The 69,619-nt window shown below is 49.7% G+C and overlaps 3 protein-coding genes and 2 pseudogenes across 7 annotated transcripts; all 5 read left to right on the top strand.

Annotated features, from left to right (window-relative positions):
• The first annotated feature begins 184 nt into the window (after positions 1–184).
• LOC463159 (UL16-binding protein 6) lies at positions 185–7,404 on the top strand. Its single transcript, XM_009452228.4, has 5 exons — positions 185–330; positions 3,470–3,733; positions 4,529–4,810; positions 5,477–5,608; positions 6,883–7,404. Exons 1-4 carry the CDS (start codon positions 246–248, stop codon positions 5,584–5,586), a joined length of 741 nt encoding a protein of 246 aa, XP_009450503.1. The 5' UTR covers positions 185–245; the 3' UTR covers positions 5,587–5,608; positions 6,883–7,404.
• Positions 7,405–10,674: 3,270 nt separating this feature from the next.
• LOC463066 (UL16-binding protein 2) lies at positions 10,675–21,394 on the top strand. Of its 4 annotated transcripts, none has more exons than XM_009452227.5 (5): positions 10,675–11,224; positions 12,128–14,337; positions 17,482–17,745; positions 18,545–18,826; positions 19,492–21,394. In XM_009452227.5, the coding sequence occupies exons 2-5, from the start codon at positions 14,253–14,255 to the stop codon at positions 19,599–19,601; spliced, it is 741 nt and encodes a 246-aa protein (XP_009450502.3). In that variant the 5' UTR covers positions 10,675–11,224; positions 12,128–14,252; the 3' UTR covers positions 19,602–21,394. The 4 variants fall into 4 exon arrangements, with proteins under 4 accessions (XP_009450502.3, XP_054542399.1, XP_518801.4 ...); XM_054686424.2 differs by having other exon boundaries at positions 11,517–14,337; XM_518801.8 differs by lacking the exon at positions 10,675–11,224 and having other exon boundaries at positions 11,261–14,337; positions 19,492–19,623; positions 20,894–21,394.
• A 21,501-nt stretch (positions 21,395–42,895) lies between these two features.
• LOC112204149 (UL16-binding protein 1) lies at positions 42,896–52,517 on the top strand. Of its 2 annotated transcripts, XM_054686423.2 has the most exons (5): positions 42,896–43,089; positions 47,407–47,670; positions 47,885–48,157; positions 48,815–48,946; positions 50,175–52,517. In XM_054686423.2, the coding sequence occupies exons 1-4, from the start codon at positions 43,005–43,007 to the stop codon at positions 48,922–48,924; spliced, it is 732 nt and encodes a 243-aa protein (XP_054542398.1). In that variant the 5' UTR covers positions 42,896–43,004; the 3' UTR covers positions 48,925–48,946; positions 50,175–52,517. The 2 variants fall into 2 exon arrangements, with proteins under 2 accessions (XP_054542398.1, XP_063668744.1); XM_063812674.1 differs by lacking the exon at positions 48,815–48,946 and having other exon boundaries at positions 42,919–43,089.
• Positions 52,518–56,503: 3,986 nt separating this feature from the next.
• LOC134810221 (transcription factor BTF3-like) lies at positions 56,504–57,178 on the top strand (annotated as a pseudogene).
• Positions 57,179–60,178: 3,000 nt separating this feature from the next.
• On the top strand, positions 60,179–68,174 carry LOC472153 (uncharacterized; annotated as a pseudogene).
• Positions 68,175–69,619: the final 1,445 nt, after the last annotated feature.

The raw sequence follows: 69,619 nt of genomic DNA, 5'->3' as shown, positions 1-69,619 counted from the left end.
AGAAGGGAAGGGACACTAGCATGGAAACTGGACTTTGTCCAGACAATGAAACGAAGAGGTGGAACGCGCCCAGTAACTACGCCCAGTAGCACTAAAATCTGGCTTTTCAGAACCGAGGTGACTCATTCCCCGGTACATTCCCCAGTAACTAACAGTATATAAGCCAGCCTTTCAGCACAGAGGTGATTTCATCTTCCAGGATCCACGTTGATTAAGTCTCTTGTCCCCAGCCCTCCTGGTCCCCAATGGCAGCAGCCGCCATCCCAGCTTTGCTTCTGTGCCTCCCGCTTCTGTTCCTGCTGTTCGGCTGGTCCCGGGCTGGGCAAGACCGTGAGCTGGTGGATGGAGCCTAAGCGGGGCGGGGGCCAAACCTGAGGGGCTGTGGACTGCAGCGGGTTTCAGAGGAGGGAAGGCTTCTGGAAGGACAAGGGAGATCTCCCCGAACTGCGCCCCCCGCTCAGTTCCCCTCCTGGGCTCCTTCCCGCCGGGTCCACTCCCCAAGGCTGTTCTTGCCCCAGGAGGGGCAAAAAAGAGCAGGGTGAAAATGAGGCTGGCAGGAGGGTGGAGAAGCCAGAGGGCTGCGAGGGCTAGGTGGGGCCCGGATTCCTAGTGCAGCCCGGCAGTCCCACCCGCCTTTCGGAAGGAGAAACCAGAGCCCCCCCGGGAACAGAGCTGGGGTCAGGACTGGGTGAAGGGGGGTTCCACAGGGATACAATCACAGACGCCCCCACCAGCCACAAGCCTGCTCTGCTCTCACCTGCTCTCTACCACACAAACCCTCCAGCACCCCCAGGACTCCCTGCCTTTGTTTTCCCTGCACTTTCCTGTAGACACTCACCTGCCCCCAGGGGCTCAGCAGATACCCGCCACCCCTCCCCTCACCATCCACTGCCACCACCCAGGTCACATCCTCTTACTCCCCACCTCAGCCCAGCTGGTCACCCCTGAGGTCTCCCCATCCATGAAGGGGCCCTCACCACCTCCTATACCACGTAGCATCTTCTGCTTCTTGGCTGAGGACACACCCCAGCAAGCACACCCCAAGATCCCCTCAGAACCTGTGCAGGGGGGATGGGAAGCACCATTTCCTCCAGGATGACCCTGGGAACTCTGGTGAGTAGAGGCACCCACTTCTGCCCTTGGGGCCCAGACCGCCTGTTCTTCCTACGGGGGTGCCAGCATCATAGAGAATAGTCACTGTGTAGACAGGGGTCAGCAAACCCTTTCTAGAAACGGAGGAAGGATGCCCTGTGATCTTTGCAGGCCATGGGTTCTCCGTCTCTGTGTCCAGTCCTGTCCCTTTGTAGAGCAACAGCAGGCAATGGCAACCTTCAAATAGGGGGGACCAGATTTGGACCCTGTCCTAGGTTGCTGATCCCAGATCAGGGGATTACAGTGTCCCAGTGCCCCATCCCCTAGGGTGTCATCTCCAAGTGATGTCTCTGATGTCAGTTGGAGAGTAGAAGGTGGTCCTACCTTGCCTGTGGCTTCTGGGTGGTGTGGATGTGATGGGAGTGGGGGTCCCATAGTTGGGGGCTTATTCTCCCCTCCTTTGTGCTGAGTGGCATCCACGGGGACCATCAGGTACCCTCCCTGAAGCCTCAGGTGTGAGCTGAGGGTGAGGGGGTGCAGCCACGTGGTGTCCTGGGGATCGGGTCCAACTGCTTGTGAAACTTCTTGGTTCCCGGTGGCCCTGCTCCTGCCCATCCCAGAAGAACCACCTGGGTCTTCTCACTGCTGGGCCTATCTTCCTAATTACCTAGAGGGTGAGGAGCCCACCAGTAATGGGCAGCTCTGAGGCCTTCAGCAATAGGCATCCCTAAGCTTCATTCCATTCTGGTGCCTTGTCATGGGGCCTTCTTTATATGCATGGCAAAAGGCCCCATCTCTGCCAAGGTGCAGTACTCTACAGGAGCCACTGCTTAATGTTGCGATTTCCTTGCTGTGAGTGGCATTGCCTTGTCTCTGAACATTCACATGGAATCTCTGTTGTGATTCTCCAATTAGACATTGTGACCACATGTACCTCTAGGATCTTAGGGGGTCTTGGGTCATTGGGCACTTAAGGTAGGTCCAGCCTCGCTCATCATTCATGGATTGTCTATGGCTGCTTTTGAGCTTCAACAGCAGAGTTGAGTAGTTACAATGGAGAATATATTCCCTGAAAACCTTTACATGTTTACAAAATTGCCCTTCACAGCAAACTCTATTCACCATAAATATCTCTGGAGAAGGACACAAGAACTCACTGTCCTGGCTGCAGGGTTAAAGGGTCCTTCCTCAGTAGAAACTGGTGTCTTCTTCTAGTCATGGGTTCAGGGTCTGAGAAGTGGCTTCATTCTGCAAATTAGGCAAAGCAGCCTCGTTCTTGATGGACTGGCTACTTTCAGCCTCCTGATTTGGTTTATCTCTGTTTCTTGTAATTATTTAAATCCAGCAGTATCCGGGGTGGGTTTCCATCTCCTTTGGACTTTGGACCCCTTTGTTCTATGAGCCATGGGCATAACTTTGTATAACTGAGGTCCCCAGCTGGCATTGTGACTTCTCTAATCATTTCCATCATTGCACCCTCCTTGTTCCTGACAGTTGACAGCCTCCACCTGGAATTTGTAATTTCAGAATTTTTCATCCCATTACTCTGGGAGCAGATTTCAGGAACAGCATCCCTACCCCCAACCCTGGCCTTCAGCAATAGGCATCCCTAAGCTTCATTCCATTCTGGTGCCTTCTCATGGGGCCTTCTTTATATGCTGGGTAAACAGGAGTCCTCCAGGTTTCCCATAAGCACAGTGGATGGACATTGTTCTGGATTTTCACACTTAGACCCCTCTGGCATGGGCACTTCTCTGAGCCTGTGATCTCTCCCTCCACTAACTGCCTTAGACTTTCAGATTTTCCATTTCTTGCTGTGTGGACCATCTCTTTGTCCAAGGTTTCAGGAAGGCCTCCTCATAGCAGATGCCTGCCATCACCAGGGGCTTTGCCAACATGTTAAATCCTGTGACCATGATAATTAACTCTTCTTTATCCAACGGGGTTCCATCCTCACTCTGTTCAACCACGCACCAGCATCCACAGGGGTGGACCCACACCCTCTCCCACCTCCCGCAGTCCACGTGGGCTACTGCTGAAGATCCTCTGCCATCCAGGCCCTTCCTCCTCTCTTGCTAGAGAGGCCTGGCACCTCTCTAGCAAGGTCATGTGTTGACTGATGTGGGCAGAGGGGCAGTGGGACATGTCTGGGGACATGTGGTTTCTCAGCAGACAGAGACTTCCTCCTCCTCCTCCTTGTCCTCATGCAAGGGGCGAGCACTCGCCTTAAACTTGTAGACACCACAGTTCTGGAGGGGGCACTCCTTCCTGGGCCAGCCCAGCCCGCCAGAGGCATCCTCTTATTGACACAGCGTGGAGGGGGGCTAACTAGGGGTCTTTTTCTCCCCACCCACCCCTCACCTGCCTTTCTCCACAGACCCTCACTCTCTTTGCTATGACATCACCGTCATCCCTAAATTCAGACCAGGACCATGGTGGTGTGCGGTTCAAGACCAGGTGGATAAAAAGACTTTTCTTCACTATGACTGTGGCAACAAGACAGTCACACCCGTCAGTCCCCTGGGGAATAAACTAAATGTCACAAAGGCCTGGAAAGCACAGAACCCAGTACTGAGAGAGGTGGTGGACATACTTACAGAGCAACTGCTTGACATTCAGCTGGAGAATTACACACCCAAGGGTAAGTTTCAGATGGCCCAGGACAGCAGGGAGCAGATACAGTGGTAGGTTAGAGGCATTTATAGTTTTCATGTAAAAATACAAAAGGGTCCTGGGCACGGTGGCTCACGCCTGTAGTCCCAGCACTTTGTGAGGCAGAGGTGGGCCGATCACAATGTCAGGAATTCGAGACCAGCCTGACCAACATGGTGAAACACTGTCTCTACCAAAAATGCAAAAATTAGCCAGGCATGGTGGTGCATGCCTGTAATCCCAGCAACTTGGGAGGCTGAGGCAGGAGGATCCCTTGAACCCAGCAGGCAGACGCTGCAGTGAGCCGAGGTGGTGCCACTGCCCTCCAGCCTGGGCAACAGAGTGAGACTTTGTCTCAAAAAAAAAAAAAAAAAAGCCAGGTGCGGTGGCTCAAGCCTGTAATCCCAGCATTTTGGGAGGCTGAGGCAGGCGGATCATGAGGTCAAGAGATCGAGACCATCCTGGTTAGCACAGTGAAACCCTGTGTGTACTAAAAATACAAAAAATTAGCCGGGTATGGTGGCGGGCGCCTGTAGTCCCAGCTACTCTGGAGGCTGAGTGAGCCAAGATCGCGCCACTGCACTCCATCCAGCCTGGGTGACAGAGCGAGACCCTTTCTCAAAAAGAAAAAAAAATACAAATGGGAAGGTCATCTTACCCCTCAAGAGTCTAGAGGCAAGGCCAAGATGTAGCAGAGAGAGTAAGGCCAGGAAATTGTAAGGGGAACAGGATGCGGGTGCAAAATTTGTCAAGACCAGAGCTGATCTCTCTCTGATGGGGGCAGAACCCCTCACCCTGCAGGCAAGGATGTCTTGTGAGCAGAAAGCCGAAGGACACAGCAGTGGATCTTGGCAGTTCAGTTTTGATGGACAGATCTTCCTCCTCTTTGACTCAGAGAAGAGAATGTGGACAATGGTTCATCCTGGAGCCAGAAAGATGAAAGAAAAGTGGGAGAATGACAAGGTTGTGGCCATGTCCTTCCATTACATCTCAATGGGAGACTGCACAGGATGGCTTGAGGACTTCTTGATGGGCATGGACAGCACCCTGGAGCCAAGTGCAGGGGGTAACAGGAGAAAAAGAAACGGGGATCTCAAATGAGATCAGAAATGGTGATCTCAAGAAATTAGTTCTTGAGTTCAGCTTCAATCATCCCAGTGTACACGTTTATGTTAAAATGACCTCCTCGTGGGGTGCTCCTCCTGGGGGTGCTGGCATGCCTGTGCTCTCCCACCCTCCTCTTCCTTCTCCCTCCTGACTCCTATTCCTCACTGCACTTGCTTCTGCTCCCCGCACTGTGGATTTCTCACCAGCCTTGAAACTGCAGGTGTCACTGTTTTCAGACCTTTTTCCTTAGTGTTTCCTCTTTTGAGAATCACTTTTCCTTTCCTTTCCCTGGTCTGGTTCTGGAAATCCATCAGAACCACTTCCAACACCAGCCCAGAGATCCTCCCCTCCCCAACTCTGGGTCATCACCTCCTCTTCCCCCACAGCAGGAGGGTGGGGTGCGTTGTCACCTTGCTTCCCTCAGCAGCTGTGTGAACTCCCTGAGGACAAGACACACCCCGTCTCCCTTCCTAAGCCAGGACCTGTCATACTGGCTGCCCCACACCAGGGGGGAGGGGACAAAACTTTTGCCTTCCAGGATGAGCTAGGGTGGCAGGAACTGAGGAGGTGTCTCCTCAGATTTGGGGCCTGGACAAGGGTTGTCACTTTTGTGTTTCCATTTCAGCACCACTCGCCATGTCCTCAGGCACAACCCAACTCAGGGCCACAGCCACCACCCTCATCCTCTGCTGCCTCCTCATCATCCTCCCCTGCTTCATCCTCCTTGGCATCTGAGGACAGTCCTTTAGAGTGACAGGTACCGTGTGCAGAATTGGAAGTGGAGCAAGGAGCAGGTGGGTGAGGAGGCAGGATGGGGAAAGAGAATTCCCGGAGTCCCGCCCCTCCCTGTGGCTGGGACCTTCTCATCCTAACATGAGACAGGTGAATGAGACCTTGTGTCGCCTGTTGGCAATGTTGGCAATGACCTGGGCAGCTCAGCCCTGAGTTCTGATGGATTCTCACCTTCAGAGTCCAGAGGGAAAGGGAGGGGCCCATACCAAGGCTCAGGGTCTGTTGAGCTTGAGAAGGTTTAGCAAGTTCAGGCCTGATTCAGAGCAGGTTCCTATTCAGGAAGGGTGTGTGGCCTGCAGGCAGCAGGTATTCAGACATGGGCAGTCCTCTTAATTGGGTTAGGTGCATCATGGTAGCTTTACATGAGGTGTGACAAGGGAAGGGGGATTCCATCTCTGAGGCTAAGAGAGAGATCTGGGTGTAATCCCAGGAGGAGGGGAGTGGGAGAGCCTTGGTACACCTAATTGAAAAGGAGGGAGTGCAGGGCTGCCTTCCCACAGAAAGTGGCTTAGGTTCCAGGAATTAAGGTGGAAGGTGAAGAGTAGAGGCTGTTCAAGAGAAGGATTTTTAAAAAGTCAGTCCCATGTACCCGTGGGGTTTGAGTCTGGGCCCTGAGGCAGCTCCCCTGCCATCACCCTCCTGCACACCCCAGATCCTCAGCCCAGTCATAGCCCTGCCAGGAGCAGAGTGGACTCAGAGGAAGGGGCATCTGAGCTGCTGCTGGGGTTCCACGGGCACCACTGGGCTGGATAAGGAATGGATAAGGTGGAACAGGAACAGTCACCTTCAGAACTATGGGTGCTGCTCCCAGTGTGAGGTGATGCTCAAGAAGAAGGGGAAAGAAGGATGTTTGCCTGCAGGCCCACCAAAGGCCAAGGGCACAGGAATACAGAGCCCTCTCTTTGGAAGTCTGCCCCACCCCTTGCCATGTTTTAGACCCTGTCATCAGATGATAAAGAGGGCCTTGAGTGAGGGCGTGGACCCATCACTACCAGCTTCAGACCTGTGGGCCCCTCCACTCCATCCCCTGGTCAGGTGCAGGGCCTGGGCTGACTCTGTGATGTGACAAAGGAGGAAAGAGGTAGGTCCAAGCTGCAGTCGCCAGGGTTGAGGCTCAAGGGAAAAATAGGTCCCTTAGTGCAGGGGGTTCTGAGACATAGAGTGACTAGGGAAAGATTACCGTGGAAAAGTGATCCGGGTTCTCTGCCTCTTAAACCAATATTTGGGTCCTTTCTGAAGGTTAAAGATGATACCAAAAAGCCCCTGTGAGCACGGTTTGATCAAACTCACCCTTCTGTCTGGCCAGCTGCCCACCACCTACGGTGTATGTCCAGCGGCCTCCAGCAGATCATGATGACACCATGGACCCAATAGCTCATTCACTGCCTTGATTCCTTTTGCCAACAATTTAACCAGTGATTATTCCTAACGTATTATGCAATTTTCTGTTGGTGCTACCTGATGGAATTCCTGCACTTAAAGTTCTGGCTGACTGAACAAGATATGTCAACATTTTCTTTCCTCTGTTTTTGTTTGGAAAATCAAGTACTTCTTTGAATGATGATCTCTTTCTTTCATTACTGACATGATTGTCAGTAAAACAATCATGTTAGACTTCAGACCTCCAGGGATTCTTTCCATGTCCTGAAAGAGAATTGTTTAATTATTTAATAAGAAAAAAATTTTATATTAATGATTGTTTCCTTTAGTAATTTATTGCTGTGTACTGATATTTAAATAAAGAGTTCTATTTCCCAAAAACCTACTGAGTTTAGAATTTTGTTGTATTACTCAGTAGAGAATTAATGTTATTTCATTTTTCCTCCATGATATGGAGTAATAAATGAGTGATTCTGCCAGACTTTGTGTGGAAAAAGAGAATCTACAAAACATGGCTGAAAAAAATCAGAGACAACACAAATACATGGAAAAATATTTCATGCTCATGGGTTGGAGAATCAATATAGCTAAAATGGCCATACTTCCAAAAGCAATTTATACATGCAACACTATCTCTATCAATACCAATGTCATTTTCCACAAAATTAGACAAATCTAATCTAAAAGTTCTTTGGAATTAAAAAAGAGCCCAAATAGCCAAAACAATCATAAGCAAAAAGAACAAAGCCAGAGACACCACATAGCCTGACTTCAAACTATAATATAAGGCTACGGTGATCAAAACAGAATGGTACTGGTACCAAAATAGACACTTAGATCAGTGGAACAGAATAGACAGCTCAGAAAGAAACCTTCACACCTTCTAACTTTCAACAAAATCAACAAAAAAAGCAATGAGGAAAGAGTCCTAATTCAATAAATGGTGCTGGGATAACTGGCTAGCCATGTGTAGGAGAATGAAACTGAACCTCTACATTTCACCATATATGTAAAATAACTCGACATGAATTAAAGATTTAAATGTAAGTCCTAAAACTATAAAAATCCTGGAAGATAACCTAGGAAATGCCACTTTGGACATACGGCCTGACAAAGATATCATGATGAAGACACCAAAAGCATTTGCAACCAAAAACAAAAATTGACAAATGTGACCTCATTAAACTAAAGCGCTTCTCCACAGTAAAAGAAATTAGCAACACAGTAAACAGCCTATAGAATGGGAGAAATATCTGCAATCTATGCATCTGGCAAAGCTCTAATATCCAGAATCTACACGGAACTTAAACAACTCAACAAGCAGGAACAAAATTGCAATTAAAAAATAAGCAAAGAATGTGAACAGATACTTTTCAAAAGAAGACCTGCAAGTAGCCAACGAACATGAAAAAATGCTCTTTAGGAAGCCGTGGTGGGCAGATCATGAAGTCAGGAGTTTGAGACCAGCCTGACCAACATGGTGAAACTCCGTCTCTACTAAAAATACAAAAATTAGCCAGGCATGCTGGTGCATACCTGTAACCTGTAATGGTGCATAGTCTAACGTTGAAACTATAAAATACCTTGGACTGGTACTTTCCAGTCCTTTCCAGCAGATGGCACTGCTCATCTTTCAAATATTTCAATAAGCCCAGAGGGTTTGCCAACAGCGAGTTTGTGCCCTGAGCTCCTTGGCACACAGCTTGGGATCCACAGCCAAGGGCTAGAGAAGACAAAAGAGACATTGACATCATGGTGGAAGAGGAATCCATAAAGAGTTCATTTTTGAGGACTGGGGCAGTTCCTCCCACCCTGCAGATCAAGATGCCCTGAGGGCAAAGAGCAGAGGGGTACTCTGGTGGCCCAGCAGTTCTGCCCTGGGGGAGGATTCTCTTCTGCTGCAGTGAAAACCAACAGGACGCTGCTTCATCCCAAGGGGACCAGGAAGATAGGTCAGAGTGAGGAGCTGTCTGAGTGTTTCAGATCACACAGTGACTGCCTGCTTGATGGCTTCAGAACTCCTTCATGAGCTGGGAGACAGCCCCCAAGGTGAAAGGTGTGTGGGCAGGATGGGCTCGACATGACAGCTCTCAAGATGACACGCAGTTTCTCCCATGTGTTTCTGTGTGTCTTTTTGTGTGCCCGTGTATGTGCACGGCTGTGTCTGTATTTCTGCATGCATTTGTGTATGTGTGTCTGTGTGAATGTGTGTGCCTGTGTGGTGTGAGTGTGTGTGAGAGATTGTGCCTGCATGTCTCTGTGTGTGTGCATGTGTGTGTGTGTGTGAGATAACATGCATGTATGAATGTTGAATTGATTTTCTGGTTGACTTGCTGTGGAGGGAGACAGGGACTCCAGGGGGCTTCCTGCCCAACCCTCGTTCCCTGTAGCCAGTAGCACAAATGGCATAATAAAAGGTAGTTTAATTTCATTTCATGCAAATGTAAAACTTTTGTGCTTCCAAAAGAACTCCAATTAGAAGATTAAAGCAAAAACTTCCAGAACGAGAGAAAATCATTGAAAATCATATACCTAGTAATGGACTGTTATTCTGAATATATAAAGAACTCTTCCAACTCAATATTACAAAGGGAAATAACCCAATTTAAATATATGCAAGGAATTTGAATAGACATTTCTCCAAAGTGAGACAGGTATACTACACGGTGGTCTCAAAAGAATAGAAAGTTTTGGGCAGCAGTTTCAGGTGACTAGCAAAAGGAATCTGTTGAAATATCTGCAGCGGCTCTGGGCTGATAAGTTGCTGAGAAACAGCATGTGGACCAAGCTGACTAAGAATGAGTGGATCCAACATGGCCCTGGATTTGACCTAGGTTTCACCTGGGACCTCATTACATGCTGATAAACACACTAAACACACACTAGCCAGCTCCCTAGCAGTTCTGAGAATACCCATATTTGGTGTAAAAATTCGGGGCACCAGAGTTCTGAGAAACCCTGTCCTTCTTCCAGGAATTTTCATGAATATTCTACCCCTTGGTTGAAGAAACCAGGAAAGGTGGCAGCACCAAACCCCCTTGCACCTGCCTCTCCCTTGAGTTCCCCTGCACTCCCTTTACTTGAGTGTGTACTTTTCCTTTTACAATAAATCTCCGTCCTTCCTCTATTTTCCTACTGGTCTTCGAATTCACTTCCCCAAGCGCTGCCAAGAGCCCCGCACCGGCTGGGGTCGCGGTCCCACCGGCGTTTACGGACCTCCCCTTGCCCACTGGCATCAGAAGAAGAATGCAAATGGCAGTGAGCCCAGGAAAAGGTGCTCAGTGTCCACAGACCTCAGGGAAATGCCAACCGCACCCACAAGGCGACGCCTCACCCCGCTGGAATGGGTGACCCAAACACTGTGAGGCTGGAGGGGGTGGGGCCTGCGTTCCTTACAGGGCACAGAGCAGGAGACGGAGAGTTGGTGGAGTGTAGGGCTGTGCGTGTGTCATCCTCTTCCCGTTTTCCTGGCGGAGGTTTCTCTTTGTTCTCTGGCCCTCCCTGCTTCCTTCCTCTCCCTTTCTCTGGTTCTCCCTCCCATCCTTCATTTCCAACCATCCCAAGGTTTTCTCCGCCCCACGACATGCATGCTCGGGGCCCCCAGCCCAGTGGAGAAACCAGGAGCCCTGGACCGCGAGCGGCGGGGTCGGGGAGGCGACAACGGGAAGCCCCTGTTGGATCCTGGGCACTCAGGACCTAGTGCGCCATGGGCGCCCTCCTGCAGCAGCCCCAGGGCAAGGAGGATGGGGGTCCTCGTGGGGGCCACACTGTCGGATCCCCAGGGATCCGAGCGGGACTGTGACGTCTCCACACTGAGCCGGTGGCAAAGTCGCCGCGAGGATGAAGGAGGAACCTCGTGCTCTTCACCCCACCAGGCCCCGCATTTCCTGTCTCCTGCCACGGTTCCTTGTCGCGACCGGCGAGTCCTCCCAGGTCTTCGAAAGGCCGTTTTGTCCGGAGGCTGTGGACCCGGAGGCCCGGGAGCATCGGCGGGCAGCGTGGCACCCACTCCGCGGTCTCAACCGGGCAGGACCCGGGTCCGGAGCTCGGGCGAAGCGGGCGTCCTAGGAGGAGCGTGCAGAACCCGGAGAGGACGCAGCAGGGTGAAAACTGAAACCGCATATGCGAACTGTCTCCGAAAGTCATCTGTGGTTGAAATCAGAAATCACCTATAATATCCCCTTTGTGGCAACACCGTTGGGTAAATATCTAGAACCAGTGCCTCGTCACTGCAGCAGACCCGCACGCGGCTGCCCGGGTTCCCCTCCCCGGACCCTACTGGCCCCCAACAGATCAGGCGAGCCCACCGTGTGACCGTCCCTGGGACTCTCGGCCCCACTCTTCCTTACTACTTCACCTCCACATTTTCACCTGTTTCAGAATCAAAACCCTGAAAAGTCATGTGTGAAAGGCTCCCCCGCCCCTGCCTGCGTCCACTCTCATTGGCCACACGCCAGGGAGGAAAGTTTATTTGATTCTTCTCATCTTTCCAGGGAGTCTTTATGCCGTTTCAAACGAATATAAATACATATTCTCAATTCAGACGCGGATATTTTTGACCCTTGATGAACCCTGTCACCCTGTCCTTCAGGAAGCCTGTACCAGTTTCCCCTCCCTCTACGGTGGATGTTTCACCATCCTCTGCCCAAGCTGGGTCATCACAATCACAGACAAGAGTGTCGCCAGCATTGCCATCCCGTGACATGAGACGCTTTGAAGGTGCATTACTTTGCACAGCAATTCTGTGTCTGGAAATCTATTCTACACAATGAAATTGTGATTCATGCAAGCACAGTTTCTGCAGCATTTCGCTTCTCTAAAAGTCACTGGAGACCGTCTGGATCTTCAGACACAGACACTGGTTTCTTTTGTTGTGATGCAGTCATTCTATGTAATGTGCAGAGATAAAAAGGAAAAAATCTGTATGTGCAGGTATTGCAAGATCTTCAAAGTGTGTTATTTTGAGATAGAATCTGTGTTCAGCAGAGTGCCTATGGGTTTATATTTGTTTTAAAAACCAGAATTGATACATAAACACGTATCTACTGTTAGTAAGGAAAACAGTATTTCCATAACTTATTGCCAGTCTCTTTATCCATTTTAGGAAAAATCGATATACTTGAAAAGCCATGGTGGCAGGAATTGGTCATCACCCACCAGGATTCTACACTGCCCTACAGGTGATCCCAACTGAGGTTGCCAGAGGAACAGGATGTGGAATGCAGTCGCGTTTCAGAGAGGAACCTAAAGTCAGAATGGACCAGGGGTCTTGCCCTGACCTCTGCCTCTTCACCCAACCCCCACCTGGTCAGGCAGTGACCCTGGAGGGGCTGGGATGATGCTGGGAGGGCCGTGAAATGGGGAGCCAATGGTGGGAGCATGGTGAACATGGAGAGCTCAGACCCCACACCATCTGGGGAGGTGCTCATGTGATGCTGGGAGCACTAGGAAAGCAGGGAGCCTGGACACAGCACTCACTGCTCCTCCCATCTGGGACAGGATTGGGGTGGGTGATGAGAAAAGTTTCCCGAGTAACACAGTTCCCAATCCTGGCAGAATGACTCACCCCAGTTGCACTCACAGCCGAGACCCACTCAGCCCCTGGACCAATCTAACACAGGGCATGGTAAATCCAGGAGTGAATACTACTGAGGCATCTGCCAGGGCATAGGAAACAGTAACAAGAGGACGGCTCAGCTAGTGGCTCAGACTATCTTGCCCCACACTCTCCAATATTGAGAGCCTTGAGCCCAGGAGGTTGAGGATTCAGTGAATTATGATCGTGCCACTGCACTCCAGACTGGTGACAGAGTAAGAGTCTGTCACACATGCTCACACACACAAATTAAATTGTGTGAGCAGTTGTCACACAGGGAGATCTGGATGCACTCACTGTGGACCCAGGTCTCAGGGAGCAGGAGGGTGTTCTGTATTGTGGGAACATGAGGGACACACATGGGACGGGGCATTTGTGCCTAGCTTTGAAGGGTGGCTGGCCCTTTGCCCAGGGGGAAGAGGCCAGCAGAATGCACTAACAGTGGGGAACCACCAGGAACTTTCACTTGAACCTGCTCTGCTGAGCCCCCTGTGCCATCCGTGGACCTGGGCGAGGGAGGCTGCTGAACTGGGAGCTCAGGGCCCATCTCTCTGAGGAGCTTTCTAAATCAGCAAGTGTGTCACAGGTTGAGATTTTAGGAACGGGGTCCTCCATGTTATCCTCGATTTTAATAAGTAGACTCTTTTGGCCAATCTGCATTGGGCAGAGGAGGAACAAGACATAATTTTTAATATATATTTTTAAAGCTGTTTAATTTTGGTAAAAACATAGAAGATAAAATTTACCATCTTGACCAGTTGTTTAGTGTACAATATGTTGTTTTAAACCTCTGGAACCCTGCCCGCTGCTCCTGTAATAAAACCTAGCCCGGGCCAGGCGCGGTGGCTAAAGCCTATAATCCCAGCACTTTGGGAGGCCGAGATGGGTGGATCACCTAAGGTCATGAGTTTGAGACCAGCCTGGCCAACAAGATGAAACCCCATCTCTACCAAAAATACAAACAATTCGCCGGGCCTGGTGGAGGGCGTCTGTAATCCCAGCTACTCCGGAAGCTGAGGCCAGAGAATCCCTTGAACCCGGGAAGCGGCGATTGCGGTGAGCCGAGATCACGCCACTGCACTCCAGCCTGGGCAACAAGAGCGAAACTCCGTCTCTAAATAAATAAATGAATAATAAAACCTAGCCCGGACTGTAATCACGTCCACTGGGAACTGGGGAAGTAGTGGAGGGGACGCGATCAGTCCCGTTGCTGCGCCCAGAGCATGATGAGCCAGGGAACTCGCGGCGCAGGAGGAGGGAGGGAGAGTGTCGCGGACCCAGGCAGGGACAGGGAGACGCCGCCGCCTCTGAATATTCCTCTGCAAGTTTCTTCACCTTCAATAAAAAAAGTTGTGATGATTAAATGAGTCTGTCGTGGAAGGAACCGTGTCCTGGCAGGAGCCGGGCTGACACCCAGACACCAACCCGAAGGGGGCTGGGACAAAGGGGAGGGACGCCCGGAAAGGGGAGGGACACCGTCAGGGCAGCCAATCATATTTCTAGCCGCGTGACGCGATGACAGCGGGAAACGTGGGGCGCGCCCATACATAGGGAGGCTTTAAAACCTTGAGGTGATTCATCTTCCAGGCTCTCCTTCCATCAAGTCTCTCCTCCCTAGCTCTCTGGGTCCCCAATGGCAGCAGCCGCCGCTACCAAGATCCTTCTGTGCCTCCCGCTTCTGCTCCTGCTGTCCGGCTGGTCCCGGGCTGGGCGAGCCGGTGAGTTCGTGGATGGAGCCTAAGCCGGGCGGGGACCAAACCTGGGGGGCTGTGAACTGCCGCGGGTTTCAGAGGAGGGGAGGCTTCTAGAAGGACGGGGGACATCTCCCCGAACTGTGCCCCCATTCAGTTCCGGTCGGCGGCTCCTTCCTGCTGGGTCCACTCCCCGAGGCTGCTTCTTGCCCAGGAAGAGGCGAAAAGGAGCGGGGTGGAAAGGAGGCTGGCAGGAGGGTGGAGGGGCCGGAGGGCTGCAGAGAGCGAGGTGGGGCGGGGATCCCTGGTGCAGCCTGGCAGTCCCACCCGCCCTCGGGAAGGAAAAACCAGAGCCCCCGGAACCGGAGCTGGGGACAGGACAGGGGTGAAGCGGGATTCCACAGGGACGCGATCACAGACACCCCCACCAGCCACAAGCCTGCTCTGCTCTCACCCGCTCTCCACCACACAAACCCTCCAGGGCCCCAGGGCTGCGTGCCCTTGAATTTTTCCCTGCACTTTCCTGTAGAAACTCACCCGCACCCAGGGGCTCAGCAGACAACCGCCACCCCTCCCCTCACCATCCACTGCCACCACCCAGGTCACGTCCTCTTACTGCCCACCTCAGCCCAGCTGGTCACCCCAGAGGTCTCCCCATCCATGAAGGGGACCTCACCACCTCCTACACCACGTCGCACCTTCTGCCTCTTGCCTGAGGACACACCCCAGCAAACACACCCCAAGCTCCCCTCAGAACCTGTGCAGGGGGGATGGGAAGCACCATTTCCTCCAGGATGACCCTGGGAACTCTGGTGAGTAGAGGCACCCACTTCTGCCCTTGGGGCCCAGACCGCCTGTTCTTCCTACGGGGGTGCCAGCGTCATAGAGAATAGTCACTGTGTAGACAGGGGTCAGCAAACTCTTTTTAGAAAGGGAGGAAGGATGCCCTGTGATCTTTGCAGGCCGTGGGTTCTCCGTCTCAGTGTCCAGTCCTGTCCCTTTGTAGAGCAACAGCAGGCAATGGCAACCTTCAAATAGGGGGGACCAGATTTGGACCCTGTTCTAGGTTGCTGATCCCAGATCAGGGGATTACAATGTCCCAGTGAATAGTGCCCCATCCCCTAGGGTGTCATCTCCAAGTGATGTTTCTGATGTCAGTTGGAGAGTAGAAGGTGGCCCTACCTTGTCTGTGGCTTCTGGGTGGTGTGGATGTGATGGGAGTGGGGGTCCCATAGTTGGGGGCTTATTCTCCCCTCCTTTGTGCTGAGTGGCATCCACGGGGACCATCAGGTACCCTCCCTGAAGCCTCAGGTGTGAGCTGAGGGTGAGGGGGTGCAGCCACGTGGTGTCCTGGGGATCGGGTCCAACTGCTTGTGCAGCTTCTTGGTTCCCGGTGGCCCTGCTCCTGCCCATCCCAGAAGAACCACCTGCGTCTTCTCACTGCTGGGCCTATCTTCTTAATGACCTAGAGGGTGAGGAGCCCACCAGTAATGGGCAGCTCTGAGGCCTTCAGCAATAGGCATCCCTAAGCTTCATTCCATTCTGGTGCCTTGTCATGGGGCCTTCTTTATATGCAAAAGGCCCCATCTCTGCCAAGGCGCAGTACTCTATAGGAGCCACTGCTTAATGTTGCGATTTCCTTGCTGTGAGTGGCATTGTCTTGTCTCTGAATATTCACATGGAATCTCTGTTGTGATTCTCCAATTAGACATTGTGACCACATGTACCTCTAGGATCTTAGGGGGTCTTGGGTCATTGGGCACTTAAGGCAGGTCCAGCCTCGCTCATCATTCATGGATTGTCTATGGCTGCTTTTGAGCTTCAACAGCAAAGTTGAGTAGTTACAATGGAGAATATATTCCCTGCACACCTTTACATGTTTACAAAATTGCCCTTCACAGCAAACTCTACTGGCCATAAATATCTTTGGAGAAGGCCACAAGGACTCACTGTCCTGGCTGCAGGGTTAAAGGGTCCTTCCTCACTAGAAACTGGTGTCTTCTTCTAGTCATGGGTTCAGGGTCTGAGAAGTGGCTTCCTTCTGCAAATTAGGCAAAGCAGCCTCGTTCTTGATGGACTGGCTACTTTCAGCCTCCTGATTTGGTTTATCTCTGTTTCTTGTAATTATTTAAATCCAGCAGTATCTGGGGTGGGTTTGCATCTCTTTTGGACCTTGGACACCTTTGTTCTATGAGCCATGGGCATAACTTTGTATAACTGAGGTCCCCAGCTGGCATTGTGACTTCTCTAATCATTTCCATCATTGCACCCTCCTTGCTCCTGACAGTTGACAGCCTCCACCTGGAATTTGTAATTTCAGAATTTTTCATCCCATTACTCTGGGAGCAGATTTCAGGAACAGCATCTCCTACCCCCAACCCTGGCCTTCAGCAATAGGCATCCCTAAGCTTCATTCCATTCTGGTGCCTTCTCATGGGGCCTTCTTTATATGCTGGGTAAACAGGAGTCCTCCAGGTTTCCCATAAGCACAGTGGATGGACATTGTTCTGGATTTTCACACTTAGACCCCTCTGGCATGGGCACTTCTCTGAGCCTGTGATCTCTCCCTCCACTACCTGCCTTAGACTTTCAGATTTTCCATTTCTTGCTGTGTGGACCATCTCTTTGTCCAAGGTTTCAGGAAGGCCTCCTCATAGCAGATGCATGCCATCACCAGGGGCTTTGCTAACATATTAAATCCTGTGACCATGATAATTAACTCTTCTTTATCCAATGGGGTTCCATCCTCACTCTGTTCAACCACGCACCAGCATCCACAGGGGTGGACCCACACCCTCTCCCACCTCCCGCAGTCCACGTGGGCTACTGCTGAAGATCCTCTGCCATCCAGGCCCTTCCTCCTCTCTTGCTAGAGAGGCCTGGCACCTCTCTAGCAAGGTCATGTGTTGACTGATGTGGGCAGAGGGGCAGTGGGACATGTCTGGGGACATGTGGTTTCTCAGCCGACAGAGACATCCTCCTCCTCCTCCTTGTCCTCATGCAAGGGGCGAGCACTCGCCTTAAACTTGTAGACACCACAGTTCTGGAGGAGGCACCCCTTCCTGGGCCAGCCCAGCCCGCCAGAGGCATCCTCTTATTGACACAGCGTGGAGGGGGGCTAACTAGGGGTCTTTTTCTCCCCACCCACCCCTTACCTGCCTTTCTCCACAGACCCTCACTCTCTTTGCTATGACATCACCATCATCCCTAAATTCAGACCAGGACCACGGTGGTGTGCGGTTCAAGGCCAGGTGGATAAAAAGACTTTTCTTCACTATGACTGTGGCAACAAGACAGTAACACCCGTCAGTCCCCTGGGGAATAAACTAAATGTCACAAAGGCCTGGAAAGCACAGAACCCAGTACTGAGAGAGGTGGTGGACATACTTACAGAGCAACTGCTTGACATTCAGCTGGAGAATTACATACCCGAGGGTAAGTTTCAGATGGCCCAGGACAGCAGGGAGCAGATACAGTGGTAGGTTAGAGGCATTTATAGTTTTCATGTAAAAATACAAAAGGGTCCTGGGCACCGTGGCTCATGCCTGTAGTCCCAGCACTTTGTGAGGTAGAGGTGGGCCGATCACAATGTCAGGAATTCGAGACCAGCCTGACCAACATGGTGAAACACTGTCTCTACCAAAAATGCAAAAATTAGCCAGGCATGGTGGCACATGCCTGTAATCCCAGCAACTTGGGAGGCTGAGGCAGGAGGATCCCTTGAACCCGGCAGGCAGACGCTGCAGTGAGCCGAGGTGGTGCCACTGCACTCCAGCCTGGGCAACAGAGTGAGACTTTGTCTCAAAAAAAAAAAAAAAAAAAAAAAGCCAGGTGCAGTGGCTCAAGCCTGTAATCCCAGCATTTTGGGAGGCTGAGGCAGGCGGATCACGAGGTCAAGAGATCGAGACCATCCTGGTTAACACAGTGAAACCCTGTCTGTACTAAAAATACAAAAAATTAGCCGGGTATGGTGGCGGGTGCCTGTAGTCCCAGCTACTTAGGAGGCTGAGTGAGCCGAGATCACGCCACTGCACTCCATCCAGCCTGGGCGACAGAGCGAGACCCTTTCTCAAAAAAGACAAAAATACAAATGGGAAGGTCATCTTACCCCTCAAGAGTCTAGAGGCAAGGCCAAGATGTAGCAGAGAGAGTAAGGCCAGGAAATTGTAAGGGGAACAGGATGCGGGTGCAAAATTTGTCAAGACCAGAGCTGATCTCTCTCTGATGGGGGCAGAACCCCTCACCCTGCAGGCCAGGATGTCTTGTGAGCAGAAAGCCGAAGGACACAGCAGTGGATCTTGGCAGTTCAGTTTCGATGGACAGATCTTCCTCCTCTTTGACTCAGAGAAGAGAATGTGGACAACGGTTCATCCTGGAGCCAGAAAGATGAAAGAAAAGTGGGAGAATGACAAGGATATGACCATGTCCTTCCATTACATCTCAATGGGAGACTGCACAAGATGGCTTGAGGACTTCTTGATGGGCATGGACAGCACCCTGGAGCCAAGTGCAGGGGGTAACAGGAGAAAAAGAAACGGGGATCTCAAATGAGATCAGAAATGGTGATCTCAAGAAATTAGTTCTTGAGTTCAGCTTCAATCATCCCAGTGTACACGTTTATGTTAAAATGACCTCCTCGTGGGGTGCTCCTCCTGGGGGTGCTGGCATGCCTGTGCTCTCCCACCCTCCTCTTCCTTCTCCCTCCTGACTCCTATTCCTCACTGCACTTACTTCTGCTCCCCGCACTGTGGATTTCTCACCAGCCTTGAAACTGCAGGTGTCACTGTTTTCAGACCTTTTTCCTTAGTGTTTCCTCTTTTGAGAATCACTTTTCCTTTCCTTTCCCTGGTCTGGTTCTGGAAATCCATCAGAACCACTTCCAACGCCAGCCCAGAGATCCTCCCCTCCCCAACTCTGGGTCATCACCTCCTCTTCCCCCACAGCAGGAGGGTGGGGTGCGTTGTCACCTTGCTTCCCTCAGCAGCTGTGTGAGCTCCCTGAGGACAAGACACATCCGTCTCCCTTCCTAAGCCAGGACCTGTCATACTGGCTGCCCCACACCAGTGGGGAGGGGACAAAACTTTTGCCTTCCAGGATGAGCTAGGGTGGCAGGAACTGAGGAGGTGTCTCCTCAGATTTGGGGCCTGGACAAGGGTTGTCACTTTTGTGTTTCCATTTCAGCACCACTCGCCATGCCCTCAGGCACAACCCAACTCAGGGCCACAGCCACCACCCTCATCCTCTGCTGCCTCCTCATCATCCTCCCCTGCTTCATCCTCCCTGGCATCTGAGGACAGTCCTTTAGAGTGACAGGTACTGTGGGCAGAATTGGAAGTGGAGCAAGGAGCAGGTGGGTGAGGAGGCAGGATGGGGAAAGAGAATTCCCGGAGTCCCACCCCTCCCCGTGGCTGGGACCTTCTCATCCTAACATGAGACAGGTGAATGAGACCTTGTGTCGCCTGTTGGCAATGTTGGCAATGACCTGGGCAGCTCAGCCCTGAATTCTGGTGGATTCTCACCTTCAGAGTCCAGAGGGAAAGGGAGGGGCCCATACCAAGTCTCAGTGTCATTGAGCTTGAGAGGGTTTAGCAAGTTCAGGCCTGATGCAGAGCAGGTTTCTGTTTAGGAAGGGTGTGTGGCCTGCAGGCTGCAGGAATTCAGACATGGGCAATCCTCTTAATTGGGTTAGGTGCATCATGGTAGCTTTACATGAGGTGTGACAGGGGAAGGGTGATTCCATCTCTGAGGCTAAGAGAGATCTGGGTGTAATCCCAGGAGGAGGGGGCTGGGAGAGCCTTGGTACACCTAATTGAAAAGGAGGGAGTGCAGGGCTGCCTTCCCACAGAAAGTGGCTTGGGTTCCAGGAAATAAGGTGGAAGGTGAAGAGTACAGGCTGCTCAAGAGAAGGATTTTTAAAAAGTCAGTCCCATGGACACGTGCAGCTCGAGTCTGGGCCCTGAGGCAGCTCCCCTGCCATCATCCTCCTGCACACCCCGGATCCTGAGCCCACTGATGGCCCTGCCTGGAGCAGAGTGGACTCAGAGGAAGGGGGGTCTGAGCTGCTGCTGGGGTTCCACCGGCACCACTGGGCTGGACAAGGAATTGATAAGGTGGAACAGGGACAGTCACCTTCAGAGCAATGGGTGCTGCTCCCAGTGTGAGGAGAGGCTCAAGAAGAAGGGGGAAGAAGGATGTTTGCCTGCAGGCCCACCCAAAGCCAAGGGCACAGGAATATGGAGCCCTCTTTTTGGAAGTCTGCCCCACCCCTTGCCTGTTTTAGGCCCTCACATCAGATGATAAAGAGGGCCTTGAGTAAGGGGGCGGACCCATCACTACTAGCTTCAGACCTGTGGGCCCCTCCACTCTATCCCCTGGTCAGGTGCAGGGCCTGGGCTGACTCTGTGATGTGACAGAGGAGGAAAGAGGTTAGTCCAAGCTGCAGTCACCAGGATTGGGGCTCAAGGGAAAAATAGGTTTTTTAGTGCAGGGGGCTCTGAGACATGGAGTGACTAGGGAAAGATTACCCTGGAAAAGTGATCCGGGTTCTCCGCCCCTTAAACCAACATTTGTGTCCTTTCTGAAGGTTAAAGATGTTACCAAAAAGCCCCTGTGAGCACGGTTCGATCAAACTCACCCTTCTGGCTGGCCACCTGCCCACCACCTACGGTGTATGGCCAGCGGCCTCCAGCAGATCATGATGACATCATGGACCCAATAGCTCATTCACTGCCTTGATTCCTTTTGCCAACAATTTTACCAGCAGTTATACCTAACATATTATGCAATTTTCTCTTGGTGCTACCTGATGGAATTCCTGCACTTAAAGTTCTGGCTGACTAAACAAGATATATCATTCTCTTTCTTCTCTTTTTGTTTGGAAAGTCAAGTACTTCTTTGAATGATGATCTCTTTCTTGCAAATGATATCGTCAGTAAAATAATCACGTTAGACTTCAGACCTCTGGGGATTCTTTCCGTGTCCTGAAAGAGAATTTTTAAATTATTTAATAAGAAAAAATTTATATTAATGATTGTTTCCTTTAGTAATTTATTGTTCTGTACTGATATTTAAATAAAGAGTTATATTTCCCAAAAACCTACTGAGTTTAGAATTTTGTTGTATTACTCAGTAGAGAATTAATGTTATTTCATTTTTCCTCCATGATATGGAGTAATAAATGAGTGATTCTGCCAGACTTTGTGTGGAAAAAGAGAATCTACAAAACATGGCTGAAAAAAATCAGAGACAACACAAATACATGGAAAAATATTTCATGCTCATGGGTTGGAGAATCAATATAGCTAAAATGGCCATACTTCCAAAAGCAATTTATACATGCAACACTATCTCTATCAATACCAATGTCATTTTCCACAAAATTAGACAAATCTAATCTAAAAGTTCTTTGGAGTTAAAAAAGAGCCCAAATAGCCAAAACAATCATAAGCAAAAAGAACAAAGCCAGAGACACCACATAGCCTGACTTCAAACTATAATATAAGGCTACGGTGATCAAAACAGAATGGTACTGGTACCAAAATAGACACTTAGATCAGTGGTACAGAATAGACAGCTCAGAAAGAAACCTTCACACCTTCTAACTTTCAACAAAATCAACAAAAAAAGCAATGAGGAAAGAGTCCTAATTCAATAAATGGTGCTGGGATAACTGGCTAGCCATGTGTAGGAGAATGAAACTGAACCTCTACCTTTCACCATATATGTAAAATAACTCGACATGAATTAAAGATTTAAATGTAAGTCCTAAAACTATAAAAATCCTGGAAGATAACCTAGGAAATGCCACTTTGGACATACGGCCTGACAAAGATATCATGATGAAGACACCAAAAGCATTTGCAACCAAAAACAAAAATTGACAAATGTGACCTCATTAAACTAAAGCGCTTCTCCACAGTAAAAGAAATTAGCAACACAGTAAACAGCCTATAGAATGGGAGAAATATCTGCAATCTATGCATCTGGCAAAGCTCTAATATCCAGAATCTACACGGAACTTAAACAACTCAACAAGCAGGAACAAAATTGCAATTAAAAAATAAGCAAAGAATGTGAACGGACACTTTTCAAAAGAAGACCTGCAAGTGGCCAACGAACATGAAAAAATGCTCTTTAGGAAGCCGTGGTGGGCAGATCATGAAGTCAGGAGTTTGAGACCAGCCTGACCAACATGGCGAAACTCCGTCTCTATTAAAAATACGAAAATTAGCCAGGCATGCTGGTGCATACCTGTAACCTGTAATGGTGCATAGTCTAACGTTGAAACTATAAAATACCTTGGACTGGTACTTTCCAGTCCTTTCCAGCAGATGGCACTGCTCATCTTTCAAATATTTCAATAAGCCCAGAGGGTTTGCCAACAGCGAGTTTGTGCCCTGAGCTCCTTGGCACACAGCTTGGGATCCACAGCCAAGGGCTAGAGAAGACAAAAGAGACATTGACATCATGGTGGAAGAGGAATCCATAAAGAGTTCATTTTTGAGGACTGGGGCAGTTCCTCCCACCCTGCAGATCAAGATGCCCTGAGGGCAAAGAGCAGAGGGGTACTCTGGTGGCCCAGCAGTTCTGCCCTGGGGGAGGATTCTCTTCTGCTGCAGTGAAAACCAACAGGACGCTGCTTCATCCCAAGGGGACCAGGAATATAGATCAGAGTGAGGAGCTGTCTGAGTGTTTCAGATCACACAGTGACTGCCTGCTTGATGGCTTCAGAACTCCTTCATGAGCTGGGAGACAGCCCCCAAGGTGAAAGGTGTGTGGGCAGGATGGGCTCGACATGACAACTCTCAAGATGACACGCAGTTTCTCCCATGTGTTTCTGTGTGTCTTTTTGTGTGCCCATGTATGTGCATGGCTGTGTCTGTATTTCTGCATGCATTTGTGTATGTGTGTCTGTGTGAATGCGTGTGCCTGTGTGGTGTGAGTGTGTGTGAGAGATTGTGCCTGCATGTCTCTGTGTGTGTGCATGTGTGTGTGTGTGTGAGATAACATGCATGTATGAATGTTGAATTGATTTTCTGGTTGACTTGCTGTGGAGGGAGACAGGGACTCCAGGGGGCTTCCTGCCCAACCCTCGTTCCCTGTAGCCAGTAGCACAAATGGCATAATAAAAGGTAGTTTAATTTCATTTCATGCAAATGTAAAACTTTTGTGCTTCCAAAAGAACTCCAATTAGAAGATTAAAGCAAAAACTTCCAGAACGAGAGAAAATCATTGAAAATCATATACCTAGTAATGGACTGTTATTCTGAATATATAAAGAACTCTTCCAACTCAATATTACAAAGGGAAATAACCCAATTTAAATATATGCAAGGAATTTGAATAGACATTTCTCCAAAGTGAGACAGGTATACTACACGGTGGTCTCAAAAGAATAGAAAGTTTTGGGCAGCAGTTTCAGGTGACTAGCAAAAGGAATCTGTTGAAATATCTGCAGCGGCTCTGGGCTGATAAGTTGCTGAGAAACAGCATGTGGACCAAGCTGACTAAGAATGAGTGGATCCAACATGGCCCTGGATTTGACCTAGGTTTCACCTGGGACCTCATTACATGCTGATAAACACACTAAACACACACTAGCCAGCTCCCTAGCAGTTCTGAGAATACCCATATTTGGTGTAAAAATTCGGGGCACCAGAGTTCTGAGAAACCCTGTCCTTCTTCCAGGAATTTTCATGAATATTCTACCCCTTGGTTGAAGAAACCAGGAAAGGTGGCAGCACCAAACCCCCTTGCACCTGCCTCTCCCTTGAGTTCCCCTGCACTCCCTTTACTTGAGTGTGTACTTTTCCTTTTACAATAAATCTCCGTCCTTCCTCTATTTTCCTACTGGTCTTCGAATTCACTTCCCCAAGCGCTGCCAAGAGCCCCGCACCGGCTGGGGTCGCGGTCCCACCGGCGTTTACGGACCTCCCCTTGCCCACTGGCATCAGAAGAAGAATGCAAATGGCAGTGAGCCCAGGAAAAGGTGCTCAGTGTCCACAGACCTCAGGGAAATGCCAACCGCACCCACAAGGCGACGCCTCACCCCGCTGGAATGGGTGACCCCAAACACTGTGAGGCTGGAGGGGGTGGGGCCTGCGTTCCTTACAGGGCACAGAGCAGGAGACTGAGAGTTGGTGGAGTGTAGGGCTGTGCGTGTGTCATCCTCTTCCCGTTTTCCTGGCGGAGGTTTCTCTTTGTTCTCTGGCCCTCCCTGCTTCCTTCCTCTCCCTTTCTCTGGTTCTCCCTCCCATCCTTCATTTCCAACCATCCCAAGGTTTTCTCCGCCCCACGACATGCATGCTCGGGGCCCCCAGCCCAGTGGAGAAACCAGGAGCCCTGGACCGCGAGCGGCGGGGTCGGGGAGGCGACAACGGGAAGCCCCTGTTGGATCCTGGACACTCAGGACCTAGTGCGCCATGGGCGCCCTCCTGCAGCAGCCCCAGGGCAAGGAGGATGGGGGTCCTCGCAGGGCCCACACTGTCGGAGCCCCACAGATTCGAGTGGGACGGTGAGGTCTACACACTGAGCCGGTGACAAAGTCCCCGCGAGGATGAAGGAGGGACCTCGTGCTCCTCACCCGACCAGGCCCCGCATTTCCTTGATTCTTCTGACACGGGAACCGCGGGTCCCTTGCCGCGACCAGCGAGTCATCCCAGGTCTTCGAAAGGCCGTTTTTTTCCGGACGCTGTGGACCCGGAGGCCCGGGGGTATCGGCCGGCAGCGGCGCACCCACTCCGGGGTCTCCACAGGGCAGAACCTGGGTCCGGAGCTCGGGCGAAGCGGACGCCCTGGGCGGAGCCCGCAGAAGCCAGAGTGGACGCGGAGGGGTGGAAACTGAAACCCCCAGGAGCGAACTTTCCCCGAAAGTCATCTGTGGTTGAAATCAGCAATCGCCTATAACATCCCCGGTGTGTCAACACCGTTTGGTAAATATCTAGAACCAGTGCCTCGTTACTGAAGCAGCCCCGCACGCCCCTGCTTGGGTTCCGCGTCCCAGGACCCTCGGGGCCCACAACAGATCAGACGAGCCCATCCGGTGACCCTCCCTGGGGCTCCGGCCCCACTCTTTCTTACTTCTTCACCTACATATTTTCACGTGTTTCAGGATCGAAACCATGAAAAGTCATATGCGAAAGGCTCCCCCGCCCCTGCCTGCATCCAATCTCATTGGCCACAGCCCGGAATGAGACATGATTGGATTCTTTGAATCTTTCCAGGGAGTCTTTATGCCATTTCAAACGCATATGTATAGATATTCTTCATTCAGACTTGGATATGTTTTGCTCTTGATGAAACCTGTCTCCCTGTCCTTCAGTTTCCCCTCCCGCTATAGTGGATGTTTCACCATCTTCTGCCCAAGCTGGGTCATCACAATCACAGACAAGAGTGTCGCCAGCATTGCCATCCTATGACATGAGACGCTTTAAAGGTGCATTAATTTGCACAGCAATTCTGTGTCTGGAAATCTATTCTACACAATTAAATTGAGATTCATGCACGCACAGTTTCTGCACCATTTCGTTTCTCTAAAAGTAACTGACTGGAGACCGTCTGGATCTTCAGACACAGACACTGGTAACATTTGTTGTGATGCAGTCATTCTATGTAATGTGCAGAGATAAAAAGGAAAAGAATCTGTATGTGCAGGTATTGGAAGATCTTGAAAATGTGTTGAGATAGAATCTGTGTTCAGCAGAGTGCCTATGGGCTTATATTTGTTTTAAAAATCAGCATTGATACATGTACACATCTCTACTGTTAGTAAAGAAAACAGTATTTCCATAACTTATTGCCAGTCTGTTTGTCCGTTTTAGGAAAAATCAATATAGCTGAAAAGCCATGGTGGCAGGAATTGGTCATCACCCGCCAAGATTCTACACTGCCCTACACATGGTCCCAGCTGAGGTTGCCGGAGGAACAGGATGTGGAATGCAGTCACGTTTCAGTGAAGAACCTGAAGTCAAACTGGACCAGGTGTCTTGTCTTGATCTCTGCCTCTTCACCCAATCCCCACCTGGTCAGGCAGTGACCCTGGAGGAGCTGGGACCATGCTTTGTGGGCAGTGAAGATGGGGAGCCAATTTTGGGAGCATGGTGAACATGGAGAGTCGTGACCCCACAGCAACTGGGGAGGAGCTGGTGTGATGCTGGGAGCACTGGGAAGACAGGGAGCCTAGGCACAGCACTCACTGCTCCTCCAGTCTGGGATAGGATTGGGGTGGGTGATGAGAAAAGTTTCCTGAGTAGCACAGTTTCCAAGCCTGGCAGAATGGCTGGCCCCGGTTGCCACTATGCCCAGCCCATCCTACACTTTATATTCTGTCAACAGCAATTTTTAAAACACTGTATCCAGAACATAGACAAAGATAACCAACCACATGGGGAGATAAGATAGTAACAACAGGAACCAGCTGAAATGTGCAACAGAGACAGAAAATACATGGAACCTCTAGATCAGTCCTCTGATAGAAATGTAATGCAAGCCACAAGTGTGAGCCACACAGGGAATTTTAAATATTCTAGTGAACACACTGAAAAAAATAAAAAGAAACAGGTGAAATATATTTTTACAACATTTTTAACTCAATATGTTTTAACTAAATTTTTTTAACCAAAATTATTATTTCAACATGTCATCAATGGAAAAATGAATAATGAGACATTTTGACATTTTTATACTAAACCTTTGGAATTTGGTGTGCACCATATACTGACAGTACTTCTCAATTTAAACTAGTTGTATTGCAAGCTCTTAATAGCCTCATGTAGCTAGTAACTGCTGGGTTAGACTTTGCAGCTTTAGATTTTAGAATTATCTTGCTGGGCGCGGTAGCTCACCCCTGTAATCCCAGCACTTTGGGAGGCCAAGGTGGGTGGATCACCTGAGGTCGGGAGTTCGAGACCATCCTGACCAACCTGGTGAAACCCCTTCTCTACTAAAAATACGAAAATTAGCTGGGTATGGTGGTGCGCGCCTATAGTCCCAGCTACTCAGGAGGCTGAGGCACAAGAATCAATTGAACCCAGGAAGTGGAGGTTGCAGTGAGCCGAGAGCATGCCACTGTACTTCAGCGCTAGCCAGCGAGTGAGACTCTGTCTCAAAAAAAAAAAAAAAAAAAAAAATTAGAATTATCAGGCACGGACTTAAAAATAAATTTTCCTGGTTTTCTTGCTCTGTTGTTGCTATGGCACGTGGTGCCTGCTAGTTAGAGCTAAACAGTCAGTTTTGCTGTTTCTAGGCAGGAAAATGCTTGCATCACAAGTAAATGTCCAGGCATCCCAGGAGGTTTCTCTGGTAATGTGTATTTTCATTAGTCAATTCCAGTCTTAAAGGTACTATTCTCCTGACTTTTTTAACGTTTTCCTAGGGTGCCACCCTGTATGTGAAATCCAAAATTGATGATTTCTTCTCAAAGGCAGTGTTACCATAATTCACACCATTTAGACATATTATAAAAAAGTGTTTAAATCTATTCAACATTGTTCATTAAGCTTCTGTCAGAATCATAAAAATATCTTGTCATGCCTGATTAATTCAACTGAGTTCAGTTTTGAAACAGTACTGCTGTTCTACAATGTGCTATTTATTGTTTAAGCCTAGAATTCATTAGTGTTTCCAATAACTGAAAGGGATGGAGTATTTTACTAAGATATCTATCATAAATTGTAATAAATTTAAGACGGTGGGCCGGTTTTATGAAATCTATAAAATATAGAAATGATAGGAAGTAAAAATGAATTTAATATGGTTCTAGCCTTCATTTTGTCTAAAAGCCAATGTTCAGTGAAAACATTGTTGTTTTTCTCTCCTGCAAACCTGAAGCAAGTAATGCTAGAAATGTGATTTTCTACAGAACTGACAGGTTGGTAAGACGATGCATGACTGAAGTAATATCATTCAACTATTTAACATTTATAGCCTGGGAACATGCCTTATAATATGGCCAAATGCCTACAAGTTTCAATATACTCCCAAAGATAAGAGACTTTAAGCTCCTCTGTTCACAAAGGAGTATTGTCTGTAAATTATATCTCAGTAAGTTTAATATTTATGAAACGTGGTAGGAGAGAAGACTAACAGTAGCTGAATAAGAGAAAAACAATAAGCTTGTCTGATCTACAAGTGCATCTATGAAAAGGTAGGTTAAAGTAGAAACCATTCTCCACCTCCTTGAGACTGTGACTAACAGCCTGGAATGGTACAAATCCACTGGATGAAGACAGGAAAGAAGCTTGGGCTTCTGGCTCCCTCCCTCATATTACCCCAGAGAAACAATGGAAGGAAGAAGGAAACACTTGGCCAACAGACTACACAACAGCAACCCTGGTTGCAAGATAACAACGGAGTATTCTTTCTAAAATATGAAGGAAAAGAACTTGAGCCTAGAATTTTTTATCCAGTCAAATTCTCATTTAAATAGGAAGGTATCTTTTCTGTTGCAGTCATAACAAATTGCCACATACTTACCTGCTTAAATCAGTACATCTTTATTATTTCACAGTCCTCTAGGTTGCAAGTCTGAGATGGCTTGATTGGTTTCTCTGCTCCCAGTTCCTCAAGGTCAAGGTCAAGGTGTCCACTTGCTGGGCTCTGGTTGGGAGGTTCTGGGAAGCATCTGCTTCCAAGTGCACTCAGGTTGATGGCAGAATCCAGTCCTTGGACCTGTGGGACTAAGGTCTCAGCTTCCCTGCTGGCTGTCAGCTGCAGCCCTTCCCTAACTCCCAGAGACCCCTCTCCAGTCTTGCTCATGGCCCCCACATCTCAGAGCCAGCAACAGTGCATGGAATCCTTCTCATGCTTAGAATCTCTCTGACATTGGACGCATCTTTCTTGGCTCCAGCCTGAGAAAATTCTCTGCTTTTTAGAGCTCATGTGATGGCACTGGGCCCACTCAGAGAATCCAGGAAAATCTCTCTATTTTAAGGTCAACTGATTAGTAGCTTTAATTATGACTGTGCAGAGCCTAGACTAGCGGTACCTAGACTCTCAGTACCTAGACTAGCGGTACCTAGACTCTCAGTACCTAGACTAGTGGTGCCTAGACTAGGAGCAGCTGGTTTCTCTAGGCCCCTCACCCCTTACTCTCTCCATCCCCTTCTTCCTGGCCCCCTTTTCTTTCCCGTTTGCATTCCCACTTTCATACTCCTTCCTTCCTTGCTTAAAATACTGGATTTTCCTGCGGCTGGTACGCTCCATGCTCAATGAAACAGGCTAAGACAGTGGTTCGTTGTCCTATCATCAGTGTTTTCTAGAACATATCGTTCTAGAAAAGGTACAGGAAACTTGAAGGGGCAGCTTCCAAATCCTGCCCACTGCAGTGTATTAGAAATATTCGAAATTATAGAAAACCTGAAGGATATTTGCCTCTTAAAGATCCAAGTTGGAAATAGTTTAGAGGAAGGTACCTCAATAGCAAGAGAAACACAGGAGATGCGACAAGAGAACCAAGGAGGACAAGTGACCAAGGAATCTATTCCAGATTACTGTTATTTCACAACAAGGGGAAATGTGAAGTTAGGATCACAGAAACAAGGAAGTGTAGCTAAGAATAACCGAGAATTACAGCTAGGAAAATTATCAGGAAAATGGGGCTGGAGGTGGCACATGAAAGGGATAGGAAAACATGCTGAGACTTCTAAAATTAGGAATAAAACAAAACCAATAATACCAATAAATGTGAATACATATTGGTATGAGTCATAGGTTAAGGGCAGCCACCCTGAGAAGAAAACTAGAATGTATAACTTTTAAACCAACAGAAAAAAACCCTCAGTATACTAAATGGAACACCGCTACGGAGGGGAAATGCCAGCATTAAAAAACACAATAAATACATGTGCACCAGGCACAGTGGCTCACGCCTGTAATCCCTGCACTTTGGGAGGCCGAGGTGGGAGGATCGCTTGAGCTCAGGAGTTCAAGACCAGCCTGGGTAATATAGGCAGACCCCATCTCTACAAACAAATACAGAAAATTAGCCCAGTGGGTGGCGCATGCTTGTAGTCCTGGCTACTCGGAGGCTGAGGCAGTAAGATGGCCTGAGCCCAGGAGTTAGAGGCTGCAGTGAGCTATGACCACGCCATTGCACTCCAGCCTGGACAACAGAGAGAGCTAGTATCAAAAAAAATACAAAATAAAAAAATGGCATAGCTAAATCCTAAACAGTAATAATTAACAATAAACGTGAATGACTAAACTCATCACATAAATCAGTGAAACTCCCAGGTTGGATTTTAAAATATCGAATAATATACAGTATTTTCAAAAGGCAATGTTAAATGTAAAGATTAAAAATAAAAGGTACTCTATCTGCCAAGAAAGGCTACTTTGTTTTTTTGTATTTGTTTCTTTTAGCGACTACAATATGCTTCATAGTTCTTGGAAAGGACTCAGGGTTTGGCTTTAAATCAGGCTGCACGCTTTTCATCAGTCCCACATCTCTCTCCCCATGCCAGGCTGGCTCCAGCCTGCAATGCTGCATTACGTTCCAGGGATACATTCAGGAGCTTACAGAAGCCTCCCCTCCTCCTGACCTCCCTGCAGTCCAAGAACCCCCATGACCCCTGCTTAGGGTCCAGCCTGGAACTCACCGACACGACCCACCCTGGACCATCCTGGCACCAGGAACACAAGCTGGATGCAGACACCCAACTCTGTGCCAGCACCTGTGCCACTGGGGACCTGGAGCCCAGGGCGTGACACACCCGGAGGAAACAGAGGGCCCCCACGTGAGTCACCGCGGCTCTGGATGCTGTCACAGCTCCAGTGGCCCCACCCCGCCCACTTGCAACTCCAGGCCCTGGGGCTGGAAATACTTGGATCCTGGCTCCCTCTCAGACCCTAACCCTTCTTTTCTCCTTCACTTTCCTCCTGGCCCCCTTATCTTTTCCCAGTGCCATTCCTGCTTTCAGACTCATTCCTTCTTTGCTTAAATACAAGATTTTCGGCCAGGGCGTAGTGGCTCACAACTTTAATCCCAACACTTTCGGAGGCCAAGGCTGGAGGATCATGAGGTCAGGAGTTCGAGACCAGCCTGGCCAACATAGTGAAACCCCGTCTCTACTAAAAATAAAAATAAAAAAAATTAGCCAGGCGTGGGGGTAGGTGTTTGTAATCCTAGCTACTGAGAAGGCTGAGGCAGGAGAATCACTTGAACCAGGGAGGTGGAGGTTGCAGCGAGCGAAGATTGTGCCACTGCATACCAGCCCGGGCAACAGTACAAGATTCTGTCAATAATAATAATAATAATAATAATAATAATAACAAAGGCAAGATTTTCCTGGCCATGGTGCACCCTAGGCTCAGTCAAACCATATGAAGACAGCAGTTTGCTGTCCATCATCACACTATGTTTTCTAGAAGTTTCTATCCTGATGAAGCACCCTAGACTGGTTGAAAACCAAAGTTACTCTTCCTTGGAAAATCTTTGTGGACACCCAGGTGGGCATACAAATTTCCAAGTTGTGGCCGGGAGCAGTGGCTCACACCTGTAATCCCAGCACTTTGAGAGGCCGAGGCAGGTGGATCACCTGAGGCCAGGAGATCGAGACCAGCCTGGCCAACATGGTGAGACCCTGTCTCTACTAAAATTGCAAAAATTAGCCGGGCACAGTGGCAGGCGCCTATAATCCCAGCTACTCGGGAGGCTGAGGCAGGAGAATCGCTTGAATCCAGGAGCCAGAGGTTGCACTGAGCTGAGATCGTCCCACTGAACTCCAGCTTGAGCAATAGAGCAAGATTTCGTCTCAAAAAAAAAAAAAAAAGTAGGGACATGGATGAAGCTGGAAACCATCATTCTCAGCAAACTATCCCAAGGACAAAAAACCAAACACCGCATGTTCTCACTCATAGATGGGAATTGAACAATGACAACACTTGGACACAGGAAGGGGAACATCACACACCAGGGCCTGTTGCGGGGTAGCGGGAGGGGGAAGGGATAGCATTAGGAGATATACCTAATGTAAATGACGAGTTAATGGGTGCAGCACACCAACATGGCACATGTATACATATGTAATAAACCTGCATGTTGTGCACATGTACCCTAGAACTTAAAGTATAATTAAAAAAAAAAAAAACTAAAACACGAAAAATGGGCAAAAAAATTTACCAACCTCGATGCTGCCACCTTCAGGCCCCTGGAGGTTACATCCTCCGCTCCAGCTCCCCTCTGCACCTGTGCTATTCCTCCCAGCCCCATTCACTCCCACAACTGTCTCATTCATTCACTGGTTCACTCAGTCTCCAACCACACTTACATCATGTCAGGCTCACCAGCTGATGGAGAAAAAAATCATCCTCTGTGGGTCTGAAAAACATGCCTGAGTCCTGATGGCGGGTCTTGCTTTCATTTCCACCCCCTCACAGCACACTCAGGGCCATGAAGAGGCCACGGCCTGGGCTCAGAGCTCCAGCTCTCCTCAGGGTGGGCCTGGCAGTTGCTGACTTCAGGGAGGGCAGCAGGGCTCACAACTGAAATAGGAGACCTGCCTTGGGTCCTTGGCATGTGCAAGGACAGGGTTCCTTGTAGAATCTGCTCATTTCATCTGTGTTCATAGCATTTGTCATTTTCCACATGCGGACATCCATGCCCAGAAAGCTGAAGAACCTTGCACAGGAATATTCAGCCACAATATCAGCTGACTTCCATGTCTGAATGCATGATCTCCAAATCACAGCCATTACAGTCACTTTTGGGCCACTTCTGTGCCCATCCTGGGCTGGCCTGAGTGTGGTGGCCAAATGCCGGCAGCAGGGGTGAGGCAGGAGGGCCCAGGTGTGCACAGAGGCCCCTTCTCCTCTCACCTGGCTATCCTGCTCGAGGCTCTCCTGCTGGCCTCCTTCTGCCTTCCTCCTGTTCCCCCAGTCACTGGCCCAGGTCACCCAGCCTCACGAGTGGTGCTGCCAGGGTCTTCCCAGTGGCCTACTTCCAGGACTAACCCGGGTTCCTTGTCCCCAGCCCTATGCATGGGAGGCTCTTCTCACAACACAGATCCCCAGACCCACCAAGCTATGCCCCTCCGAAGTCTGAGAACTGCTCACCCCCGTGTGTCTGTTGGCCTGCAGACCGCTCTCCATGTGGCCCTTCCTGGACAGTGGCTTTAGTGCATCAGGCGAGAACCTTCTAGGCTCCTGTGTCCCTGCTCAGTCACAGAGGTGGCTGCCCTCCCATGACCCTGTCCTGAAGCAGAGACAGGCCCTGGGCTTGGTCCAGGCCTCCTCCTCTTTCCCACAGCCTCAGGACCCTAGGGATTGCTGGTCACCAGGTGAAGGTCTCCCCACATGAAGACTCATTCAATGGGGAACGGGCTGAGTGGCCGGGGGTAGAGTGGGCTCAGGAGCTCTGCCCACTCCTCACCCCAGGCTAAGCCCTCCGTTGCAGCCAGAGGCCACCGGTGTCTCCACAGGGCAGAACCTGGGTCCGGAGCTCGGGCGAAGCGGACGCCCTGGGCGGAGCCCGCAGAAGACAGAGTGGACGCGGAGGGGTGGAAACTGAAACCCCCAGGAGCGAACTTTCCCCGAAAGTCATCTGTGGTTGAAATCAGCAATCGCCTATAACATCCCCCGTGGGACAACACCGTTTGGTAAATATCTAGAACCAGTGCCTCGTTACTGAGGCAGCCCCGCACGCCCCTGCTCGGGGTCCGCGTCCCAGGACCCTCGGGGCCCACAACAGATCAGGCGAGCCCATCCGGTGACCCTCCCTGGGGCTCCGGCCCCACTCTTTCTTACTTCTTCACCTACATATTTTCACGTGTTTCAGGATCGAAACCATGAAAAGTCATGTGTGAAAGGCTCCCCCGCCCCTGCCTTCGTCCACTCTCATTGGCCACAGCCCGGAATGAGACATGATTGGATTCTTTGAATCTTTCCAGGGAGTCTTTATGCCATTTCAAACGCATATGTATAGATATTCTTCATTCAGACTTGGATATGTTTTGCTCTTGATGAAACCTGTCTCCCTGTCCTTCAGTTTCCCCTCCCGCTATAGTGGATGTTTCACCATCTTCTGCCCAAGCTGGGTCATCACAATCACAGACAAGAGTGTCGCCAGCATTGCCATCCGTGACATGAGACGCTTTAAAGGTGCATTAATTTGCACAGCAATTCTGTGTCTGGAAATCTATTCTACACAATTAAGTTGAGATTCATGCAAGCACAGTTTCTGCAGCATTTAGTTTTTCTAAAAGTAACTGACTGGAGACCGTCTGGATCTTCAGACACGGACACTGGTAACATTTGTTGTGATGCAGTCATTCTATGTAATGTGCAGAGATAAAAAGGAAAAGAATCTGTATGTGCAGGTATTGGAAGATCTTGAAAGTGTGTTATTTTGAGATAGGATCTGCGTTCAGCAGAGTGCCTATGGGCTTATATTTACTTTAAAGACCAGCACTGATACATGTACACATCTCTACTGTTAGTAAGGAAAACAGTATTTCCGTATCTTATTGCCAGTCTTTTTAGGAAATATCAATATAGCTGAAAAGCCATGGTGGCAGATATTGGTCATCACCCGCCAAGATTCTACACTGCCCTACACATGGTCCCAGCTGAGGTTGCCGGAGGAACAGGATGTGGAATGCAGTCACGTTTCAGTGAAGAACCTGAAGTCAAACTGGACCATGTGTCTTGTCTTGATCTCTGCCTCTTCACCCAATCCCCACCTGGTCAGGCAGTGACCCTGGAGGAACTGGGACCATGCTTGGTGGGCAGTGAAGATGGGGAGCCAATTTTGGGAGCATGGTGAACATGGAGAGTCGGGACCCCACAGCAACTGGGGAGGAGCTCATGTGATGCTGGGAACACTGGGAAGACATGGAGCCTAGGCACAGCACTCACTGCTCCTCCCATCTGGGATAGGATTGGGGTGGTGATGAGAAAAGTTTCCTGAGTAGCACAATTCCCAAGCATGGCAGAATGGCTGGCCCCGGTTGCCACTATGCCCAGCCCATCCTACTTTATATTCTGTCAAGAGCAATTTTTAAAACACTGTATCCAGAACATAGACAAAGATAACCAACCACATGGGGAGATAAGATAGCAACAACAGGAACCAGCTGAAATGTGCAACAGAGACAGAAAATACATGGAACCTCTAGATCAGTCCTCTGATAGAAATATAATGCAAGCCACAAGTGTGAGCCACACAGGAAATTTTAAATATTCTAGTGAACACATTGAAAAAATAAAAAGAAACAGGTGAAATATATTTTTACAACATTTTTAACTCAATATGTTTTAACTAAAATTTTTTAACCAAAATTATTATTTCAACATGTCATCAATGGAAAAATGAATAATGAGACATTTGACATTTTTATACTAAACCTTTGGAATTTGGTGTGCACCATATACTGACAGTACTTCTCAATTTAAACTAGTTGTATTGCAAGCTCTTAATAGCCTCATGTAGCTAGTAACTGCTGGGTTAGACTTTGCAGCTTTAGATTTTAGAATTATCTTGCTGGGCGCGGTAGCTCACCCCTGTAATCCCAGCCCTTTGGGAGGCCAAGGCGGGTGGATCACCTGAGGTCGGGAGTTCGAGACCATCCTGACCAACCTGGTGAAACCCCTTATCTACTAAAAATACGAAAATTAGCTGGGTATGGTAGTGCGCGCCTATAGTCCCAGCTACTCAGGAGGCTGAGGCACGAGAATCAATTGAACCCAGGAAGTGGAGGTTGCAGTGACCTGAGATCATGCCACTCCACTTCAGCCCTGGCCAGCGAGTGAGACTCTGTCTCAAAAAAATAAATAAATAAAATAAAATAAAAATTATCAGAGTTATCAGGCAGGGATTTACAAATAACTATGCTTACTATGTTTCAATAGCTTTAAAATAATGAAAAAAATCATTGAGCAAAAAATTTTCCTGGTTTTCTTGCTCTGTTGTTGCTATGGCACATGGAACCTGCCAGTTAGAGCTAAACAGTCAGTTTTGCTGTTTCTAGGCAGGAAAATGCTCACATCACAAGTAAATGTCCAGGCATCCTAGGAGGTTTCCCTGGTAATGTATATTTTCATTAGTCAATTCCAGTCTTAAAGGTACTATTCTCCTGACTTTTTAATGTTTTCCTAGGGTGCCATCCTGTATGTGAAATCCAAAATTGATGATTTCTTCTCAAAGGCAATGTTACCATAATTCACACCATTTAGATATATTATAAAAAAGTGTTTAAATCTATTCAACATTGTTCATTAAGCTTCTGTCAGAATCATAAAAATATCTTGTTATGCCTGATTAATTCAACTGAGTTCAGTTTTGAAACAGTACTGCTGTTCTACAATGTGCTATTTATTGTTTAAGCCTAGAATTCATTAGTGTTTCCAATAACTGAAAGGGATGGAGTATTTTACTAAGATATCTATCAAAATTATAATAAATTTAAGACTGTGGGCTGATTTTATGAAATCTATAAAATATAGAAAGAATAGGAAGTAAAAATGAATTTAATATAGTCCTAGAATTCATTTTGTCTAAAAGCCAATGTTCAGTGAAAACATTGTTGTTTTTCTCTTCTGCAAACCTGAAGCAAGTAATGCTAGAAATGTGATTTTCTATAGAACTGACAGGTTGGTAAGATGATACATGACTGGAGTAGTATCATTCATCTGTTTAACATTTATAGCCTGGGAACATGCCTTATAATATGGCCAAATGCCTACAAGTTTCAATATACTCCCAAAGATAAGAGACTTTAAGCTCCTATGTTCACAAAGGAGTATTGTCTGTAAATTATATCTCAGTAAGTTTAATATTTATGAAAGGCGATAGGAGAGAAGACTAACAGTAGCTGAATAAGAGAAAAACAATAAGCTTGTCCGATCTACAAGTGCATCTATGAAAAGGTAGGTTAAGCTAGAAACCATTCTCCACCTCCTTGAGACTGTGACTAACAGCCTAGAACAGTACAAATCCACTGGATGAAGACAGGAAATAAGGTCAAGCTTCTGGCTCCCTCACCCAAATTACCCCAGAGAAACAATGGAAGGAAGAAGGAAACACTTGGCCAACAGACTACACAACAGCAACCCTGGTTGCAAGATAACAATGGAGTATTCTTTCTAAAATATGAAGGAAAAGAACTTGAGCCTAGAATTTTATATCCAGTCAAATTCTCATTTAAATAGGAAGGTATCTTTTCTGTTGCAGTCATAACAAATTGCCACATACTTACCTGCTTAAATCAGTACATCTTTATTATTTCACAGTCCTCTAGGTTGCAAGTCTGAGATGGCTTGATTGGTTTCTCTGCTCCCAGTTCCTCAAGGTCAAGGTCAAGGTGTCCACCTGCTGGGCTCTGATTGGGAGGCTCTGGGAAGCATCTGCTTCCAAGTGCACTCAGGTTGATGGCAGAATCCAGTCCTTGGACCTGTGGGACTGAGGTCCCAGCTTCCCTGCAGGCTGTCAGCTGCAGCCCTTCCCTAACTCCCAGAGGCCCCTCTCCAGTCTTGCTCATGGCCCCCACATCTCAGAGCCAGCAACAGTGCATGGAATCCTTCTCATGCTTAGAATCTCTCTGACATTGGACGCATCTTTCTTGGCTCCAGCCTGAGAAAATTCTCTGCTTTTTAGAGCTCATGTGATGGCACTGGGCCCACTCAGAGAATCCAGGAAAATCTCTCTGTTTTAAGGTCAACTGATTAGTAACTTTAATGATGACTGTACAGAGCCTAGACTAGCGGTACCTAGACTCTCAGTGCCTAGACTAGCAGTATCTATACTCACGGTACCTAGACTAGCGGTGCCTAGACTAGGAGCAGCTGGTTTCTCTAGGCCCCTCACCCCTTATTCTTTCCATCCCCTTCTTCCTGGCCCCCCTTCCTTTCCCATTTCCATTCCCATTTTCATAATCATTTCTTCTTTGCTTAAAATACTGGATTTTCCTACCGCTGGTATGCACCAGGCTCAAACAAACAGGCTAAGACAGCCGTTAGTTGTCCTATCATCAGTGTTTTCTAGAACATATCGTTCTAGAAAAGGTACAGGAAACTTGAGGGGGCAGCTTCCAAATCCTGCCCACCACGGTGTATCAGAAATATTCAAAACATAGAAAACTTGAAGGATATTTGCCTCCTAAAGATCCAAGTTGGAAATAGTTTAGAGGAAGGTACCTCAATAGCAAGAGAAACACAGGTGATGCGACAAGAGAACCGAGGAGGACAAGTGACCAAGGAATCTATTCCAGATTACTGTTATCCCACAACAAGGGGAAATGTGAAGTTGGGATCATAGAAACAACGAAGTATAGCTAAGAATAACTGAGAATTACAGCTAGGAAAATTATCAGGAAAATGGGGCTGGAGGTGGCACACGAAAGGGATAGGAAAACATGCTGAGACTTCTAAAATTAGGAATAAAACAAAACCAATAATACCAATAAATGTGACACATACTGGTATGAGTCATAGGTTAAGGCGGCCACCCTGAGAAGAAAACTAGAATGTATAACTTTTAAACCAACAGAAAAAAACCCTCAGTATACTAAATGGAACACAGCTACGGAGGGGAAATGCCAGCATTAAAAAACACAATAAATACATGTGCACCAGGCACAGTGGCTCACGCCTGTAATCCCTGCACTTTGGGAGGCTGAGGTGGGAGGATCGCTTGAGCTCAGGAGTTCAAGACCAGCCTGGGTAATATAGGCAGACCCCACCTCTACAGACAAATATAGAAAATTAGCCCAGTGGGTGGCGCATGCTTGTAGTCCTGGCTACTCGGAGGCTGAGGCAGTAAGATGGCCTGAGCCCAGGAGTTAGAGGCTGCAGTGAGCTCTGACCACGCTGCTGCACTCCAGCCTGGGCAGCAGAGGGAGATCCCATATCTTAAAACAAACAAACAAAAAAGATGGCATAGCTAAATCCTAAACAGTAATAATTATAATAAAGGTGAATTGCTAAACTCATCACATAAATCAGTGAAACTCCCAGGTTGGATTTTACAATATCAAATAATATACACTATTTTCAAAAGGCAATGTTAAATGTAAAGCTTAAAAATGGAAGGTATCTACCAAGAAAGGCTACTTTATTTGTTCGTTCGTTTCTTTTAGCGACTGCAATATGCCTTATTGTTCTTGGAAAGGGCTCAGGGTTTGGCTTTAAATCAGGCTGCATGCTTTTCATCAGTCCCACATCTCTCTCCCCATGCCAAGCTGGCTCCAGCTAGCAATGCCACATTAAATTCCAGGGAGACCTTTAGAAACTTCCAGAAGCCTCCCCTCCTCCTGACCCCCCACCCCTGCAGTCCAAGATCTCCCATGTTGGCCCACGACCCCTGCTTGGGGTCCAGCCTGGAACTCACTGATCCGACCCACTCCGGACCAGCCTGGTAGCAGGAGTAGAGGCTGGAGGCAAACACCCAACTCTGCGCCAGCACCTGTGCCACTGGAGACCTGGAGCCCAGGGTGTGATATGCTTGGAGGAAGCAGAGGGTCCCTGTGTGAGTCACCCCAGCCCTCAAGGCTGTCATAGCTCCAGTGGCCCCACCCCGCCCACTTGCAACTCCAGGCCATGGGTCCAGAAATGCCTGGATTCTTGCTCCCTTTCAGACCCCAACCTTTCTTTTCTCCTTCTCTTTCCTCCTGGCCCCCTTATCTTTTCCCATTTCCATTCCCACTTTCAGACTCGTTCCTTATTTGTTTAAAGCACAGATTTTCGGCTGGGTACTGTGGCTCATGCCTGTAATCCCAGCACTTTGGGAGTCTGAGGTGGGCAGATCACGAAGTCAGGAGTTCAAGACCAGCCTGGCCAACATAGTGAAACCCCGTCCCTACTAAAAATACAAAAAAATTAGCTGGGTGTGTTGGCTGGCACCTGTAATCCTAGCTACTGGGGAGGCTGAGGCAGGAGGATCTCTTGAACCTGGGAGGCGGAGGTTGCAGCGAGCCGACATTGCACAACTGCACACCAGCCCCTGCGACAGTGAGAGACTCTGTCTAAAAAAAAAAAAAAAAAGGCAAGATTCGTTTGGCCCTGGTGCACTCTAGGCTCAGTCAAACCAGCTGAAGTCTATCATTATGCTGTCCATCATTATGCTATGTTTTTCTAGAAGATTCTATCCTGTTGAAGCACCCCCAGACTGGTTGAAAACCAAGTTACTCTTCCTTGGAAAATCTTTGTGGACACCCAGGTGGGCATACAAATTTCCAAGTCTTGGCCAGTTTCAGTGGCTCACACCTGTAATCCCAGCACTATGGGAGGCCGAGGCAGGTGGATCACCTGAGGCCAGGAGTTTAAGACCAGCCTAGCCAACATGGTGAGACCTGTCTCTACTAAAATTGCAAAAATTAGTTGGGCACAGTGGCACGCCCTGTAATCCTAGCTACTTGGGAGGCTGAGTTAAAAGAATCGCTTCAACCTGGGAGGAGGCGGTTGCACTGAACTGAGATCATCCCACTTCACTCCAGCCTGGGCAACAGAGTAAGACTCAGTCTCAAGAAAAAAAAAAAAAAAGACAAAAAAGTATTACCAACTTGTGCCAGCCATGAGGTCTACAACCTCGATGCTGCCACCCTCAGGACGCTGGGGGTTACAACCTCCACTCCAGCTCCCCTCTGAACCTGTGCTTTTCCTCTGAGCCCCATTCACTCCCACAACTGTCTCATTCATTCATTGGTTCACTCAGCCTCCAACCTCCCTTAAATCATGTCAGGCTCACCAGCTGATGGAGAGAAAAATCATCCTTTGTGGGTCTGAAAAACATGTCTGAATCCTGATGGTGGGTCTTGCTTTCATTTCCACCCCCTCACAGCAGTCAGGGCCATGAAGAGGCCATGGCCTGGGCTCAGAGCTCCAGCTCTCCTCAGGGTGGGCCTGGCATTTGCTGACTTCAGGGAGGGTGGCAGCGCTCACAACTGAAATAGGAGACCTTCCCTGGGTCCTTAGCATGTGCAAGGATAGGGTTCTTTGTAGAATCTGCTCATTTCATCTGTGTTCATAGCATCTGTCATTTTCCACACACGGACATCCATGCCCAGAAAGCTGAAGAAGCTTGCACAGGAATATTCAGCCACAATATCAGCTGACTTCCATGGCTGAATGCACAATCTCTAGATCCCGGCCATTGCAATAACCTTTGGGCCACTTCTATGCCCATCCTGGGCAGGCCTGAGTCTAGTGGCCAGATGCCTGCAGCAGGGGTGAGGCAGGAGGGCCCAGGTGTGCACACAGGCCCCTCCTCCTGTCACCTGGCTGTCCTGCTTGGGGCTCTCCTGCCAGCCTCCTTCTGCCTTCCTCCTGTTCCCCCAGTCACTGGCCCAGGTCACCCGGCCTCAGGGGTGGTGCTGCCAGGGACTTCCCAGTGGCCTCCTCCCAGGACTAACCTGAGCTCCTGCCCCTAGCCCTGTACGTGGGAGGCTTTTCTCACACACAGATCCCTGGGCCCACCAAGCTATTCCCCTCCCAAATCTGAGAACTGCCCACCCCCGTGTGACTGTTGTCCTGCCGACCACCCTTCATGTGGCCCCTCCTGGACAGAGGCTCTAGTGCATCAGGCCAGAACCTTTTGGCTCCTGTGTCCCTGCTCAGTCACAGAGATGGCTGCCATCCCATGTCCCTGTCCTGAAGCATAGTCAGGCCCTGGGCTTGGTCCAGGCCTCCTCCCCTTTCCCACAGCCTCAGGACCCTGGGGATTGATGGTCACCAGGTGAAGGTCTCCCCACATGAAGACTGTGTGGAGTGGGAGGTCTGTGCCTATTTTTCTCATTCATTGGGGAACGGGCTGAGTGGCTGGGGGCAGAGTGGGACTCAGGGGCTCTGCCCAGTCCTTACTCCAGGCTAAGCCCTCCCTTGCGGCCAAGGCCCCCCACCTCCCTCTGGCTTCTACCCGCAGATCTAGATGGTTCCATGGTGACTCAGAGGAGGATGCACTCGGGTGTCCCCTTTGAGGATGGCTGCAGGGACCATCCAGGGACTGAGCCGAGGTGCGGATACAGCCACGGATTTGGGTGTTGTTAGACACAGAAGGGTGTGTAGCAAAGTGAGCCCCACGCATGCGTAGACTCTTCCCTCGGCTTCTGCTCTCCATGGAAACACAATTGATCACATCATGATTGATCACCGTAGCCCTCTAGGGCTTTCTTTCTTTTCTTTTTTTTTTTTTCCAGAAGTCATAAAGGGATATAGAATATACTCAAAGACCACCTCATGCTTTTAGTGGAGAGGCAAAGAAGGTTCGCTCCGGAATGGGGAAGCGGCTGCGCCCTGGACGGAGAGGGGCGAGGACTTCGCGATTGCAGGCGGAGGGAGGGCGGGTGTCGCTGGCGCAGGCGGTGACAGGGAGACACCGCCGCCACTGAGTATTCCTATGCAAGTTTCTTCACCTTCCTGTGCATCAGTGTTTACACTGGGGTAATGATAAATGCTGTGTTGAAAAATTATTTGATGGGGCCATGGAAGGAACGGAAGGAACGGCGTCCTGGCCCGCTCGGGGCCCGCGCACGCCGCCCCCAAGCCGCGGGGGCGGGTCGGAGGGGAGAGTTGCGTCAGCCAGGCCGCTGTCAGATGACGAGCCCGGGGCGTGACGGGGTGGAGCATCCCCAAAAAAGGGCATGCCTAGGATCCCGCCCAGTATATCTTTGCGCGCGGCGGAGCGGGGCTGGGCAGCTTTATAAACAGCCATGGTGTGAGCCTCGAAGGGAACCATCAGCGCCTCCTGTCCACGGAGCTCCAGGTCTACAATGGCAGCGGCCGCCAGCCCCGCGTTCCTTCTGTGCCTCCCGCTTCTGCACCTGCTGTCTGGCTGGTCCCGGGCAGGATGGGTCGGTGAGTTCGGGGATGTAGCCTAAGCAGGGCGGGGGCCAAACCTGGGAGGTTGTGGACTGCAGCGGGTTTCAGAGGAGGGGAGGCTTCTGGAAGGACTGGCGCGATCTCCCTGAACATCGCGGTCTCCCCGAACGTCGCGGTCCCTCCGAACGTCGCGGTCTCCCCGAACATCGCGGTGCCCCCGAACATCGCTGTCTCCCCGAACATCGCGATCTCCCCGAACATCGTGATCTCCCCAGACATGCCCAGCTGAAGGCACTCAGTTCCCCTCAGTGGCTCCTTTCCGCCGGGTCCGCTTCCTGCGGCTGCTGCTTGCCCCGCAGGCCAGGAGGTTTCTGGAAGGACCGGTGCTGTCTCCCCGAACATCGTGGTCTCCCCGAACATCGCGGCCTCTCCGAACATCGCCCTCTCTCCGAGCAACGCGATCTCCCCGAACATCGCGGTCTCCCCGAAAATCGCTATCTCCCCGAACATTGCCATCTCCCCGAGCATCCCGATCTCCCTGAACATGCCCGGCTGAAGGCACTCAGTTCCCCTCCGCGGCTCCTTTCCGCCGGGTCTGATTCCTGCGGCTGCTGCTTGCCCCGCAGGCCAGGAGGCTTCTGGTAGCACCGGCGCGATCCCCCCGAACATCGCGTTCTACCCGAACATCGCGATCCCTCCGAACATCGCGGTCTCCCCGAACATCGCGGTACCCCCGAACATCGCCGTCTCCCCGTACATTGCGATCCCCCGAAACATTGCGATCTCCCCGAACATCGCGATCTCGCCGAACATGCCCGGCTGAAGGCACTCAGTTCCCCTCCGAGGCTCCTTTCCTCCGGGTCCACTTCCTGCGGCTGCTGCTTGCCCCATAGGCCAGGAGGCTTCTGAGTGGACCAGCGCGATCTACCCGAACATCGCGGCCCCCCCGAACATCGCGGTCTCCCCGAACATCGCGATCCCCCAGAACATTGCGGTCCTCCGGAACATCGCGGTCTCCCCGAACATCGCTGTCTCCCCGAACGTGCCCGGCTGAAGGCACTCAGTTCCCCTCCGGGGCTCCTTTCCGCCGAGTCCGCTTCCTGCAGCTGCTGCTAGCACCGCAGTCCAGGGGGAGTGTCAAAGAAGGCTGAAAAGGAATTGCAGGAGGGTGGAGGGACCAAAAGGCTACAGAGGGCAAGGTAGGGCGGGGATCCCTGGTGCAGACCCGCAGCCCTACTGGCCCTAGGGAAGGAGAAACCAGATTCCCGAACCCTAGCTGGGGTCAGGACAGGGGTAAAGGGGAGTTCCACAGGGACGCGATCACAGACTCCCCCATCAGCCACAGCCCTGCTCTGCTCTGACCTGCTCTTCACCACACAAAGCTTCCAGCAGCCCCAGGGCTCCCTGCTCTGGAACTTCACCCCTACACTTTGCTGCAGACACTCACCTGCACGCAGGGGCTCACCAGACACTTGCTACCCTTCCCCTTACCATTCACTTTCACCACCCAGGTCGCATCCTTTCACTCCCCATCTCAGCTCACCCCTGTCACCACACAGGCCTCCCTCACCTCCCCATCCATGAAGGAGCCCTTAGCACCTCCCCATCCATGAAGGAGCCCTTAGCACCTCCCCCACCAACTAGCACTTTCTCCCCTTTTGCCTGAGGACACACCCCAGCAAACACACCCCAGGCTTTCCACAAAACTTAGTGCAGGGGGGATGGGAAATCCCATTTCCCCCAGGATGACCCTGGGAGCGCCCTTGAGTAGAGGCGCCCACTTCTTCCCTTGGGTCCCAGACCCACCTGTTCTTCCTACTGGGGAGCCAGGGTCATATAGAATAGTCGCTACGCAGACAGGAGTCAGCAAACCCTATCTAGAAAGAAAAGGCTGAAGGCACTTTGGTCCTTGCTGGCCGTGAGTTCTCTGTCTGTGTGTCAAGTCTTGTCCCTTTGTAGAGCAACAGCAGGCAATGGCAACCTGCAAATAAAAGGGAGACCAGATGTGGACACTATCTTAGGTTGCTGACCCCAGATGAGGGCACATGCTGTGTCCTGGCAATTGTTGCCCCATCCCCTAAGGTGTCATCTCCAAGTTGTGTAAGTTGAAGAGTCACAAGTGTGTCCTACCCTGCCTGTGGCTTCTGGGTGGTGTGGATGTGATGGATGTGAATGGAGGTTCTATGGTTCTGGGCCTACTGCGCCCCTCCTTTGCTGCTGGGTGGCATCATAGGTCCCTCAGGGCAATCAGGGACCCTCCTTAAAGCCTCAGGTGTGAGCTAAGGGTGAGGGGGTGCAGCCATGTAGTGTCCTGGGGATCGGGGCCAACTGCTTGTGCAGCTTCTTGGTTCCCTGTGGCCCTGCTTCTGCCCATCCCAGGAGACCCACCTGTGTCTTCTCACTGTGGGGCCTATCTTCCTAATGACCTAAAGGGTGAGGAGCCCACCCTGTGATGGGCAGCTCTGAGGCTGTGTGGTCACTGCCCTCCCATAGCTGGAGGCCCATCTCCACAGGGGCCCAGGACCACAGCAGGAGCCACTTTTAAATGAGGGGATTTCACTGCCGTGAGTGGCACAGCCTTGCTTCTGAGCACTAGGAGATCCTGTTGTGATTCTGCGGTTGGCAATTGCCATGAAATCCACATAGAACCTTTTCCAACCACATATGCCTCTGGGATCTTAGGGAGTCCAGGGTCAAATAGCCGTATTGGTAAAGGTCCAGCGTCACCCCTCATCACAGAGTGTGTATGGCTGCATCCCAGCTACAAGAGCAGAGTTGAGTAGTGACAGGGGAGGTCATATGACCAGCACAACCTATAATAGTTACTACGTTAACTACAAACACTATCCAGTCCTGGTACGAATCCAGGAAATGTGAAATTACCATCGAATGGGTCTATGAACCCAGCCCATCCCTCTAAGCTGGACCTGACACAGGTGTCCATCTGTTACTTTGCCGTAAATGCACCTCATGAGTAATAGGGGAGCAAGTTAAGGCTTCAGGTCCCTGGGAGGAGGTTGGATCACACACTGTGTCCACTAGGAGTGTCTGGGTATTTGCCATTTCATGGCATACAGTTACCAGAGTGAATGCCCATCTGGCTCTGTGGGGAACTCTGAGGGAGTCATTGCAGTTGCTGTGGGGTTGAAGGAGCCCACCAGGGCCTCTGGGATCTCCTTCTAGCAATGGACTCTGGGTCTGAGATGTGACTCAGTTCTCAAAGCTGGGCAAAGGAGCTCAGTTATTTCCTAGGGTGACTCCTTTCAGCCTTCAGGTCATCCATCCTTGCATTTTGTCTTTGTTTGTTGTAATTATTTATATCTAGCAGTATCCGGGTTGAGTTTCCATTTCTTTTGGATCCTTGACCCCTTTGTTCTATGAGCCATGGGCATACATTTTTAAGGCTGAGGTCCCCCACTGGCATTGTGACTTCTTTAATTATTTACATCATTGCACCCTCCTTCCTGCTGACAGTTGACCGCCTCCACTTGAGATCTCTTATTTCAGGATTTTCCATCCCCATTACTACTGGGAGCCCATTTCAGGAAGAGCATTTCCTACCCCCAACCCCAGCCTTCAGCAACAGGCATCCCTGGGCTTCTTGATAGTCCGCTGCCTTCTCCTGGGGCCTTCTTTATATGCTGCGTATACAAGAGTCCTCCAGTCATCCCATGAGCACAGAGGATGGACATTATTCTGGATTTTCATACTGCAACCACTCTGGCATGGGTGCTTCTCTGAGCCTTTTGATTCTTTCCCTTACACCCTGATGTAGAAGTTCTGAGTTTTCAACTTCTTGCCCTGTGAACCATCCCTTTACAAGGTTCCAGGAATGCATGCTCATAGCAGATGGGCATCTTCACTGGGGCTTTGCCAACGTGTTAAATCATGTGACCCATGACAATAATCATTTGCTTATCTAAACTGAATTCTGCCCTCACCCCACCCACTGTGCTGGAGCATCCCAGGGCAGCTCCCACACCCTCTCCCACCTCCTGCAGTCCACATGGGCTGCTGCTGAGGGTCCTCCTCATCCAGGCCTTTTCCTGCCACAACAGGCCTGGCACCTCCACCACAAGGTCATGTGCTGACTGATGTCGGCACAGAGCAGGTGGGACATGTCTGGAGGGGACATGTGGTTTCATGGCTGCAGGAACCTTCCCCTCTGTGTACTCAAGCAAGGGAGACGCTCTAGTCATTAACTAGTTTTCATGACAGTCCTGGCTGGGTCATATCTTGCTCTGCCAGCCCAGCCCCTCAGAGGCCTTCACTTGCAGTCACCATAAGCGGGAGGAGGGGATACAGGTTCCATTTCCTCCCACACCAACCCCCTCCTGTGTTTTTCTTCCACAGACACACACTGTCTTTGCTATGACTTCATCATCACTCCTAAGTCCAGACCTGAACCACAGTGGTGTGAAGTTCAAGGCCTGGTGGATGAAATGCCTTTTCTTCACTATGACTGTGTTAACCACAAGGCCAAAGCCTTTGCTCCTCTGGGGAAGAAAGTCAATGTCACAAAAACCTGGGAAGAACAAACCGAAACACTAAGAGACGTGGTGGATTTCCTTAAAGGGCAACTGCTTGACATTCAAGTGGAGAATTTAATACCCATTGGTAAGTTTAAAATGGCCCAGGGAGCAGACACAGTAGTAACTTAGAGTCATTTATTGATTTCATATAAAAAATAAATCAGAAGTTTGTGTCACCCAAGAGGTTGAGGAGCATGGGCCGGATGCAGCAGAGAGAGCAAGTCCAGGAGCCAGGAAAGGAAGCAGGGTGGGGCTCAGGCTTTGTCAAGATCAGAGCTGATCTCTTTGCAATGGGGCAGAGCCCCTCACCCTGCAGGCCAGGATGTCTTGTGAGCATGAAGCCCATGGACACGGCAGAGGATCTTGGCAGTTCCTCTTCAATGGACAGAAGTTCCTCCTCTTTGACTCAAACAACAGAAAGTGGACAGCACTTCATCCTGGAGCCAACAAGATGACAGAGAAGTGGGAGAACAGGGATGTGACCATGTTCTTCCAGAAGATTTCACTGGGGGATTGTAAGATGTGGCTTGAAGAATTTTTGATGTACTGGGAACAAATGCTGGATCCAACAAGTAAGTGAGAGGGGGATAAATGGAAGCTGTCTTGAGTTCAGATCTTATCAGCCGGTGTATGTGTGTGAGTGCGTGTGTGTGTGTGTTTGAGTGAGTATGAACATGACCCCCTCATGGGGGGCTCCTCCTGGGGGTCCTGGCATGCCTGTGCTCTCTCATCCTCCTCTCCCTTCTTCCCCCTGACTCCTCTTCCTCACTGCACCTGCTTCTGCTCTACCCACTGTGCATTTCGCACCAGCCTCAAATCTGTGGGTGTCATAGTGTTTCCACATCTTTTTCATTAGTGTTCCTTCCTCCTAGAATCACCTTTTCTTTCCTCTCCCCTCGTCTGTTTCTGTAAATCCATCAAAATCACCTCCAATGCCAGGGCCTGAGGCCCTCCCCTCCCTGGCCCTCGGACATCACCTCCTCTTTCTCCACAGCAGGAGGGTGCACTGTGCTGTCACCTCGCTTCCCTTAGCAGATGTGTGAGCTCCCTGAGGGCAGGGGACACCCCCTCTCCCTTCTTACCCCAAGACCTGTCCCAGAGGTTGCCCCACAGCACAGGGGGACAAAAGGTCTGCCTTCCAGGATGACCTGGGGTGGCAGGAGCTGAGGAGACATCCCCTAAGATTTTGAGCCTGGACAAGGGTTGTCACTCCTGTGTTTCCATTTCAGAACCACCCTCTCTGGCCCCAGGCACAACCCAACCCAAGGCCATGGCCACCACCCTCAGTCCCTGGAGCCTTCTCATCATCTTCCTCTGCTTCATTCTAGCTGGCAGATGAGGAGAGTTGTTTAGAGTGACAGGTACTGTGGGCAATATTGGGAGGGGAGCAAGAGGCAGATGGGTGAGATGGGAGGATGTGGAAGGAGAATTCCCAGAGTCCCAGAGGCTGGGAACTTCTCATCCTGACATTAGACAGATGAATGAGACCTGCTGTCACCTGTTGGCAATGACCTGGGCAGCTCAACCTTGAGTTCTGATGGATTCTAACTGTCAGAGGCCAGAGGGAAAGGGAGGGACCCATACCAAGGCTCAAGGCCTGTTGAGCTTGAGAGGGTTTAACCAATTCAGGCCTGTTTCAGAGCAGGTTCCTCTTCGGGAAGGGTAGTGGTGTATGGCCTGCAGGCAGCAGAAACTCAGGCATGGGCAGTCTGCACATTAGGAGAGGAGTAGCATGGCCGCTTCACCTAGGATGTCAAGGGAAAGGGCATCTCTGGAGGAGGCTAAGAAGAGAGTGATCTGGGAGAATCCCAGGACGAGGGAGCTGTGAGGGCCTTGGCCCACCCAGTTCCAAAGGCTGCATTCCCAGAGAAAGCAGCTCGGGTCCCAGCAGTTAAAGTGGAAGGTGAAGATTAGAGTGTGTCCAGACTGAGGTTCAGGAAAAGGCCAGGCCCCTTGGACCCATGGGAGTCCTTGCCCGGCCCTGGGGCGATGCCCCTGCCATTCTGCCTCCTTCATACTCCAGATCCTGAGCCAGCTGATGGCCCTGCCTGGAGTAGAGTGGACTCAGGCAGGGGAGCTGAGCTGCTGCTGGAGTTCCATGCTCACCACTGAACTTGGCCAGGAATGAATGGGGCGGGGCAAGGACAGTCCCATTCAGAGCTATGGGTGCAGCTCCCAGGGTGAGGAAAGGCTGAGAGTGAAGGGGAAAGAAGGTGGTTTGTCTACAAGCCCACCCAAGGCCAGGGAACGTGGATAGAAAGAGCTCTCTTTGGACAGGGCTCCCCCAGGTCCTCTAGACCCTTCTATGAGAGGGAGGAGCAGGCCCTCAGTGAGGGTGCAGACCCCTCATTACCAGCCTCAGTTGTGAGCCCCCCTGGGCTGTAACAGGACCTGGGCTGGCTCTGTGGTGTGGTGAAGGAGGGTGGAGGTTGGAACAGGCTACAGAGCCAAGGGTAGTGTTGGAGGGAAAAACATGTTTCTTATTTTTGGGAGAGGTTCCGAAATGGGGAGGGCCTGGGAAGGATCACCCAGGAGAACAGACCCAGGTTTTTCTCAGCCACTTAAACCAATGCTTCATCTTTTCTCGAGGTGGAAGATGATATCAAGAAGCCTCTGTTAGCCTGGTCTGGTTCCTGCTCTCCCTTCAGGGGGGCCGCCTGTCTACTCACCACTGTGCCTTTCTGGAAAGCAGGAGTTCAAGCCTTAGCAAGCCCACAGGCCCCCAGCAGATGATGACATTGTCGACTCAACATCTCAGGCCACTCATTACCTTTGCTCATGATCCCAGCAGCCATTTTTCTTAACACCTTCTGCCACTTTCTGTTGGTGCTAATGGATGGAACTCCTGCACAAGTTTTAACTGAACAAGAAATCCCAGCAAAAGGCATTTTTTTTCTACTTCTTTGATTGTAGAAAAGCAGACACTTCTCTGAAACATGACCTTATTCTTCCAAACAGTATCGCTAGTAAAATAGCATGCTGGACTTCAGACCTCAGGGATCCTTTCGATGCACTGACCAGGAATTGTGATATTCCTTTTTATTTTTATGGCTTTTTACAGTTTCTCATTCTGTCAACCATATTGAAGTGAAGTGGCATAATCATCACTGACTGTAATCTCCACCTCCTGGGCTCAAGTGATCCTATAGACTCAGCCTCTAGAATAGCTGAGACTACAGGCACATGCCACCAGGCCTGGCAAATTGTTTTATTTTTAGGTAGAGATAGGGTCTTCCTATGTTGCCCAGGATGGTCTTCAAATCTTGGTCTCGAGCAGTGCTACCACCTTGGCCTCCCAATGCTCTGGGATTACAGACATGAACCACAGTGCCTGCTGTAGAAATTTTTAATTATTTAATATGAAAATATTACATTCATGATTATTTTATTTAGTAAATAAAATAATAGAGAGCCCAGAAATCAACCTGCAGACCTACCACCATCTAATCTTCAATAGAAATGGGCAATGTGGGAAAGACTCCCTATTCGAAAATTAGTGCTGGAATATCTGGCCAACCATATGCAGAAGAATGAAACTGAACCCCTACTTCTCCCCATATATGTAAAATAATTCAATATGGATGAAAGATTTAAATATAAGTACTAAAACAGTAAAAATCCTGGAATATAACCTAAGAAATACCAATGTGGACATAGGGCCTGGCAAAGATTTCATGAAGAAGACACTAAAAACAATTGCAACAAAAACAGAAATTGACAAATGGGGCCTCATTAAACTAAAGAGCTTCTGCACAGAAAAAGAAACTAGCAACACAGTAAACAGACAGCCTGTAGAATGGGGAAAACTATTTGCAAACTCTGCATCTGATGAAGGTCCAATATCCAGAATCTACAAGGAACTTAAACAATTCAAGAAGCAAGAAGAAAAAACCCAATTAAAATTGGGCAAAAACATGAACAGACACTTTTCAAAAGAAGACCTACAATTGGCCAACAAACATGAAAAAATGCTCAGTATCACTAGTCATCAGATAAGTGCAAATCAAAACTGCAATGAGTTACCATCTCTTACCAGTCACAAAGTCAGAGATGGTGGTGAGGCTGCAGAGCAAAAGAAACAGACACTGTTGGTGGGAAAGCAAACTTGTTCAGCCGCTGTGGAAAGCAGTTTGGAGATTTCTCCAAGAACTTAAAAATAGAACTGCCATTCAATCCCGCAATCCCACTACTCGGGATATACCCACAGGAAAAGAATTCATTTTATCAAAAAGATACCTGCACCAATATGTTCATTACAGTGCTATTCTCACCAGCAAGGACAGAGAATCAATCTAAGTGCCCAACAACAGTAAATTCAATGAAAAAAAATGTGGTACATAGACACTATGGAAAACTATGCAGCCATGAAACACAAGAAAATCATGTCCTTTTCAGCAACATGGATGCAACTAGAGGCTATTATCCTAAGCAATCTAATGCAAGAACAGAAAACCACATACTGCATCTTCCCATTGGAAAGTGGCAGCTAAACATTAAATTCACATGAACCACAGATGCTGGAGATCACCAGACCGGGGAGAGAAGAGGGGTACCTGGGCTGAAAAAACACCTGTTAGGTATCATGCTTACTGTTTGGGCGATGGGATCATTGGGACACCAAGCCTCAGCCTCCCAAATTCTACCCATGTAACAAACCTGTATATGTACCTTGTATTATATAGGTTGAAATTAAAGATGAATAAATAAAATAAAATGACACAAGGCCAAAAACAAATGGGTTTAACTGACCAGAGCGAGAGAACTCTGCACTATGAACCCAAACCCAGCTCAAAAAGATAAAATCTAGTCATTTAAGATAATCATAAGTTGTATGATGATAATTGTATAAAAATTTGTATGATGATAATTGTATAATAATTACACATGAAAGTGCCAAAACCCTAAAATTAAACACTGTATAATGGAATTACAGATGAGTTCCATCTTGTTCTTTATACCCTCACTTTTTTTTCCATTTTCAAGTGACATTTTTGTTTATCCTCAGGAAATCCTTGCTGTCAGCCTTCTCCTTCTGCACCCACCACCTCCTTTTCCACTGTCCACCTCAGGCCTTCCTCTGATCTGGGACTGTGGCTTCCTTGGCACTGAAGGCCCAAGAGTTGCATTCAGCCTCGGGAGAGAGGAGGATGCAGGGCAGGTTGTGGAGGTGGTCTTGACATTGCAGAGGAACCTAACAGCTCGAGCACTCTATCTCAGACAGCTGCGTTTCTCCACCAGGTTAGCTACAACCAAGCCAACCTTGCCCTTTTCCTCGTTTTTTTTCTAATACTTCCGAACTCGTACTTGAAAATTTATATTCTTCCTCCTAACATTTCTTTCTACTTCTTGTCTGCACAATATATCCTGATTTATTATGCCCAGAAAACACTGGACTTACCATGTCCATGACAGCTACAAGGCCACAGCTACAAGTCTCCACTTGCTGAAGGGGCACCAGGGGCTTGGAGCCCTTCAGAAGCCCCTGCCCCAGAGAACTCTATTTGGCCTGTCTGGGACTCACTGGAAAAGCCCCATTCATTGGGTTTGTCATGGTTTGACCTGCTGAGGTCTCTTTCTAGGGAAAAGCCAGATCCTCAGAGCATTGGCTAAAAGCAGTCATTGCAACCATGCAACTCCACCGTTTGTATGTGGGGCAAACAAGAAGCTAGTGGGGGAAATTGAGAGAAAGATTTGGGGAATGAGATGAGCATAGAGGCTGGCACATGCCCAGGAAGCACCTGAGAAGGCCACATCTCTGACCTTTGGCTGACCTGGAGGTTCTGTGCAGGCAGGAAGTGGAGCTGCAGTGGTGACATCAGCTGCCCGCCTGAGTGCGGCAGGGGCAGGAGTGCACCACACACACAAAACCCTCCGCACTGGGGAGAGACTCACCGGCTCAAGGCATTGATGCAAACCTCTGTCCAACCTCACCTAACTGAGCAGAGACTTCGGGGTCCACCTGTGACAGGGAATACAGATGTTATAAGATCCATCCAGGAAAGTCACTAAACAAGCAGCAGTAACACACCTTGAAGAGAGGAGACATCTGATTCCCAGAGCTGCCACATTGTATTCTTGTAAACATTCAGTTTCATCTCAAAAAATGCAAGACATGCAAAGAAGCAGGGAAGGATCCCCAGACACAAACAAGGAAACGGCCCCTGGAACTGTCCCCAAGGAAGCCCAGCCATTGGCCTTAGTGAGTTACTCACTGTCACTCCGAGGCGATGGCAGTCAAGGGGAGACTGTGTGGAGAAGGCTGTTCAGCTTCCTCATTTCCATGGAGACAGGACTCAGCAGAGGTGGTGCTAGAGACTGAATGTCTATGTGCCCCTAAACATAGTGCCTAATGTGTACTAGGAGAGGGAGGCTTTGATAGGTTATTAAGGTATGAGAGAAAAGTCCTCAAGAATGGGGCTGGCTGGCCAGGTGTGGTGGCTCACGCCTGTAATCCCAGCACTTTGTGAGGCTGAGGGGGGTGGACCACTTGAGGTCAGGAGTTCGAGACCAGCCTGGCCAACATGGTGAAACCCCATTTCTGCTAAAAATACAAAAATTAGCTGTGCATAGTGGCAGGTGCCTGTAATCCCACCTACTCGGGAGGCTGAGACAGGAGAATTGCTTGAACCTGGGAGACAGAGGTTGAAGTGAGCCAAGACCGCACCATTGTACTCCAGCCTGGGCAACAAGAGTGAAACTTTGTCAAGAAAAGAAGGGAGGAAGGAGGGAAGGAATGAAGAAAAGAAGGAAAGAAGGTAGGAAGGAAAGGGAAGGAAAGGAAGGAAGGAAAAAGGAAGGAAGGGAAAGAAAGAAAAAAAAGAAAACATGGAAGTAAATCTTTGTGACTTGGGGTTTGGCTAAGACTGCTAAAGTAGTGTATGCTAAGGCAATATTGACAAAAGAAAAATAGTTTCATTTGACTTATTCTAAAGGTAAAACTTCTTTGCTTCAAAAAGAATGTCATTTAGAAAGTGAAAAGACAACTTACAGCATGGAAAAAATATGTGCAAATTATATACCTGGTAAGGGACCAGTATCCCAACTATATAAAGCACTCTTTGCAACTCAATATTGTAAAGAGAAATAATGCAATATAAATATGTGGAAAGGTTTTGAATGATCATTTCTCCAGAGAAGTATACATTGGTCACTAAGCCCATGAAAAGAGGCTCAACATCAATAGCCATTAGGGAAATGCAAATCACAGCCACAAGAAGATGCCACCTCACACCTAGTAGGATGGTTGTCATCATAATCACAGTGAAGACAGGGAGAGACTGGATCCTTCACCCCTGCCAGAGGCAGAGCTCAGGGAGTTGGGGTCGGGGTGGAGTGTGGATGAGAGTGTGGTCTGTGGGACTGTGATGGTGAATATTAGGTGTCCAGTGGATTGGATAAGGGATGCCTAGATGGCCGGTAATGTATTCTTTCTGGGTGTGTCTGTCAGGGTGTTGCCAGAGGAGACTGACATTTGAGTCGGGGGACGGGGAGAGGAAGACCCCTATCAGTGTGGGTGGGCACCATACCATGGGTTGCCAGCTGGGCTAGAAGAGAGCAGGTGAGAGAGGGTGGGGTGACTCTGTTGGCGGAGCTCTCTGGCTTCTCTCTGCCTTCCCTGCGGGTTCTTGCTTCCTTCCTCCTTGGACATCAGACTGCAGGTTGTTTGGCTTTCCCTCCTCCTGACAGGTGACAGCCTCCACCTGGGATCAGTTATTTCAGATCATTACTCCTGGGAGTCATTTAGGGGACAGCATTTCCTACCCCCAACCCTGGCCTTCAGTAACAGGTATCCCTGAGCTTCTTGACAGTCTGCTGCCTTCTCCCAGAGCCTTCTTTATATGCTGGGTAAACAAGAGTCCTCCAGGCTTCCCATGAGCATAGAGGACGGACATTGTTCTGGATTTTCACACTGACACCCCTCTGGCATGGGCACTTCTCTGAGCCTGTGATCCCTTCCTCTATGCCCTACCTTAGAAGTTCTAGATTTTCTACTTCTAGCCTTGTGAACCATCCCTTTTCCAAGGTTTCAGGAATGCATCTCATAGCAGATGGGCAGCATCGCCAGGGGCTTTGCCAACTTGTTAAATCCTGTGACTATGACAATAATCTCTTTATTATACAAATTGGATTCTGTCCTACCCCAGCCACTGTGCTGGAGCATCCTAGGGCAGCCCCCACACCCTCTCCCACCTCCTGCAGTCCACAGGGGCTGCTGAGGAAGATCCTCCTCATCCAGGCCTTTTCCTGCCACAGCAGGCCTGGCTGCTGACATGACAAGGTCATGTGCTGACCGATGTGGGCAGAGCCCAGGTGGGATATGTTTTGGGAGGACACGTGGTTTTATGGCTGCAGGGACCTTCCTCGCCTTGTACTCTAGCAAAGGAGACACTCTAGTCTTTAACTAGTTGACATGACAGTCCTGGCTGGGGCACATCTTGCTCTGCCAGCCCAGCCCCTCAGAGGTATTTACCTGCAGTCACCATAAGGGGGAGGAGGGGTCTCAGGTTCCACTTCCACCCACACCACCCCCCTCCTGTGTTTTTCTTCCACACACACACGCTGCCTTTGCTATGACTTCATCGTCACTCCTAAGTCCAGACCTGAACCACGATGGTGTGGAGTTCAAGATCAGGTGGATAAAAGGTCTTTTCTTCACTATGACTGTGTTAGCCATAAGGCCAAAGCCTTTGCTTCTCTGGGGAAGAAAGTCAATGTCACAAAAGCCTGGGAAGAACAGACTGAAACACTAAGAGACGTGGTGGATTTCCTCAAAGAGCAACTGCCTGACATTCGAGTGGAGAATTGAATATCCAGTGGTAAGTTTAAAATGGCCCAGGACAGGAGGGAGCAGACACTATAATAGCTTAGAAACCTTTAATGTGTTCATGCAACAAATAAATCAGGTGGGCATCCCAGCGTGTGTGTGCCTAATCTCAGCTGGTCCACCTGAGACAACCTGAACACCAACCCTAGTCTCCCACGCGGCCCCTTATCCACTCCGACAAGATGAAAGAAACAATCATGAACCGGGAAAAACTTGCCGAACTGCAGGCATAAGTGTGCATTGGTGGGAAAGGACCTGCTTGCAGAAAGAAGAAGGTGGTTCATAGAACAGCCACAGCAGAAGATAAAAACTTTCAGTTCTCCTTAAAGAAGTTAGGGGTAAACAATATCTCTGGTATTGAAGAGGTGAATATGTTTACAAACCAAGGAACAGTAATCCACTTTAACAACCCTGACGTTCAGACATCTCTGGCAGGGAACACTTTCACCATTACAGGCCATGCTAAGACAAAGCAGCTGACAGAAATGCTACCCAGCATCTTAATCCAGCTTGGTGTAGACAGTCCGGCTAGTTTAAGGAGACTGGCTGAAGCTCTGCCCAAACAATCTGTGGATGGAACAGCACCATTTGCAACTGGAGAGGATGATGATGATGAAGTTCCAGATCTTGTGGAGAATTTTGATGAGGCTTTCAAGGATGAGGCAAACTGAATTGAGTCAACTTCTGAAGATAAAACTTGAATAAGTTACTAGGAACTGCTATTTTATATTATGACTGCTTTTTAAGAAATGTTTGTTTATGGATGTGATAAAATCTAGGTGTCTAATACTTTTGAGCCCAAGCCTCTTGGACACTGAGCTCTTTTCAGTTTTTGCATATACACAATTTATTCTTTGCAGCTAATTAAGCCAAAGAAGCCTGAGAATAAAGTTTGAAAAAAAGGTTAATAATGTTCTTAGCCTAGTTAAAAAATAATTAATTAATTAAAAATAAACAAATAAATCAGGTTTATATCACTTGAGAGGTCAAGGAGCAAGGGCAGCAGAGAGGAAAGGAAGCAGGGTGGGGCTCAGAATTTGTCAAGATCAGAGCTGATCTCTTTCCAAAGGGGCAGAGCCTCTCACCCTGCGGGCCAGGATGTCTTGTGAGCACAAAGCCCATGGACACAGCAGAGGATCTTGGCAGTTTCTCTTCAATGGATAGAGGTTCATCCTCTTTGACCCAAACAACAGAAAGTAGACAGTGCTTCATCCTGGAGCCAAGAAGATGAAAGAGAAGTGGGAGAAGAACGGGGATGTGGCCATGTTCTTCCAGAAGATTTCACTGGGAGATGGAAACTTGGCTTGAGGAATTCTTGATACACTGGGAAAAAATGCTGAAGAGAACAAGTAAGTGGGAAGAAAACAAAGGTAGCTGTCCTGAGTTCAGATCTAATCAGTCCAGTGTGTGTGTGTGTGTGTGTGTGTGTGTTTGAGTGAGTGTGAACAGGACCCCCTCATGGGGGGCTCCTCCTGGGGGTGCCTGTGCTCTCCCATTCTCCTCTCCCTTCTCCCTCCTGACTCCTCTTCCTCACTGCACTTGCTTCTGCTCCCCTCCTTGTGGATTTCTCACCAGCCTTGAAACTGCGGGTGTCACTGGGTTTCCAGACCTGGAAAAGTGATCCGGGTTCTCCTTCACCATTTAAACCAACATTTGTATCCTTTCTGAAGGCTGAAGATGAAACCAAAAAGCCCCTGTGAGCACGGTCTCGATCAAACTTTCCCTTCTGGCTGGCCACCTGCCCACCACGTACTGTGTATGTCCAGAGGCCTCCAGCAGATCATGATGACACCATGGACCCAATAGCTCATTCGCTGCCTTGATCCCTTTTGTCAACAATTTTACCACCGGTTATTCCTAACATCTTATGCTATTTTCTCTTGGTGTTACCTGATGGAATTTTTGCACTTAAAGTTCTGGCTGACTAAATAAGATATGTCAACATTTTCTTTCTTCTGCTTTTGTTTAGAAAATCAGTTACTTCTCTGAATGATGACCCTGTTCTTCCAAATGATATTGTCAGTAAAACAATCATGTTAGACTTCAGACCTCCAGGGATTCTTTCCATGTCCTGAAAGATAATTCGTTAAATATCTAATAAAAAATTATATTAATGATTGTTTCCTTTAGTAATTTGTTGCCCTCTACTGATATTTAAATAAAGAGTTCTATGTACCAAAAACCTACTGAGTTTGGAATTTTGTTGTATTACCCAGTAGAGAATTAATGTTATATCATTTTTCCTCCATGATATGGAGTAATAAATGAGTGATTCTGCTAGATTTTGGGTGAAAACAGAATCTACAAAACATGGCTGAAAAAATCAGAGACAACAAAAATACATGGAAAAATATTTCATGCTTATGGGTTGGAGAATCAATATAGCTAAAATGGTCATACTTCCAAAAGCAATTTATAGATGCAACACTGTCTCTATCAATACCAATGTCATTTTCCACAAAATTAGAAAAATCTAATCTAAAAGTTCTTTGGAATTAAAAAAGAGCCCAAATAGCCAAAACAATCATACGCAAAAAGAACAAAGCCAGAGACATCACATTGCCCGGCTATGGTGCCGGGCGCGGTGGCTCACGCCTGTAATCCCAGCACTTTGGGAGGCTGAGGCGGGCGGATCACGAGGTCAGGAGATCGAGACCATCCTGGTTAACACGATGAAACCCCGTCTCTACTAAAAATAAAAAAAAAAATTAGCCAGGCATGATGGTGGGCACCTGTAGTCCCAGCTACTCGGGAGGCTGAGGCAGGAGAATCGCTTGAATCCAGGAGCCAGAGGTTGCACTGAGCTGAGATCGTCCCACTGAACTCCAGCTTGAGCAATAGAGCAAGATTTCGTCTCAAAAAAAAAAAAAAAAGTAGGGACATGGATGAAGCTGGAAACCATCATTCTCAGCAAACTATCCCAAGGACAAAAAACCAAACACCGCATGTTCTCACTCATAGATGGGAATTGAACAATGACAACACTTGGACACAGGAAGGGGAACATCACACACCAGGGCCTGTTGCGGGGTAGCGGGAGGGGGAAGGGATAGCATTAGGAGATATACCTAATGTAAATGACGAGTTAATGGGTGCAGCACACCAACATGGCACATGTATACATATGTAATAAACCTGCATGTTGTGCACATGTACCCTAGAACTTAAAGTATAATTAAAAAAAAAAAAAACTAAAACACGAAAAATGGGCAAAAAAATTTACCAACCTCGATGCTGCCACCTTCAGGCCCCTGGAGGTTACATCCTCCGCTCCAGCTCCCCTCTGCACCTGTGCTATTCCTCCCAGCCCCATTCACTCCCACAACTGTCTCATTCATTCACTGGTTCACTCAGTCTCCAACCACACTTACATCATGTCAGGCTCACCAGCTGATGGAGAAAAAAATCATCCTCTGTGGGTCTGAAAAACATGCCTGAGTCCTGATGGCGGGTCTTGCTTTCATTTCCACCCCCTCACAGCACACTCAGGGCCATGAAGAGGCCACGGCCTGGGCTCAGAGCTCCAGCTCTCCTCAGGGTGGGCCTGGCAGTTGCTGACTTCAGGGAGGGCAGCAGGGCTCACAACTGAAATAGGAGACCTGCCTTGGGTCCTTGGCATGTGCAAGGACAGGGTTCCTTGTAGAATCTGCTCATTTCATCTGTGTTCATAGCATTTGTCATTTTCCACATGCGGACATCCATGCCCAGAAAGCTGAAGAACCTTGCACAGGAATATTCAGCCACAATATCAGCTGACTTCCATGTCTGAATGCATGATCTCCAAATCACAGCCATTACAGTCACTTTTGGGCCACTTCTGTGCCCATCCTGGGCTGGCCTGAGTGTGGTGGCCAAATGCCGGCAGCAGGGGTGAGGCAGGAGGGCCCAGGTGTGCACAGAGGCCCCTTCTCCTCTCACCTGGCTATCCTGCTCGAGGCTCTCCTGCTGGCCTCCTTCTGCCTTCCTCCTGTTCCCCCAGTCACTGGCCCAGGTCACCCAGCCTCACGAGTGGTGCTGCCAGGGTCTTCCCAGTGGCCTACTTCCAGGACTAACCCGGGTTCCTTGTCCCCAGCCCTATGCATGGGAGGCTCTTCTCACAACACAGATCCCCAGACCCACCAAGCTATGCCCCTCCGAAGTCTGAGAACTGCTCACCCCCGTGTGTCTGTTGGCCTGCAGACCGTTCTCCATGTGGCCCTTCCTGGACAGTGGCTTTAGTGCATCAGGCGAGAACCTTCTAGGCTCCTGTGTCCCTGCTCAGTCACAGAGGTGGCTGCCCTCCCATGACCCTGTCCTGAAGCAGAGACAGGCCCTGGGCTTGGTCCAGGCCTCCTCCTCTTTCCCACAGCCTCAGGACCCTAGGGATTGCTGGTCACCAGGTGAAGGTCTCCCCACATGAAGACTCATTCAATGGGGAACGGGCTGAGTGGCCGGGGGTAGAGTGGGCTCAGGAGCTCTGCCCACTCCTCACCCCAGGCTAAGCCCTCCCTTGCAGCCAGAGGCCACTGGGCTCCCCACCTCCCTCTGGCTTCTGTCCATAGATCTAGATGGTTCCATGGTGACTTACAGGAGGATGCACTCGGGTGTCCGCTTTGAGGATGGTTGCAGGGACCATCCAGGGACTGAGCCGAAGTGCGGATACAGCCATGGATTTGGGTGTGGTTGGACATAGATGGGTGTGCAGCAAAGTGAGCCCCACCCATGCGTAGACCCCTACTCTCGGGTTCTGCTCTCCATGGAAACACAATTGATCACATGATGGTTGATCACGGTAGGCCTCTAGGGCTTTCTTTTCTTTTTTTTCCAAAAGTCATAAAGGGATATAGAATATACTCAAAGACCTCCTCATGCTTTTAGTGGAGAGGCAAAGAAGGTCCGCTTTGGACTGGGGAAGCGGCTGCGCACTGGACAGAGAGGGTCGTGGACTCCGCGACGCAGGCGGAGGGAGGGGGTGTGTCGCTGGCGCAGGCGGTGACGGGGTCACCGCCGCCACTGTATATTCCTGTTAAGTTTCTTCACCTTCCTGTGCATCAGTGTTTACATTGGGGTAATGATAAATGCTGTGTTGAAAAATTAAACGAGGCGGTCATGGAAGGAACCGTGTCCTGCCCCGCGCGGAGCCCGGTGACGCCGCCACCAAGCCGCGGGGCTGGGGTGGAGGGGGAGGGTTCGCCCGCCGGGGCCGCTGTCACGTGACGAGCCCCGGAGCAGGGCGGGGTGGAGCATGCCCAAACAAGGGCAGCCGTCGGATCACGCCCCTTGGATCCCAGCCTGCGGCGGGGCGGAACGGGGCTGGACGGGGCGGAGCGGTCCAATTCACTAGCCTGAATGGGAGGCACCAGGCGATTCCTCCGCCCATATCTGCCTCGACCCCGACTCCCGTCCCCTGCGCCCCAGGTCCCCAGTGGCAGGGGCCGCTTGCCCCGCGTTCCTTCTGTGCTTCCCGCTTCTGCTACTGCTGTCCGGCTGGTCCGGGTCAGGGCGGGCCGGTGAGTTCGGGGATGGAGCCTAATCGGGGGCTGGGGCCAAACTTGGGGGGCTGTGGACTGCAGCGTGTTTCAGAGGAAGGGAAGCTTCTAGAAGGACCGGCGCGATCTCCCCGAGCATCGGCCCCCCCGCCCCCGGAGTTCCCCGCTGCGGCTCCTTTACGCTGGGTCCGCTTCCTGCGGCTGCAGCTTGCCCTGCGGACCAGGAGGGTTTTTAAAGAGGGCGGAAGAGGAACCACAGGAGGGTGGAGGGGCCAAAGGGCTGCAGACGGCAAGGTGGAGCGGGGATCCCTGATGCAGCTCCGCAGCCCTGCTCGCCCTCGGGAAGGAGAAACCAGAGCCCCCGAAACCCTAGCTGGGGTCAGGACAGGGGTGAAGCGGGGTTCCACAGGGATGCGGTCACAAACTCCCCCACCAACCACAGAAATGCTCTGCTCTCACCCGCTCTCCACCCTCCAGCACCCCTAGGGCTCCGCCCTGGAACTTCCCCTGCAATTTGCTGCAGACACTCACCTGCACCCAGGGGCTCACCAGACACTTCCCACCATTCACCACTTCCTCACCATTCACTTCTGCTACTCAGGTCTCATTCTTTCACTCCCCATCTCAGCCCAGCCCTGTCACCCCACAGGCCTCCCTCACCTCCCCATCCATGAAGGGGCCCTTAGCACCTCCCCCAACCAACTAGCACCTTGTCCCCTTTTGCCTGAGGACACACCCCAGCAAACACACCCCAGGCTTTCCACAGAACTTAATGCAGGGGGGATGGGAAATCCCATTTCCCTCAGGATGACCCTGGGAGCGCCCGTGAGTAGAGGTGCCCACTTCTGCCCTTGGGTCCCAGACCCGCCTGTTCTTCCTACTGGGGAGCCAGGGTCATACAGAATAGTCACTACGCAGACAGGAGTCAGCAAACCCTTTCTAGAAAGGAAAGGCTGAAGGCACTTTGGTCCTTGCTGGCCATGAGTTCTCTGTCTGTGTGTCAAGTCCTGTCCCTTTGTAGAGCAACAGCAGGCAATGGCAACCTGCAAATAAAAGGGAGACCAGATGTGGACACTGTCCTAGGTTGCTGACCCCAGATGAGGGCACATGCTGTGTCCTGGCAATTGCTGCCCCATCCCCTAGGGTGTCATCTCCAAGTAGTGTAAGTTGAAGAGTCACAGGTGTGTCCTCCCCTGCCTGTGGCTTCTGGGTGGTGTGGATGTGATGGATGTGAATGGAGGTTCCATGGGTCCAGGCCTACTGCCCCCCTCCTTTGCTGCTGGGTGGCATCATCGGTCCCTCAGGGCAATCAGGGACCCTCCCTGAAGCCTCAGGTGTGAGCTGAGGGTGAGGCGGTGCAGCCACGTGGTGTCCTGGGGATCGGGGCCAACTGCCTGTGCAGCTTCTTGGTTCCCTGTGGCCCTGCTCCTGCCCATCCCAGGAGACCCACCTGTGTCTTCTCACTGTGGGGCCTATCTTCCTAATGACCTAAAGGATGAGGAGCCCACCCTGTGATGGGCAGCTCTGAGGCTGTGTGGTCACTGCCCTCCCATAGCTGGAGGCCCATCTCCACAGGGGCCCAGGACCACAGCAGGAGCCACTTTTAAATGAGGGGATTTCACTGCTGTGAGTGGCACAGCCTTGCTTCTGAGCACTAGGGGATCCTGTTGTGATTCTGCGGTTGGCAATTACCATGAAATCCACATAGCACCTTTTCCAACCACACATGCCTCTGGGATCTTAGGGAGTCCAGGGTCAAATAGCCATATTGGTAGGTCCAGCGTCACCCCTCATCACAGAGTGTGTATGGCTGCATCCCAGCTACAAGAGCAGAGTTGAGTAGTGACAGGGGAGGTCATATGACCAGCACAACCTGTAATAGATACTACATTAACTACAAACACTATCCATTCCCGGTAGAAATCCAGGAAATGTGAAATTACCATCGAATGGGTCTATGAACCCAGCACATCCCCCTAAGCTGGACCTGACACAGGTGTCCATCCGTTACTTTGCCCCAAATGCATCTCATGAGTAACAGGGGAGCAAGTTAATGCTTCAGATCTCTGGAAGGAGGTTGGATCACACACTGTGTCCACCAGAAGTGTCTGGGTATTTGCTGTTTCATGGTGTACAGTTACCAGAGTGAATGCCCATCTGACTCTCTGGGGGAGGCTGAAGGAGTCATTGCAGTTGCTGTGGTGTTGAAGGGGCCCACCAGGGCCTCTGGACTCTCCTTCTAGTAATGGACTCTGGGTCTGAGATGTGACTCAGTTCTCAAAGCTGGGCAAAGGAGCTCGGTTATTTCCTGGGGTGACTCCTTTCAGCCTCCAGGTCATCCATCCTTGTGTTTTGTCTTTGTTTGTTGTAGTTATTTAAATCTAGCAGCATCCGGGTTGAGTTTCCATCTCTTTTGGATTCTTGACCCCTTTGTTCTATGAGCCATGGGCACACCTTCGTATGACTGAGGTCCCCACCTGGCATTGACTTCTCTAATTATTTCCATCTTTGCCCCCTCCTTCCTCCTGACAGTTGACGGCCTCCACTTGAGATCTCTTATTTCAGGATTTTCCATCCCCATTACTACTGGGAGCCCATTTCAGGAACAGCATTTCCTACCCTCAACCCCAGGCTTCAGCAACAGGCATCCCTGGGCTTCCTGATAGACTGCTGCCTTCTCCTGGGGCCTTCTTTGTATGCTGGGTAATCAGGAGTCCTCCAGGCTTCCCATGAGCACAGAGGATGGACATTGTTCTGGATTTTCGTACTGCAGCCACTCTGGCATGGGTGCTTCTCTGAGCCTTTTGGCTCTTTCCTCTACACCCTGACTTAGAAGTTCTGGATTTTCCACTTCTTGCCCTGTGAACCATCCCTTTACAAGGTTCCAGGAATGCATGCTCATAGCAGATGGGCATCTTCACTGGGGCTTTGCCAACGTGTTAAATCATGTGACCCATGACAATAATCACTTGTTTATCTAAACTGAATTCTGCCCTCACCCCACCCACTGTGCTGGAGCATCCCAGGGCAGCTCCCACACCCTCTCCCACCTCCTGCAGTCCACATGGGCTGCTGCTGAGGGTCCTCCTCATCCAGGCCTTTTCCTGCCACAACAGGCCTGGCACCTCCACCACAAGGTCATGTGCTGACTGATGTTGGCACAGGGCAGGTGAGACATGTCTGGAGGGGACATGTGGTTTCATGGCTGCAGGAACCTTCCCCTCCGTGTACTCAAGCAAGGGAGACACTCTAGTCTTTAATTAGTTGACATGACAGGCTTGGCTGGGGCACATCTTGCTCTGCCAGCCCAGCCCCTCAGAGGCCTTCATTTGCAGTCACCATAAGGGGGAGGAGGGGTCTCAGATTCCACTTTCCTCCACACCAACCCTCTCCTGTGTTTTTCTTCCACAGACACACACTGTCTTTGCTATGACTTCATCATCACTCCTAAGTTCAGACCTGAACCACGATGGTGTGAAGTTCAAGGCCTGGTGGATGAAAGGCCTTTTCTTCACTATGACTGTGTTAACCACAAGGCCAAAGCCTTTGCTTCTCTGCAGAAGAAAGTAAATGTCACAAAAACCTGGGAAGAACAAACTGAAACACTAAGAGATTTCTCCCTTCTCTCCCACACAAGCACACTAAGACAAACTGAAACACTAAGAGATGTGGGGGATTTCCTCAAAGGGCAACTGCCTGACATTGAAATGGAGAATGTAATACCCATCGGTAAGTTTAAAATAGTCCAGGACAGCAGAGAGCAGACACAGTAGTATCTTAGAGGCATTTATTGGTTTCCTGTAAAAAATAAATCAGAAGTTTGTGTCACCCAAGAGGTTGAGGAGCATGGGCCGGATGCAGCAGAGAGAGCAAGTCCAGGAGTCAGGAAAGGAAGCAGGGTGGGGCTCAGGATTTGTCAAGATCAGAGCTGATCTCTTTGCAATGGGGCAGAGCCCCTCATTCTGCAGGCCAGGATGTCTTGTGAGCATGAAGCCCACAGACACGGCAGAGGATCTTGGCAGTTCCTCTTCAATGGACAGACTTTCTTCCTCTTTGACTCAAACAACAGAAAGTAGACAGCACTTCATCCTGGAGCCAAGAAGATGACAGAGAAGTGGGAGAACAAGGAGGTGACCGTGTTCTTCCATAACATTTCACTGGGGGATTGTAAGACATGGCTTGAAGACTTTTGATATACTGGGAACAAATGCTGGATCCAACAAGTAAGTGAGAGGTGAAAAAAGGCAGCTCTCTTGAGTTCAGATCTTAGCCCGTTGTGTGAGTGCGTGTGTGTGTGTGTCTGTGTGTGCGTGTTTAAGTGAGTGTGAACATGACCCCCTCATGGGGGGCTCCTCCTGGGGGTGCTGGCGTACCTATGCTCTCTCATCCTCCTCTCCCTTCTTCTCCCTGACTCCTCTTCCTCACTGCACTTGCTTCTGCTCAACCCACTGTGCATTTCTCACCAGCCTCGAATCTGTGGGTGTCATAGTGTTTCTAGACCTTTTTCGTTAGTGTTCCTTCCTCCTAGAATCACTTTTCCTTTCCTCTCCCCTTGTCTGTGTCTGTATATCCATTGAAACCACCTAGAATGCCAGCCCTGAGACCCTCCCCTCCCTGGCCCTGGGGCATCATCTCCTCTTCCGCCACAGCAGGAGGGTGGGCTGTGCTGTCACCTTGCTTCCCTCAGCAGCTGTGTGAGCTCCCTGAGGACAGGGGACACCCCCCTCCCTTCCCAACCCAGGAACGGTCACAGCAGCTTCCCCACAGCATTGTGGGACAAAAGCTCTTCCAGGATGAGTTGAGGTGGGCAGGAGCTGAGGAGGCATCCCCTAAGATTTGGGGCCTGGACAAGGGTTGTCACTCCTGTGTTTCCATTTCAGAACCACCCTCTCTGACCCCAGGCACAACCCAACCCAAAGCCATGGCCAGCACCCTCAGTCCCTGGAGCCTCCTCATCATCCTCTGCTTTATCCTCCCTGGCATCTGAGGAGAGTTCTTTAGAGTGACAGGTAATGTGGGCAATATTGGGAGGGGAGCAAGAAGCAGATGGGTGAGGTGGGAGGATGCAGAAGGAGAATTCCCAGAGTCCCACCCATCCCCATTGCTGGGACCTTCTCATCCTGACATGAGACATGAATGAGACCTAGTGTCACCTACTGGCAATGACCTGGGTAGCTCAGCCCTGAGTTCTGATGGATTCTCACTGTCAGAACCAGAGGGAAAGGGAGGGGCCCATACCAAGGCTCAAGGCCTGTTGAGCTTGAGAGAGTTTAGCCATTTTAGGCCTGTTTCAGAGCAGGTTCCTATTCGGGAAGGGTAGTGGTGTGTGGCCTGCAGGCAGCAGGAACTCAGGCATGGGCAGTCTGCACAGTAGGAGAGGAGCAGCATGGCTGCTTCACCAAGGATGTCAAGGGAAAGGGCGTCCCTGGAGGAGGCTAAGAAGAGAGTGATCTGGGAGAATCCCAGGACGAGGGAGCTGTGAGGGCCTTGGCCCACCCAGTTCCTAAGGCTGCATTCCCAGAGAAAGCAGCTCGGGTCCCAGCAGTTAAGGTGGAAGGTGAAGAGTAGAGCGTGTCCAGGGTGAGATTTAGGAAAAGGCCAGGCCCCTTGGACCCATGGGAGTCCTTGCTGGGCCCTGGGGCGATGCCCCTGCCATTCCACCTCTTGCACACTCCAGATCCTGAGCCAGCTGATGGCCCTGCCTGGAGCAGAGTGGACTCAGGCAGGGGAGCTGAGCTGCTGTTGGAGTTCCATGCTCACCACTGAGCTTGGCCAGGAATGAATGGGGCAGGGCAAGGACAGTCCCATTCAGAGCTATGGGTGCAGCTCCCCCAGGGTGAGGAAAGGCTGAGAGTGAAGGAGAAAGAAGGTGGTTTGTCTACAAGCCCACCCAAGGCCAGGGAACATGGATCCAGAGACCTCTCTTTGGACAGGGCTCCCCCAGGTCCTCTAGACCCTTCTATGAGAGGGTGGAGCAGTCCCTGAGTGAGCGTGCAGACCCCTCATTCCCAGCCTCAAGGAGGGTGAAGGCTGGAACAGGGTACAGAGCCAGGGGTAGGGTTGGAGGGAAAAACATGTTCCTTATTTGGAGGAGAGGCTCCAAAATGGGGAGGGTCTGGGAGGGATCACCCAGGAGAACAGACCCAGGTTTTTCTCAGCCACTTAAACCAATGCTTCATCTTTTCTCAAGGTGGAAGGTGATATCAAGAAGCCTCTGTTAGCCTGGTCTGGGTCCTGCTCTCCCTTCAGGGAGGCCGCCTGTCTACTCACCACTGTGCCTTTCTGGAAAGCAGGAGTTCAAGCCTTAGCAAGCCCAGAGGCCCCCAGCAGATGATGAGGACATTGTCGACTCAACATTTCATCCCACTCATTACCTTTGCTCATGATCCCAGCAGCCATTTTTCTTAACACCTTCTGCCATTTTCTCTCAGTGCTAATGGATGGAATTCCTGCACAAGTTTTAACTGAACAAGAAATCCCAGCAAAAAGCATTTTCTTTCTACTTTTTTGATTGTGGAAAAGCAGACACTTCTCTGAAGCGTGACCTTATTCTTCCAAACAGTATCGCTTATTCTTCCAGTGCATGCTGGACTTCAGACCTCAGGGATCCTTTCGATGCACTGACCAAGAATTGTATTAATTTTTTTATTTTTATGGTTTTTTACATTTTCTCATCCTGTCAACCATACTGGAGTGAAGTGGCATAGTCTTCACTCACTGTAATCTCCAGCTCCTGGGCTCAAGTGATCCTCTAGACTCAGCCTCTAGAATAGCTGGGACTACAGGCGCATGCCACCATGCCCGGCACATTGTTTTATTTTTAGGTAGAGATTGGGTCTTCCTATGTTGCTCAGGCTAGTCTTCAACTCCTGGCCTCAAGCAATCCTCCCACCTTGGCCTCCCAATGCTCTGGGATTACAGGCATGAACCACAGTGCCTGTTGTAGAAATTTTAAATTGTTTAATACGGAAAAGTATTACATTCATGATTATTTTATTTAGTAATTTATTAGCCTAGACTTATAGTTAAATAAAGATGTCTATTTTCAAAGAACCTTATTGACTTTGGAATTTTGGTTTATAACCCAGTAGAGAATTAATGGAATTTCATTATTCTGCCATGTTGTTTTTAGTAATACAACTAGGGATGCTGCTAGATATCTTTTGGAAACAGAGACTTTAAAGATCACTCTTAATTTACAAGCAGGCTGGCTGTCAGTCTATTTACAAGCAGCCTTTCTATCAGTCTTCACTACTGTCCTGATGCCCTGGGGGCTGGCAGATATTCCTGCCTCTATCCCTGCTTCCAGAATGTGATGCTTCCTGGTTTGGCCCCAGCCCACTCCATGCTCAGCAGTGGCTTTTCTCATCATTCGTTAGCCCTGACCACGCTCCTTCTAGTAGAAGAAATCCTCACCACAGATACATCTCTATTTGTAAAAGTTATTGTATTCCCCCACAGATGAAGGATCAGGAGCAGACTACATAAAGAACTCCTAGAAATTAATAAAGTACACCTAATTCTTGAGCAAATGCTCTGAGCAGTTCAGAGATGCTGAAGAAACCTGTGAAAGCTTTCATAGCTCTGACACAATCAAGAGAACAATGGTCTACCCCTGCACACCCATCCTACTGATAATTTTTTAAATCTGTGTCTACCAATTGGTGGACAGGAAATGGAATATCAGAGACTTCTTACATTGTAGGTAGGAGTCCAGATTGAATCACTACTTTGACGTCTAC

Source organism: Pan troglodytes, chromosome 5, assembly GCF_028858775.2.
Source record: "Pan troglodytes isolate AG18354 chromosome 5, NHGRI_mPanTro3-v2.0_pri, whole genome shotgun sequence".
In the NCBI taxonomy this organism is placed as follows: domain Eukaryota; kingdom Metazoa; phylum Chordata; class Mammalia; order Primates; family Hominidae; genus Pan; species Pan troglodytes.
Note: the sequence above shows the minus strand (reverse complement) of the source record. Positions and strands in the feature narration are given on the sequence as shown.

What these genes read in the sequence shown, in the direction of transcription:
- LOC112204149 (XM_054686423.2), top strand. Translation starts at nt 43,005, where the DNA reads ATGGCAGCGGCCGCCAGCCCCGCGTTCCTTCTGTGCCTCCCGCTTCTG. An exon ending in GTCCCGGGCAGGATGGGTCG is followed by an intron (nt 43,090 to 47,406) that starts GTGAGTTCGGGG and finishes TTTCTTCCACAG; the next exon opens with ACACACACTGTCTTTGCTAT. An exon ending in GGAGAATTTAATACCCATTG is followed by an intron (nt 47,671 to 47,884) that starts GTAAGTTTAAAA and finishes GCAATGGGGCAG; the next exon opens with AGCCCCTCACCCTGCAGGCC.
- LOC463159 (XM_009452228.4), top strand. Translation starts at nt 246, where the DNA reads ATGGCAGCAGCCGCCATCCCAGCTTTGCTTCTGTGCCTCCCGCTTCTG. An exon ending in GTCCCGGGCTGGGCAAGACC is followed by an intron (nt 331 to 3,469) that starts GTGAGCTGGTGG and finishes CTTTCTCCACAG; the next exon opens with ACCCTCACTCTCTTTGCTAT. An exon ending in GGAGAATTACACACCCAAGG is followed by an intron (nt 3,734 to 4,528) that starts GTAAGTTTCAGA and finishes TGATGGGGGCAG; the next exon opens with AACCCCTCACCCTGCAGGCA.
- LOC463066 (XM_009452227.5), top strand. Translation starts at nt 14,253, where the DNA reads ATGGCAGCAGCCGCCGCTACCAAGATCCTTCTGTGCCTCCCGCTTCTG. An exon ending in GTCCCGGGCTGGGCGAGCCG is followed by an intron (nt 14,338 to 17,481) that starts GTGAGTTCGTGG and finishes CTTTCTCCACAG; the next exon opens with ACCCTCACTCTCTTTGCTAT. An exon ending in GGAGAATTACATACCCGAGG is followed by an intron (nt 17,746 to 18,544) that starts GTAAGTTTCAGA and finishes TGATGGGGGCAG; the next exon opens with AACCCCTCACCCTGCAGGCC.